Source organism: Schistocerca nitens, chromosome 5 (genome assembly GCF_023898315.1).
Source record: "Schistocerca nitens isolate TAMUIC-IGC-003100 chromosome 5, iqSchNite1.1, whole genome shotgun sequence".
NCBI lineage: Eukaryota > Metazoa > Arthropoda > Insecta > Orthoptera > Acrididae > Schistocerca > Schistocerca nitens.
The window spans coordinates 682,506,660-682,578,748 of NC_064618.1; the positions used below are offsets into that span (position 1 = coordinate 682,506,660).

General features: G+C 40.4%; 1 protein-coding gene and 1 non-coding gene across 2 annotated transcripts; both read left to right on the top strand.

Moving 5' to 3' along the window:
• The first annotated feature begins 25,511 nt into the window (after positions 1-25,511).
• LOC126259927 (uncharacterized) lies at positions 25,512-57,646 on the top strand. Its single transcript, XM_049957018.1, has 3 exons — positions 25,512-25,569; positions 46,872-47,016; positions 57,416-57,646. The coding sequence occupies exons 1-3, from the start codon at positions 25,559-25,561 to the stop codon at positions 57,524-57,526; spliced, it is 267 nt and encodes an 88-aa protein (XP_049812975.1). The 5' UTR covers positions 25,512-25,558; the 3' UTR covers positions 57,527-57,646.
• Positions 57,237-57,353, top strand: Trnal-caa (transfer RNA leucine (anticodon CAA)). Its single transcript has 2 exons — positions 57,237-57,274; positions 57,308-57,353. It is a non-coding gene; the product is annotated as a tRNA-Leu (tRNA).
• Positions 57,647-72,089: the final 14,443 nt, after the last annotated feature.

Below are 72,089 nucleotides of genomic sequence, written 5' to 3' on the forward strand. Positions count from 1 at the left end.
TTGTTATATTCTCATTTGTTGTTGATTAATACTGTTAATAATAGTAGTTACTTCCCTTGTAGAGTAAGTTTGTGATTATTGTAGTCAGGTTTTTAACATCTTCTTATTGTAGTAGCGGAACTTAGATAAAGTAGTTTTCTTGTTTCAATAACTGTAAAATTTTACCATGAGTGAGAAGTGTGGGCTTTGCCGTAGGTTCGTAAGTAGTGGATTGCGGTGTGAGACTTGTTCGAAGTATTTTCACTGGGGGGGGGGGGGGGGAGAGAATGCAGTGGGGAAGCCAGTGGACATTCTGGTGAGATCCTCTCCTGAAACTGCAGGTTATGTAGCAAGAGTACGTTGATAGAGGAGCAGAAGCGTAAGATATGTGCCCTTCAAGTGCAGTTGAAAAACGCACAGGAGGAGCTAGATAGGATGAGGAGGGAGAAGGAGGTTGGGGAATGGGAGCTGGCTGTTGGCAAGAGATCTGCTAGGAGAAGGATATTTTCAGATAGTTTTACTATTGGTGTTTGCGATAGATATGACCAACTGTCAGAGTCTAGTGGAGAGGAATCTCTAGTAGCTGCAGATGTAGGAAGTATGCAGCAGACCTCAGCAGTTATGGTGGGTAGGACAGTTGCAAAGTCGAAGAGAAAGAAGATGGTTCTGCTGTTAGGTAGTTCTCATGGCAGAGGTGTAGGCCAGCAGTTGCAGGAAGTGTTGGGGAGTGAGTACCAGGTCGCCAGCATTGTGAAGCCTAATGCAGGATTGGCTCAGGTGACTGTTAACATAGGGGAGTTATGTAGGGATTCTACTAAAGAGGATCAGGTAGTGATTGTGGGTGGGGCTGGTAATAGTATTGATAGGGATAGGGAGTATGATAGGGATAGGGAGAATGACATAGATGGTGACCTGGAAAAGATAGCCACTCAGACTGGCAACACGAATGTGCATTTCATGGAACTGTTTCAGCGTCACGATCGGCCTCATCTTAATACAGCCGTCAGGCATAATAAAATGAGACTTGGAGGGCGCGCTGATGACAGAAGGCATGGGTCACATTTCAGTGGTGTCGGTGGAGTCTATCAGCAGGACGGGTTTTACTAGACATGGCCTGCACCTCAACAGGTATGGGAAGGGGAGGTTGGCAAAGCTTATAGGTGACATCATAGGTGGGCGTGGTGGGATCACTCATGGGAAAATTCCTGCAGTAGTGGGTGTTAGAGCTGCACCTTTCTTAGATTGAAGTCAGCTGATAGGTATTCCTGCTTAAGGGAAGTCTCTATAACAAAGGAACCACTTAACACCGCCGCAAGCCGGTCCCAAGCCCGGGCCCATCTAAAAACAAGAGGATGTGGAAGTGTGGAGGGGGAGGAGTAACAACCTCGTAAAAAAACCAGGGTCCGTCCGGCTCCAGATGGTAGCACCCTGTCATAGGGCCCCTGCCTAGGGTTACTAGGTGAAACCCAGCCAACGGTCTCAATGGCGGAAGAGGAACAATTTCCCAATGGCAGAGAGAGCGGAAGAGCTAACTCCAGGGCTTACTACCTTGGTTTTAATGTCGGATTCGGGGCAACCCGATCCCCTAATTTATTATCCAACAATTACTGCAAAACATGATGGGAACGTCGTCAAAGATAGACACTACTCCAAGAGGTAGACCGAATGGCAAATCCTCCGTTGTTCGTAGAAACAATGCAAAGGGGTCAAAGGATTTTGGAGGACCCCAACCAACATGTATGCAGCCCTCAACACTGAAATTTAAGAAAGCAACTATGTTTGCAACCCTAAATGTAAACTCTCTAATTAAAGTAGGAAAATTGAAATTATTGATTGAAAAGCTGAACCAGAAAGAAATTTTAATATGTGCATTGCAAGAAACAAGGTTTTTAGATGAAACTGCTTTAGATTTTGAAAACTATCGTTTATTTAAAGGAAAACCAGGTAAAATCTTAATGAAACAAATGCCATACCTGGGAACAGCATTTCTGGTACATCACTCAATTTTAGATTCAGTTACTAACTTCTACTCGAGTTCTGAGAGACTATCCATTCTTGAGATTAAATGTAAAAACAAAGGATACTCTATAATCAACTGCCATGCACCCATAAACCAGGACAACAAAAATAACCCGGAGAAAGTTGAAGAATTTTGGGAGATACTTCAAATGGAACTGGATAGGTGCTCAAAGAAGAACATCAAAATGTTAGTAGGCGATTTTAGCGCACAAATAGGAAGGGAGAAAAAATACCATGGAACAGTAGGCCTCTTCCCAGGTCACAAAAGAACTTCAAAAAATGGAGAAAGGCTTATAGAGGTAAGTAGACATTTCAACTTGAAAATAATGACAACACATTTCAAAAAGCTGAGCCGAAAAACTAAAACATGGAGATCACCAAATCCACTTCTCGGAGAATTCCAAATTGACCATGTGGCTATCTCACTTCAGTGTCAAGAAGAAATTCAAAACACTAAAGTGCTGAAAAGCCTTGATGTTGATTCAGACCACTATTTGACTACGATTAAATTCAGACCACTCCCATTTCGAAAAGAGAAGAAAACCTTTTACAAAATTCCAAAATATAACACAGAAACTTTAAAAAATGAAGAAATTAAACAACGGTTTCAAAGAGCATTGCACAAAGATAGCGATGGCATATCCACAATAAATAAGGAAGCGGGATGGGAGGAGATCAAAAACGAAATAGTTGAAATAGCAAAAGAAAATTGTCTCGTGAAAAGAGTAAGAAGACATCCATGGTGGGACAATGAATGTGATGAGAACCTGGAGAAGAGACAGAAATTGTGGCAGAAATGGAACTCCACAAAAGATCCTCAAGATCTTGACAATTTTAAAATCCAGAGAAGAGAAACAGCTAAGCTTTTCCGTAATAAAAAAAGAAGACAATTTCAGGATAACCTAGAACAGATTGAGGAAGACTTTAAAAGAAATAATTCTAGAGATTTCTACAAAACTTTTAGAAAACAGCTAACCAAATACCAATCCCCAAATTTATGTTTTAAAGATGAAGAGAACAAGCTAGGTTTGACAAACAAGACTAATTGTGAAATATTAGCAAAATATTTCGAGAATCTACTAAATTGTGAACCCCCCAAAGATAAAATGAGTTTTGAAAACCACCGAAATACTAATACCGAGTCAAAACCTCCAGACGCTGAAGAAATAAAACACATAATACACAGTATAAAAAACAATAAAGCCCCAGGTGAAGACTCCATAGTACCAGAAATCCTAAAAATAATGGATACCAACCTCCCACAAGTTTTGGAACATATGTTTAAGAAGATCTGGGACGAAGAAAGAATTCCTGAAGACTGGCAGTGTGCCCTGATACACCCACTACACAAAAAGGGGGATAAGATGAATGTTAATAATTATAGAGGGATCTCGCTACTACCAGTAGGATACAAAATTTTGTCAAGGAAATTACTTCAAATCGTGGAGCCAGTTCTGGATAAAAAAATAGGTGAATATCAAGCAGGTTTTAGACAAGGTAGATCCTGTGTTGAACAAATATTTAACCTGAAAACACTAATTCGTTACAGAATCTCAAGAGGCCAGAGATTTGCAATAGTATTTGTAGATTTCAAAAAAGCATACGACTCGGTAGATAGAGAAACATTACTGAAAGTATTGGAAGAATTTGGGGTCGATAAGAAAACAATTCAAATTATCAAACAGACGCTAACAAACAGTAAGGCCAAAGTTAAATTTATGGGTGAAATTTCAAGGAAGTTCGAAATTAAAACAGGTGTTAGACAAGGTGATGGTTTATCCCCAATCCTCTTCAACTGCGTACTGGAAAAGATATTGAGAATATGGAAAGAAGAACTCAAAGGCACCAAGAATGACATCAGAATTGGAACAAAAAAAGAAAAAATAGAAGTGGACTGTTTAGCTTTTGCAGACGATCTGGCAATAATTACAGAAAACGAAGAAATAGCTCAGAATTACTTGGAGAAACTACAAGAAGTTTCGGCCAGAGCTGGACTGCAGATTTCATTTGAAAAAACCGTGTATATGTCTAATCATAGAAATAACAAGAAAAATCTTATTACTAAATACGGCAATATTAAGAGAGTAGAAAAATTTAAGTATTTAGGTGAAATAATTCAAGTGAATGGCTTAGACAAGAGTGCAAACCAGGCGAGAGCAAGGAAAATGGAATTTGCTTTTCAAAAAACCAAAGACATATATAACAAAAAAAACATTTCGATTCAAGCTAAATTAAGACATTATAAAACTGTCATTAGACCAGAATGCCTGTATGCATTGGAGTGCCTAACTCTTAACAAAAAGGGGGAAATAGAAAACATGGAAAGGAAAGAAAGGAAAATTTTGAGAAAAATATTAGGACCGAGAAAGATTGGAGAAGAGTACAAGCTAAAGAGTAATAAGGAAATATACAAAACTATTGAGAAAGTGAGTGATGCAATGCGTAAACGCAGACTAACGTTTTATGGTCACCTGTCGAGGATGGATGGAAACAGACTAACAAGAAAAGTGTTTGAACATAGTAACAGGAACGAAAAAACCAACAATAAATGGATACAGATGGTGAAAAAGGATTTGGCCTATTTTAATGTCACCCGTGAGTCAATCAGGGACAGGAAAAAGTTTAGACAAATAGTGAACGAAATTAAGTGTTTTCCAGAAGAAACGAAACTAAAGAATAATAACAGGAAATGGTCGGAAGAGCGGAGGAGGAACCATTCGAAAATGATGAGGAAATATTGGGAAGAGAGAAAAAAGATCAAAAAGCCGGGCAAGTGAATTGTTGAACGTGGTCCAAAGATGGCCGAAATCGAAAGAAGAAGAAAGGAACCACTTTCGACAAAGTTTAGGTATCCGATTAATGAGGGAATTAGTATATTTCATCAAAATACACAAGGTATTAGAGATAAAGTTAGTGAACTGCTTATAGATGTTGACTCTGAAATTATTGGTATATCTGAACACTTCTTAAATAAGGAGCCAATTCAGAGGCTTCCTTTACCAGGATACAGGTTGGCTGGCAGCTTTTCTAGGAGCTCTTTACGGAGTGGGGGAGTAGCCATGTATTTGAAAAACGGCATCCCATTTGAGTCAATTGATGTTTCAAAGTACTGCACTGAAAAGGTGTTTGAATGTTGTGCAGGTGTGGTTAAATTTAGTAGAGCTAATCTTCTAACTGTTGTTATTTATAGATCCCCAGACTCCGATTTCACAACATTTTTGCTAAAGCTAGATGAGCTTCTTGGTTCACTTTATAGGAGATACAAAAAGTTAGTTCTATGTGGTGACTTCGATATTAATTGTATAAGTGATTGTGCAAGGAAAATGATGCTGGTAGACCTTGTAACGTCCCCACAGAAAATACCCTCTACCACGCACCAATTAATCATTGTCAATCAAACCATCCACATTCATTCACTTTGGAAAAGTATCTGATCTGATTTTCTCGTAACATATGCGGCGACAGCTAGACGACGCCAAAGTACAGGGTCCGGCATAAAAAACTCCCCGATTACAAAGTAACGTGCAGCGGACAGTAGAAGGAGCAGAGTGGTGGGGGGCGCGTCGTTAAGTAGCTGCCTACGTGCCGTTTTCAGTGTACGCCATGGCGTGGTCTGGTGAACATCGTGCCTTCGTAGTGGAAGATTTTATTCAAAATGGCGAATCGCTTATTAATACTCAACGTGCTTTTCGCGTTCGCTTTGCGCTCGGACGACGGGACCCTGTTCCCGATAAGAAAACAATTTATTCTTGGGTTGCTAACTTTCGTGAGACAGGTTCCGCATTAAAAAGGAAACCACCTGGACGACCACGGACTGCAACAGGCCCCGGAAATGTTGATGCAGTTAGAGCTTCAGTTCAACAATCTCCTCGACGATCCGCTAAAAAGCATGCGGCAGCATTACGGATATCTGATCGAAGTGTGAGAAGAATCTTGCATCGAGATCTTAAAATGCATCCTTACAAAATTGTAACTACGCAGGAACTGAGTGAACGAGACTGTGGTGTCCGTGTAAGTTTGTGCCAAGACCTTCTTCGGAACATTCGTCCCAACGATATTGTGATTTTTTCTGATGAAGCACATTTTCACCTTGCCGGAACAGTGAACAGCCAAAATTGCAGGTACTGGTGTGAACACAATCCCCAAGAACTTCATCAACGACCACTTCATAGCCCTAAAGTAACAGTATGGTGTGCTGTTTACAATTCCGGAGTGATCGGTCCTTACTTTTTCGAAGAAAATGACAGGAATTTAACCGTCAACAGTGAACGCTATTGTGCCATGCTCCGCGACTTTCTCCAACCGCAACTAAGGGAGCTTTTTGGTGAAATAGAGAACGTGTGGTTCCAGCAAGATGGTGCTACAGCCCACACAGCGCGGCAGTCACTGGCATTGGTGAAGGAAATGTTTCCTGGACATGTGATCTCGTTGCGTGGAGACATTGGCTGGCCCCCACGATCGCCGGACTTAACGCCCTGTGATTTCTTTCTTTGGGGCTATTTAAAAGCAAAAGTTTATGAACAACGTCCACAATCTTTACGAGCCCTGAAAGAAGCAATTACACAAGAGGTTGAAGCTATTCCACCTGAAATGACTCAAAGAGTAATGAATAACGTCAGGGAAAGACTCAATCAGTGTGTCGACAGTGCAGGAAGCCATTTAAGGGATGTTTTATTTAAAAAGTAAGACCATAAGAGTATTTTCTAAAATGGCATAATATGTACTTTTATTTAGTATAAATAAAATTGTTCTACCTTATTTGGTTTTGTTTTTATTAGCTTTCCTTAAAGGGGAGGTTTTTCTGCCGGACCTTGTATTTTCTAGCGCGTTTATTCTTTGAAATAACAGAGATGCATATATGCATTCTCCATGGTTGTTAGAGGGGTAACTATGACAGCTTCTGGAGTAGGGATTGAGGGATTGACGTGTTTCTGAGAGATACATATTCTGATTTTCTTCTCGCTAAATCGAGAGAATTAACTTTTGTGCCACTAGCGGTTTGTTTGAATAGAAAGAGAGTGTAAACGGAAAATAATTAAGACGTGTAATCACCGGAGATCTGGACATGTAATGGAGATGGATTTAATACACAATTTCCTTCATAAATAAGGTTTGTGACTTTTTGTTCCGGAGTGAATGAACGAATGAGATTTTTTCTGAACCATTTGATGATCACGTTGGCCCTGTAATTAGTGGGGAAGTGTCAGCTGTGTAGAAGAGAGCCTGCAATCACTGAGTCTGTGTTAAATCGTCCAAAAAGGCTTCGTACACATCTGGAATTCGCAATCTTTCGTAAAAGGAACAAAGTGTCCACAAGATTGATTCTCCCGACTGAATACAGTGTTTAACAGTGTTAAAATGGCGACCGTGACAGGACACGTTTTTGGACGTTGCTAAAATAATATTGTTCTCTGTTTCATGTCAACTACGACGAGCTAACCTAACTGACGCTTGGAAAAGAGAGGAAAGACTCGCAGGTGATATAATTGGATCTACAAATAAAGCCGAAAGACAGCACGCTGGGTGCAGAGAAAAGGCTAGATCTATATTTTTATTATTATAGCTTGCAGTTGAAGTATACGCTTTTCTGTTTAGTGTTATTTGATATTGGAACATCGATTAACTGTGTTCATGTTAGATGTATTTTCATTGACCTGTCCCAGTTGCATTTATCTGTATATGTACATTAAGAAGGTAGACACAGAAGTACTCTTGTGTGAACGGAGTTACATATAGTGACAGTAGAAGGGAGTTATATATAGTGACAGTACAACATTTATATGGTTTTAACTAGGGCAATGTTTAGGATGAGTCAAGCAGAGCAAAGCAGCACGCAACAGCCTTCAGCTGTTAGCACTGATAATAATGACGTAGTAAGAAGTGTTGTAGGACCGATGGCTACAGATAGCGCAATAGAACGCCCTGTAGATACGGCTGGTGTAACAGCAAGTACACAGCAGGGATTAGATCCATTGGTAATTATCATGAGACAGATGCAGATGATAACCGAGAGCATGAATACTTTGAAAACCGACATTAACGCGAAATTAGTCTCAGTTACTGAAGGGCAAAATGATTTGAATACGAAATTAGCCTCAGTTACTGAAGGGCAGGAAAATCCGAAAACCGATATTAAAGCACAATTAGTGACAGTCACTCAAACTCAAGAAGAAATGAAATTAGTCCAGACTGAGATTAAGCAGCAGTTACAAGACAGTTTTTCCGAATTAGAGCAGTTGATAGAGGCGAAGACCAAGGAACTCAAAGATCAGGCCGAAGAGACGGAACGAAAATTAACTGCACAAATAGAATTGGTGAAAGCACAATGTGAGGAATCTACTCACCGCGTACGTGTCTAAATGAAGGAGTATGTGGCTATTAAGATAGATACTGTACGGGAACAAGTGGAAATGGTTCCGCAATTAATACAAAAGCAAGACGCCATGTCATGTGCAATTGCGCAACTTCCTGAACTGGCACGTACACAGGCTAACCTAAAGGAAAGCGTTGAACATCTGACAGGGCGTCAAGACGTTATAGACCACCAAATTAACGTATTAACGGGTAAATTATCCGAAAACACATTAGAAAACAAAAGGCTAATGTGTGAAAACGATGAGCAAAATGTTAAGGCAGCATTCCAGAGTTTATCTGGCAAACAGGAAGAGAATTTGTTTGCGAAAGGACTTGAGGAGGTGCGACACCAGTTAGGTGCTGATTTGGAGCATTGGAAACAAACGATAGAAGAGTCAATGCGCGCTTCACAACAAAGCTCAGAACAAATGAATACAGGGCAGCAGCAGAAGTTGGCAGCGACTATAGAGCCAGTTACTGCCCATTCGCACACAATACCGACTTGTGTAAGTAATTCAAACATTAAATTGCCACAAGCGGGCTGTTCGCGTGAATTCTTATCTAACGGAGATTACGAAAGCCTTTGCCATGCCGAGGAAAAAATGATAAAGCATAGGCAATTCCAGATTTTTAACCCTGACAAAAGGGGGGTCCATCCAATTGTTTTTATTCGAACTTTCAGAGGAGTGCTACCCAGAAATTGGCCGGAGTGGCAGAAGATCAGTTTTGTTACAGGATATATACAAGTTTCGGGGGCGATCTGGGCCTCGGACATGACTTCTGTTTGCTCGACATATGACGATTTTGAGAAGGCGTTTTTAGCAAAGTTCAGGTCAGAAGGGGTACAGGAACGCCTAAGGCAGGAGGTGCTCTACCCAGAGCCTTTCTCCTTTTCGAAAGGAAGCCTTAGAAAGTATTTCGAAAAATATATAAATAAAACGAGATACTGGGACAGACCTATGCCTTTGCCAGACATAATAAACATACTTAAGGCAAGGCTACCAACTAGCATCCGGAATCAATTGATTTACGGCAACGACAAAGACTTGGAGTCGTTCCTCACGACGTTAGACCATATAGATATTATCGAAGAGAACAACCAGAAAGCCCGTAATAACAGATTCCAATATAGGGAGATAGAACCTCCGCCAAACGGTAGGCAAGGTGGAAGTATGTGTTATGCCAATGGCGATCAATCGACACTTAGAAGGAATGAACAGAGATCGTTAAGTAATGGAGAGACCCCTCAAAATCTCAATAGTAATCCCGGCAATGGTTTTGCGAGGGGCTATTCAAGGAACAACAGGAACGGGAAAAGATACAATCCCGTGTGGGGGAACGAAAGAAATTTCAGACCCCAATCCTGGAATAATAACGATAATAGGAAGTGGAATCAACCAGGAGGAATGAATTCAAATAGCCAACATCAGTGGGGACGGACATCTACGAATCAACCGGTAATTACCGAAGTGACGGATGATGTCAACCAGCAGACAAATCAAAATCCAACAAACTTGTAAGGACCCACTCGTGCCCTGGAGGAGCGGTCAACAATTGGTTGAGGGGCAACAGGATATGTGTACCCATGTTAACGTATAATGATGGACGATTACTGGCAGATGAACTGACCGAAGACTTAGAACCACAAGATGAGGATAAGGAACAGGTGGCAGTAGCCGAAGTGCAAGTCATTATGGAGACCGTACCTATAGTGGCGGTTTTAGACACAGCTGCAACCACAAATGTTATTTCGGAGGCACTATTCAACAGGATCAGAAATATAAGACGTGTACCAATTTTTCCAGTTCAAGATTGCAGAATAATAGGCGCCGTAGGGGCTCGATCAGCTAATGTAAAGGTGCAGTCACTACTTGGTGTGGAATTCGGAAATGTAGCAATATTAAGCACATTCCTGGTTGTGAAAAATTTGGTGGTAGATTGCATTATCTGAGTCGACAGCCTACGTCAATACGGATGCAGAATAGATTTTAAAACAGTAAAAATTTGGTTGAATGTTAATAAACAAGAAATTGAGTTGGAGATGTTAAAAAAAAGGCCTTACGAGACAATATAATTGTGGGATCAGTGTGCAAGTAATCAGGACGGCCCAAAATTCGAAAGAGCACGTAATTAATGAGTTCCAAGTCAAAGAAGATTTCGGTCAATTAGTGTTTGAAAAGTTAAATGAATCCGACTGCATTATTGAAGATCAGAAGAAGCAGCTCAATGAATTATTATTCACGTATGAAAACGTTTTTGATGAAAGGCCAGGAGTTATTAAGGGATACATATGCCATCTCTACGCTAAGCCGCACGAAACGTATTGTAGAACTTTCTATCCTGTTCCCTGGAGGTTAAAGGCTCAAGTTCAAAAGGAAATAGATCGCATGTTGAAATGGGGTTTGATCGAACCCTCTGCAAGCCCATACTGCTCCCCATTGCAAGTGACAGAGATGAACGCTCGTAAAAACATAAAAATAAACTGTGTGTGTTTAGTGTTAGAAAACTTTAAACTGAAATAATTAATCAGTGACACAGATTGTAGAAATAGTGACTAACTATTACTATCGAGTGCTGCAAAGAAGACAGTGGAGATAGGCTTCACCTGTGTTTGGGTAAACATGGAACTTTAGCATTGCTAATGTCATCAAGATTTATAAAGGATCTGAATGACCTTCAAGAAGAAAGAAATGTTTCCCGAAAATGACGCTGCATAATCAAAAGAGGTTCCCAGAGAATGTTCATATATAATTTCAAGTGCACGCTTAGAGGTGTAAACGTGTAAAGTGATGCGTTTAGGCAGTGAATCATGAGTGATGGTTAACGCCACAAAGATAATTTCCCGCGCAAAACAATTGACGTCGGCGCGAGAGTTAGAATCGATATAGATGACACAGATATGCTTTGTAAGAGACTCGCATCAAACGCGAGGGGAAACTGATTGATGTTGAACTTAAAAAAAAAAAGTGTCATAATTAGACGTTAAGAGTTCTTGATTTATTGTTGAATGTCAAAAGAAAGTAATATTCATAGAATTAGTAGTTATTTAATGTGTCTTGTTCACTTTGGAATTTTGTTTGAAAATCCATTTCCATATATGTGCATGTATGAATGCCGGATGAATCAGAGAATAAATGAAAGAAGTGAATCCACATTCCTCACTATTAATAACTTTTACATTACACCAATCAAGCGGAGAAATATATGTATTTAGTATAAAATTTTTATGAGTATAGATATATGACTTTTCAAGGAAATGATGGATTATGTCTTTGTATAAAAGGAACCACACTTTCCATTATTCGATGATTTGAATCCAAAATCTACTGCAAGTTGCATGAATCCTTTAAATTACGAAGAACAAATCATTGACAGAAAATGTGTCAGAATTTTTGGACTTACAAGCACAAATGGTGCTGCGAAGTCCAAAAGAAAATTCAAACTAGAGTAAATATTATGATGTTTTCGGCAACACCATTAGTCAATGGATAAATGGAAACTTTAAGTCAATGGCTAAATTCCTTGCAGTACATCGTAAGAAAAAGGATGCTTGAAGCCATAGGGATTTTGTTTTCAAAAAGGAGAATCTTGGACGGTGAAACCTAACCAGTTCTTTTACAGGAAGAGTTTCCCTTTCGGTCATTGCTAATTCTTTTGGAATGAATGTTGCATGTGTAATCTGGTATCCCTGTCCCATCTACTCTTCCCATTGTGGGCCGCGTAGAAGACCGACTACAAATGTGGACGTCGGGGACATGCAAGATCCGGGGGAGTTTCAGCATCGCAAGATATTGTCCTGGGAACAAGATTGTAAAAAAAGAAGCTCGAGTTATTTATTGTAAAAATTTTTTTTTAGCTAGAGGCACAAATCAATCTTCTCCAAATCGCTATATAAATCGATCCCTATCTTTCCTTTAGAGATCAATTTCAAAATTATTTTTTCTCTTCTGCAGGCTTTCCTATCTTCTATGAACCGTAGGCTGGGGGTCTAGGCTTAAGAGGTTTTCCAAGGTTTCCCTGCTTAAGAAAGTTCCCGAATGGGTAGACCCTGACAACAGTCTCATGAAAGATCATCTTCCTTGGTTGTGCACAGCAAACATAACACCTTGATGCACGTAAAAGCAATACAGCCGCGGTACCTGTCTCTTCATTTCTTCTGTTTCCAATGTTTATTTTCTTCGTCTGTCTTAAACATAATTAATCTTTTTCAGTCGGAGGACTGACACTCATCACTTCCGGGTTACCCACACTAATAGATAGCTCGCGAAGTGTGTTCGGTAAATCAAAATTAGGCTCACAAACTTCGCTCGCTGCGAGGGGCATTGTAACGTCCCCACAGAAAATACCCTCTACCACGCACCAATTAATCATTGTCAATCAAACCATCCACATTCATTCACTTTGGAAAAGTATCTGATCTGATTTTCTCGTAACATATGCGGCGACAGCTAGACGATGCCAAAGTATTTTCTAGCGCGTTTATTCTTTGAAATAACAGAGATGCATATATGCATTCTCCATGGTTGTTAGAGGGGTAACTATGACAGCTTCTGGAGTAGGGATTGAGGGATTGACGTGTTTCTGAGAGATACATATTCTGATTTTCTTCTCGCTAAATCGAGAGAATTAACTTTTGTGCCACTAGCGGTTTGTTTGAATAGAAAGAGAGTGTAAACGGAAAATAATTAAGACGTGTAATCACCGGAGATCTGGACATGTAATGGAGATGGATTTAATACACAATTTCCTTCATAAATAAGGTTTGTGACTTTTTGTTCCGGAGTGAATGAACGAATGAGTTTTTTTCTGAACCATTTGATGATCACGTTGGCCCTGTAATTAGTGGGGAAGTTTCAGCTGTGTAGAAGAGAGCCTGCAATCATTGAGTCTGTGTTAAATCGTCCAAAAAGGCTTCGTACACATCTGGAATTCGCAATCTTTCGTAAAAGGAACAAAGTGTCCACACGATTGATTCTCCTGACTGAATACAGTGTTTAACAGTGTTAAAACCTCCTTAATTCATATAATCTTATGCAAATCGTATTCTTTCCAGCGAGAGTGCAAGGGAACAGTAGAACAACCATAGACAACATTTTTGTTCATTCCTCATTTCTAGAAGGGCATTCTGTTAGCATAAAGGTGAATGGCCTTTCAGACCATGATGCACAAATTTAAACTCTAAAAGATTTTTGTGCTGCAACACATGTTAAATATAGTTATCACTGCTTAGGAAAGCTGATCCAGTTGTTGTAGAGACCTTTGTAAACATTATCAAGGAACAAGAGTGGCAAAATGTTTATAGTGCTGATGCAGTAGACGATAAATATAATGCTTTCCTCAAGACTTTTCTATATCTACCTCTACATACAAACTCCGCAATCCACCATTCGGTGCGTGGCGGAGGGTATCTCGTACCACAGCTAGCATCTTCTCTCCCTGTTCCACTCCCAAACAGAACGAGGGAAAAATGACTGCCTATATGCCTCTGTACGAGCCCTAATCTCTCTTATCTTATCTTTGTGGTCTCTCTGCGAAATATAAGTTGGCGGCAGTAAAATTGTACTGCAGTCAGCCTCAAATGCTGGTTCTCTAAATTTCCTCAGTAGCGATTCACAAAAAGAACGCTTCCTTTCCTCTAGAGGCTCCCACCCGAGTTCCTGAAGCATTTCCGTAACACTCACGTGATGATCAAACCTACCAGTAACAAATCTAGCAGCCCACCTCTGAATTGCTTCTATGTCCTCCCTCAATCCGACCTGATAGGGATCCCAAACGCTCGAGCAGTACTCAAGAATAGGTCGTATTAGTGTTTTATAAGCGGTCTCCTTTACAGATGAACCACATCTTCCCAAAATTCTACCAATGAACCGAAGACGACTATCCACCTTCCCCACAAGTTGTGGAACATGTTTTATGCTCACATATTATGACATTTCTGTAGGATGAAAATATCATCTCCAGAAACCAAATGGATTCCGAAAAGAACGCTCTCGTGAAACCCAGCTAGTCTACTCGTCCACGAGACCCAGAAAGCAGTAGACATCGGCGCCTAGCTAGATGCTGTGTTTCTCTGCTTTCAGAAGGCATTCGATACAGTTCTGCACCGCCACGTAATGAACGAAATACGAGCGTACTGAACAGAAGACCAAGTGTGTGTTTGTACTGAATACTTTCTAGCAAACAGAACACAGCCTGCCATTCTAAACGGAGAGGAGTCTTCAGACACAAAAGGAACTTCATGGGTGCCACAGGGGAGTGTTGTAGGACCATTTCACAATATTTACACTATGTGATCAAAAGTATCCTGACACCCCGAAAACAAAGGTTTTTCATTTTAGGTGCATTGTGCTGCCACCTACTGCCAGTTACACCATATCAGTGACCTCAGTAGTCATTAGACATCGTGAGACAGCAGAATGGGGCGCTCCGCGGAACTCACGGAATTCGAACATGGTCAGGTGTTTGGGTGTTACTTGAGTCATAAGTCCGTACGCGACATTTCCACACTCCTAAGCATCCCTAGGTCCACTGTTTCCGATGTGATTGTGAAGTGTAAACGTGAAGGGACACGTACAGCGCTAAAGCCTACACGCCAACCCATCTGTTGACTGACAGAGACCGCTGACAGTTGAAGAGGGTCGTAGTGTGTAATAGGCAGACATCTATCCAGACCATCACACTGTAATTCCAAACTGCATCAGGATCCACTGCAAGTTTTATGACAGTTAGGCGGGAGGTGAGAAAACTTGAATTTCATGGTCGAACCGCTGCTCATAAGCTACATATCACGCCGGTAAATGCCAAACGACGCCTACATTGGTGTAAGGAAGATAAACATTGGACGATTGAACAGTGGGAAAACGTTGTGTGGTGTGACGAATCACGGTACACAATGTGGCGATCCGATGGTAGGGTGTGGGTATGGCTAATGCCCGGTGAACGTCATCTGCCAGCGTGTGTGGTGCCAACAGTAAAACTCGGAAGCGGTGGTGTTATGGTGTGGTCGTGTTTTTCATAAAGGGGGCTTGCATCCCTTGTTGTTTTACGTGGCAAAAAATGGTTCAAATGGCTCTGAACACTATGGGACTTAACATCTGTGGTCATCAGTCCCCTAGAACTTAGAACTACTTAAACCTAACTAACCTAAGGACATCACACACATCCATGCCCGAGGCGGGATTCGAACCTGCGACCGTAGCAGTCGCACGGTTCCGGACTGCGCGCCTAGAACCGCGAGACCACCGCGGCCGGCTTTACATGGCACTATCACAGCACAGGCCTACATTGATGTTTTAAGCACCTTCTTGCTTCCCACTGTTGAAGAGCAATTCGGGGATGGCGATTGCATCTTTCAACACGATCGAGCTTCTGTTCATAATGCACGGCCTGTGGAGGAGTGGTTACACGACAGTACGATCCGTGTAATCGATTGGCTTGCACGGAGTCCTGACATGAATCTATAGAACACCTTTGGGATGTTTTGGAACGCCGACGTCGTGCCAGGCCCCACCGACCGACATCGACACCTCTCCTCACTGCATCATTCCGTGAGGAATGGGCTGACATTGCCCAAGTAACCTTCCAGCACCTGATTGAACGTATGCCTGCGAGAGTGGAAGCTGTCATCAAGGCTAAGGGTAGGCCAACACCATACTGAATTCCAGCATTACCAATAGAGGGCGCCACGAACTTGTAACTCATTTTCAGACAGGAATCAGGATACTTTTGAACACATAGTGTATAAATGACCTTGTAGATAACGTCGGAAGTTGCATGAGACTTTCGTGGATGATGATGTTGTTTATGTTACCGGCATTGTGTGAAATCCGGCTTTCTATAGAATCGTTAGGTAATGTGTAGAATGCCTAAAATCGAACTTCAAATTATGAAAAGATTGATATTTTATATATTGCGTAGGCGTTGTATACTTTGCCGCATTGTGTGGTGGCAAAGTATAGTGCGCCTGATCACACAATTTCATCCCGCCGCCTCTGTTTCGGTGGCGTTCGGGTCTTCGTTCAATGGTTGCGAAGACAGCGTATTGTTGTACGTCGTTCAACTATCACGCCACGGATATCACCATAATAGTTCTTCAGTGTGCAGCATCCGGCTGAATCTCCACAGACGCTCTCCCATCATCCTTTCCTGTTGTTCTTGTATCACCATGTCGGAAGGGAGCGTAGTGCCAATCAAGGAATCACGCAATGCCGACATGCATCGACGGTTTTGCGATGAATTAGCTCAAGTAAGAGCCAATGTTGCTAAAAACTGCGTTTTCCTAACGAAACAAATTATCAAATGTTAGTCAACGATGTAAAAAAGGCTAAGACGACCATGATGAAGCAACCACGAGACTACTATCTGCTAAAATACAACGACGTAAAGATGGTGGAGAATAAGACTAAGTTGTCCTATCCTGTTAAAGAAGGTACGATTTTTATTCAATTTCACGTTGCGGACGCCGAGTTATACTAAGCTGTACATCCACCTTTGTGAGCCTTGCCAGAAGAAGCAAAAAGGTGTTACAAAAAGGTATTGTGGTCAAGCCAATGATTTTTTCGGAATTCAGTTCCCGTTGTTAGGTCGATGTCAACGATTTTCAGTCCAATCCTGATAGACGGCACAAGTTTATTATGGTCTACCAAGCTCATGTCACTAAGTTTGTAGTTCTCAGGGCTCTGCAATCAAAGAGAGCAGAAGAAATAACCCACAGCCTCATCCACATATTTAGGGTGCTTGGTACTCCAACGATTCTACAACCCGATAACGGCTCGGAATTTGCAAACATTGTGGTTAGCAGTCTATAGGAGTATTGATTGGCCTACCTTGAAGATCGTCCATGCCAAGCCGCGCCACTCACTTCAGGGGAGCGTCGAAAGACCAAATCAGGACATTGAAAATATGCAGTGTGCTTGGGTGCAAGATGAAAAAAACTTGCTGCTGGAATGACGACTGCGGTTCGTCCAACTTAAGGAAACCAGAGCTTTTTATTCTGGGATTAAAAGGTCGCCATACGAAGCTCTGTTCTGCTGTAAAGCTAGAATAGGTCTCTGAATGCCGTCCCTGCCTACGACGTTTTGTACGACGTAGAGACAGAGGAAGAATTGGAAAAAAATATAGAAAGGGTACAAACAACACAACAGCAGGAAGAAAGACGAGATGAATGAATGCAAGAGGCACAGGTCCTTGCAGAAGACGTAGATGAAAATGCAATCCATGATGGAGGAAACTAAAACAGTGGAGAAGCCATGGTTATCGAAGAGTCTTCCGTTTCTCTGCTTATCCAAAATCCTTCTTTTGCGTCTGCTTAAAAGAAACCAGCTTTGCCCATACATGTAAAAAGTGTGGCCGAAACGTTCATGCTATCTGACGGCATTCTCCTATAAACCATGACGGCAACTAAGAAGAAGCTTATGAGGTTAGAATTTTATGCGGTTTTTGTTTCAATATTGAGAAAGCTGTCGAAAGTAAAACGAAATCGAAATTGCACCTTGGGTTTTAGGCCAGAAGAATGAAAAGGGATTCTGACAAAAAAAATTCATCCTGTGTCTCTGGGCGCGACAGTGCGAGTTCCAATTCTCGAAATCGACAAAGTGCGTGGTGACTCACGCAATCTGTTGTTATGAACGTGACGAAAGATGGCTTTTACCGATTTGGAACTGCAGAAGGAATCTTGAAGTAGCTTTACGCAAGATCAGAATTCACCGTATGTCCAAAGAACTTAATGAGAATCGAAGACGTTCCTGACCAAGAAACACCTCTCCGATCTGCAGCTACTTCTCTGTCCACAGGAAGGAGACAACGATTCGCCAGGTGCATGTGCAACGCGAAATGCCAAAATATGTGGTGGTTTGTGTGAAAAAGGAAACTGAGTGTCAAAATGCCACTCTAGCCTTCCCTGCTACAACAAGTAGGTCATGGCAGTTCTGCTTCAGTTCAGAGACTGGTTTGATCCTGTGCAAGCTTCTTCATCTCCCAGTACCTACTGCAACCTACATCCTTCTGAATCTGTTTAGTGTATTCATCTCTTGGTCCCCCTCTACGATTTTTAGCCTCCACGCTGCCATCCAATACTAAATTGGTGATCCCTTGATGCCTCAGAATATGTCCTACCAACCGATCCCTTCTTCTAGTCAAGTTGTGCCACAAATTTCTCTTCTCTCCAATTCTATTCAATACCTCCTCATTAGTTATGTGATGTATCCATCTAATCTTCAGCATTCTTCTGTAGCACCACATTTCGAAAGCTTCTATTCTCTTCTTGTCTAAACTATTTATCGTTCACGTTTCACTTCCATACGTGGCTACACTCCATACAAATACTTTCAGAAACGACTTCCTGACACTTAAATCTATACTCGATGTTAACAAATTTCTCTCTTTTTTAGAAACGCTTTGCTTGCCATTGCCAGTCTACATTTTATATACTCTCTACTTCGACCATCATGAGTTATTTTGGTCCCCAAATAGCAAAACTCAGCGTCTCATTTCCTAATCTAATTCCCTCAGCATCACCCGACTCAATTCGACTACAGTCCATTATCCTCGTTTTGCTTTTGTTGATGTTCATCTTATATCCTCCTTTCAAGACACTGTCCATTCAGTTCAACTGCTCTTCCAAGTCCTTTGCTGTCTCTGACAGAATTACAATGTCATCGGTGAACCTCAAAGTTTTTGTTTCTTCTCCATGGATTTTAATTCCTACTCCGAATTTTTCTTTTGTTTCCTTTACTTCTTGCTCTATATACAAATTCAATAACATCGGGGATAGGCTACAACCTTGTCTCAACCCCCCCAAACCACTGCTTCCCTTTCATGCCCCTCGACTCTTATAACTGCCATCTGGTTTCTGTACAAATTGTAAATAGCCTTTCGCTCCCTGTATTTTACCCCTGCCACCTTCACAATATTCTATTCGCATTCTTCTTTAAGTCCTGAAATGTATCTACAAGATCAAATTGCCAAAACGAAAAGTGTTTTCTTTTGTGAAGAAGAAAAATGAGCACTTACTGTAACAAGTACTTCAGCTTCAGTTCTGCTTTCATTGTTTCCCGGTAAGAATATCCTGTGCGTTATTTCGTAGTCCTGTTCATTCAGTTTCAAATACGTATTAATTAATAAAGGCTACTCATCTTGTGGGCTTTTAACACGTTGCCTAAATGGTCTTGGTCATTCTGTGTAATACCTAGGAATCGTATAGAATGCCTAGGAAAAGTGTGTAACATTTTCATAAGAGACTTACGTAGCTTGCCTAAAACCACCAGGCATTCTATACATTACCCAGGGATTCTATAGAAGACCGGGATTTCACACAATGCCTGTAACATATACAGAGGAGTCGTGACGCTGGAGAATTGTAGCGAAATGTAGGAAGACCTGCACAAGATCGACACTGCGTGCAGAGAGTGGCAATTAACCCCCAACATAAGGAAATGTAACATACTGTGAATACATAGACAGAAAGACCCTTTACTGTATGATTACTCAATTGCAGAACTACCACTGGAGGCCGTTTCTTCCATAAAATATCTAGGAGTATGTGTACGGAGGGGTTTTGAAATGGAACGACCACATAAGGTTAATCTCGACAAAGGCAGATGCCAGACTGGGATGTGTTGGAAGAACCCTCAGGAAACGTAATTCATTAGCAAAGAAAATAGCTTACAAAAATCTCATTCGACCAGTACTTGAATATTGCTCGATTATCCGATCCACACCAGAAGGGACTGACAAAGAAAATAGAGAAGATAAAAAAATCAGCGGGTTTCGTTACAGATTCATTTAATATGCACGAAGACATCACAGAGATGAACGACCAACTCGAGTCGCAAACACTGCATTAGAAGCATTCTACATCACAGTGTAGTTTATTGTTAAAGTTCCGAGAGCGTACTTTCCTAGGAGAGTCAACGAATATATTAACTTCCTCCTACGCATATATCTAAATTAGACAGATTCGAGCTCATACGGAGGCGTTCCCACAATAGTTCTTTTCGCGAACTGTTAGCAAATGCAACAGGAAAGGTGGAAAGTGACAGTGCCTCACAAAATACTCTCCGCCACACACCACAAGGTGGCTTGCGGAGTATAGATGTAGATGTAGAACGAAGTGTTTTGAAACATTTGCGCCTGCATCAACATTGTAGTCTGTCGTCAGAAGTGCCACAGATCACGAGCAATTCTAGTTTATAGACCTGCCAAGCCACTGCCCTCTACGTCCCTGAGGATGAGTGGACGTCCAACTCCATGCCACCTACTCGTGTTTTCACTGTACTTCAGTGTCATTCCACAGAAGCTCACAACAGTAGCACGCTAGCAGCCGACCAACTTCGCCATTCATGAGATGCTCGTTCGCAAGAACCGGTCCGTAGCAATATGCCCTTTGTCAAAGTTGCTTTTGTCAGTGGATTCCCCTATTTGCGGATAGTATCGTCGCTAGAATAATTTTCCGTTCTTTTCTTTACTGTTATTTCAATTCCACACGAAGGGGAGGGGCTGGCAGTGGACAAAAAGCGCTCTTCAGCCAAAGATTACATAAACTGTATTTAAAAGAGTTTAAAATATGTTGAAAGATGACAGTAACAGATGATTTTGGAAGAAACACATTGGTGAGCGATATTTACGATTTTTACATAAAAACAAGTGACAAGAAACGAGGTTTTTTGTAAAATAGACATATATGGAGAATCCTGAGGATTTTTAAAACTAGATTCACTATTTTATATCACAGTTAAAATATAGTCACTGATGATGTGACTGATGCCATAGCGTACTGGTGATACTAGGTGGTACATGAAAAAATAGTCATAATGAAGGTGTGATGATGAGTATGACTATGGGGCTCTGTAGAACGGCAGGTAGCGACTAGAAGTTAGCAAGCTGGAAAAGGGGGAAGCATTAAATATAAGGATGGTGTGACAAGGAGAGTTGTGATTAGGGTTGGAAAGAGGAGTACATCTTGGGACGGATTTCACTGTTAGTGAGTGGGAGTTGGTTAAAATTCCGGCGGGAAAGGATGGATAAGGCATGGAGGTGCGTGGAATATCGAATATGGATGCAGTGGTGCAGCGGAGTACCTGGACTGGTAATTAGTGGGTGGGAAATAGGGTCTGGGGCTGGTATTAGGTCCGAAGGTATTCTAAGAAGAGAAGAAGGTGTGGGCAGTGGATGAGTTCGTACAAGATGCGATTTGGGGGAGGTGGGCGGATGCGCAAGGTGAGACCCAGTGCACGTCTTTCCAGGATTTCACGGGACTTACAGAATTCAGGCGAGGCAGAGATCCAGGCAACGGTGGCTAAGATTAGGATGGAGCGAACGGGGGATTCATGGATGACGATAATTGTAGAAGAATGTAGACCACAGGTGCGGCCTGCTGTACTGTTAGTAGTTTTAGTCGGTTTCAGGCTTTGTGTTGGATGGTAAGACGATGTGCGTTCCATGTTTGTTTTCTGTCGACAGTTGCTGCTAAACAATTTACTGTGTTAGGGGGTGGGTCGGTTGTATATGGACAGATGGAAATCTGGACGACGGTAACGCTGAGTCTTGTGGCCAAAGCTGGTGGCTAGGCTTTCCTGTGAATTTACTTGAAGTTTCCACTATTACACCACTCATCTAGGAGATTCAGATGGCGTGGGAAGGAGGCATGGGAGACCTGAAGGGTGTGATGAATGGTTGGGTAGGCGGTGTCGTCCGCGTACTGCAGGAGATACGTTGAGGGCTGCGGTTTGGGAATTTACAGCATGTAAAGGAGGTGTGAGAGGACAGAGCCTTGAGGCACACCTGCAACAGGGTGAAAGATGCAATAGCAAGTATGGTTGATTGTGACATATGTAGGAAAGTGTTGAAGGAAGGATGCTGTAAGAAGGACGTAGTTAACTGAGAGTGCATAGATTTGGATCTTCAAGAACAGTCCAGAATGCCATACCCAGTCGAAGGCTTTTTGGATATCAAGGGAGACAAGTAGGGTGGACTTTCGTTTATTCAGTTGATGGCAGATTAGGTGGGAAAGGTAAAGTAGTTAGTTGTCGTTGGAATAGTTGCGACGAAAGCTGCGTTGATATTTGGGAAAGGGTAGGTGGGCTGCCAGATGCTGACGGATTCGTTAGACAGTACCGGTTTCAATGGTAATTCCGAAAAAATTATCCCTATTCGTCTCTGCTCCACTTGTGTACCACACCACGTACAGCAACGCCGTGTACAGCGGTGGTGACAATATTTTGGTTCATCTGTGTGTATCATTTTATACCGATTTTTTTATTAAATCTACAAATATTACCATCATTCTTTAGAGTAAGCAATGTTTTTCTGCAGTAAATCTGTCGACTTTTTCCTGTCTCATCTTATTTCTGTGTTTCCCTCCCAGTTACTATACCATGCTTCTAATTGCACTCACCCCTCACCAGCTTATAAATAGTAATAAAAAGTTATAAAAATGGGCCAGGTGAGAGTATGACCCTCGAACTGAAGCTTTCATTTAGACTTAATTATGTGTACTGGTTGAACCACCTGAAGCCTGCACAGCAAATATTGCAGAAACGGGAAGTGCTGTTGATGTGCGGTTTTCACAGAATGGATTTGGCTCAACAGGCATCATGTTGGTACCACTGGTTCCTCATAGTGTGCAGAGGAACCTCTGCTAGCATCTGTGGAACATGGTCTGTTATGAGGCTGCGATACGTGTTCGTTTTCAGTGTTCCGTCTATGGAAAACGGGCCTAGGAGCTGATGGTTCACTATCCCACATCACACGTTTACACCCACTGTACGCTGATGTTCCACCTGATGAAGCTAACGTGTATTGTCAACAGGCCAATAGTACATGTTCTGGTGGTTTACTTGGCCATGAATGGTAAATGTAGCTTCATTATCACTAAACAAGACACATCTGGATTATCCTGTCTTAATGTCCTTAAGACGGTTCTCGTAAACTTTACACTTGACGTAGGGAAATGTGATAGGGGTGGAACCTATGCCAATGGAGAATGCGTAGAACACTTGCCTGACTCATGCTACTTCCTCGTGTGATTGCGAGGGAGCTAACGTGCGGATCAACTGCAGCAGCAGCAAGAACATCCATTTCCCCCTCATCTGTCGTCATTTGTTTCCTTCCGTTACGTTGTCTAGATGTTACACTACGACTTTCACGTAACTGGCTGCAGAGGCTGATAGATAACTGCCGAGATGGTTGACGTCTATTGGGATATCTCGCCACACCGTACAAGAACGAAGTGCATTCTTCCTACACTCACCATACACCATGAACAAGTCGGCTTTTTCTGTGTTGGTAAATCCCGTCAGCCGGCCGGTGTGGGCGTGCGGTTCTAGGCGCTTCAGTCTGGAACCGCGTGACCGCTACGGTCGCAGGTTCGAATCCTGCCTCGGGCATGGATGTGTGTGATGTCCTTAGGTTAGTTAGGTTTAAGTAGTTCTAAGTTCTAGGGGACTGATGACCTCAGATGTTAAGTCCCATGGTGCTCAGAGCCATTTGAACCATTTGAACAAATGACAATTTTTTCATGTGATTTAATTAATAATTACCAATTTCCAAATTTTTGCTGTACTGTTACTGCGAAACCGTACTTGTTGCCAAATTTCGTGATTCTAGGCCAACGGGAAGTATCCTATAGGTTTTGATGAATGAGTTTGCTAGTATCATCTTTTCATTACATTAACTAAGAAGCTTCATATTTTGCATCGCCAATGGACCGTGGACCTTAGTATGGGGCATAAATTTGAACCTGAAACGTCTAACCGTTCCTAAGAAAAAGGGTTCATAATAGTCGAACAGACGGACGGATGGCGATCCTGTAAGGGTTCCGTTGTTACTGACTGAGGTACGGAGTTCTTAAAAAGTGAAAAAGATATCTCCCGTCTTCCTTTTGACACAGCTTCAGTCAACGCTTTAAGTGAAAATAAAAAAAATCAATGTTATAAAAATAATAAATTCTAAATTCAAAATCAGTGTCAAACTGAAGACATAACAGAAACTAAGGAAGAATGTAAATGTACGGACAAAAATTACAGGAGACGATTTCGAAGGCAATCGATTAATACATACGAGGAAACACGTCAGATGGAAAATCTACATCAGTAAAGTTTTACTGAAGATAGAATAAGGGACGATTTTAAAGGTATCCTTGTTCAAATACTCACACTTTGGAGAGGTCATACTTTCCATCACGGTTGGACAGAGGTAACGTAAACATAAAAAAGAGTCGTTAAACTTCAAACGGCATGCGGAATCGCATGACATCAATACAAGAAAAAAAAAAATAAAATAAAAAAAAAATACGGCGCAATGCGAAGTTAATGTTGTTGGAGATCACTTCACAGTTTCAGGAATTGAAAAGCAAGAATGGAATATTCTTAAGAAAATATATGGGACCACACAAGAAAACCGTAAGTGGTTGAACAGAAAATCCGACCTCTACACTGTAACAGACAGGTTCAGTAACACCGTGCGTATGAAACGCTTTAAATTCCGTGGCGATATTTGTAGACTGGACAATAATAGACTCTCAACATTATTTATTCAAATAAGGTAAAAATGAATTAGTTAGAACAAATTAGGAAATATTTACGAGAAATGAACAACAAAGAAGGAATCACAAGAATTTGCCTAGCATTGAATGCTGGTAAGGAACCATAGAAACACAAAGAAGCCGAAGAAGAAAACTAGGGAGACACGATCAGAAGAGCGGAATAAAATATATCTTGAAGTCACGAAATGATTTTGGGAGAATAAGAAGGGAAGAACCATAACGCTCCCCCCATCAGTTTTAAAAGTGCTTTTTAACGGGGTGAAACAAAGAAAGAAGAAGGATAGAAGACAAAAATCATTTACGGTGACACCTCATATTTACAACACGCAGATGTTCAGTTTTTCTTCCACCGCTGATTCAAGTTTTTGCTGAGTGGCTGTGGGTACCTGACGGTTCGTTCGGAGAATTATTACCCCACAACTCTGTCCGCGACTACACCCACGTCGCTCGCGGCGTCCCGCGCGCCGCAGCGTGATTGGCCAATAATTCCCGCGGCGCCCTCCCCTCCCCCTTCCCACCACCGCCCCCGCCCCCAACCCTCCACGGCGACAGGCGCCGCGACGCCCAGCGTGCCCATATAAAAGCGCGCCGGCCGGCGTCCGACCGCAGACAGCGGCGAATCGGCATCTCGTCAACACTCCGCAGCCTCTCCAGCACAGCCCAAACATGGTCGCAAGGTACGTGTGCGTCCGCAAGCTGCTCACCGTGTTGCAACTCGCGCTCTGGGGATTAGGGACGTTTGAAAGATTTCCACTTTGACCGAACGAAATTATTGCATTTCCTCCAACTACGAAATGCTCCCCTCTGCTTAACTCATGACTTTGTCTGTGTTAACGACATCAAGTCCTTAATGTCTGGGGCTTCCAGTTAATACACACTTGAGCAAAAGTAATTATCACTAATCCTATATGATGTTCGCATGACTATGTAAAACTTCGGTCCCATACTGTCATTTCATGTAAATACAGTGGAAGCTTCCCATACGATACACGAGTACAGGAACTATTACAAAACTTTTAACAAATGCAGAGACGTGAACATTAGGACTTCGTTTTTCAATTATTATCCGTTAACAATCGTCTCACGTTTTTCTTCCTGTCCTTATTCAACTGTACAGGACGTTCCGAACCCATGTCCAGAAACGTTGTCCATCGATGCTGTAGGGCGTCAAAGCTACATGCGCCGACGCCTGTAAATGTATGTAAATACAGGGCGATTCCGTGATAATGTTAAAAACTTTCTAGTATGTTTCAATTTGATGCGAGGGTCCCTGTACTGGAAACTAACGAGTCGAAAATTATTAGTGAAAACCGTTCTGATACCTCGGACAGTGAAGAACATGTACTGGTAATGTTGCTGCTAAGATTGTAGGACAGACAATTTTCAGAGGTGATATTATCGACCAAGAGAAGAAAAAATGTCTAGTAAATATGGGCACTATAATGCGCACCTTAAGAGCATGAGCATTTGTACAGTAGCGGGGATGTTTTTCGCACTAGCGAAGATAAACAATTGCTCATAGCTCCTCAGGTAAGCATTTTATAGTCCATGTTTACTGAACATTTTTTCTTTGCTTTGGTCCAACTACGAATGTTGTCTGCCCTACCGTCTTAGCAACGACAGTACCGGTACGTGTATTCCACAGCCAGAGGCATGAGAACGGTGTCCTTTTATGAGTTTCGATTCGTTCTTTTCCGGTACAGGGAACCTTACCTCAAACTGATACATTTAACTTTCACCATAATCAAAAATGGTTCATATGGCTCTGAGCACTATGGGACTTAACTGCTAAGGTCATCAGTCCCCTAGAACTTAGAACTACTTAAACCTAACTAACCTAAGGACATAACACACATCCGTGTCCGAGGCAGGATTCGAACCTGCGACCGTAGCGGTCGCGCGGCTCCAGACTGTAGCCCCTAGAATCGCTCGGCCACTCTGGCCGGCCCACCATCATCCTAAAAAGTCTGTGACACCATTACGGAATCACCCTGTGTATACATACGTTTACAGGCGCCGAAGCCTATAACTTTGACGATCTGTAGCGTCGTTGGATGACGTTTCCAGAGATGGGTTCCTATGTAAAGCTTGAGCTAGTAAGTTCCCTCTACAGCCTCTAGAAAAATGTAACATGAATTGTGAAACGTCCTGTACAACACTTAGAAATTCTGTTGTGAAACGATGTTATCACTAATCATAACAATTTTTTGTTAGATATGGTGTGAGATCGATTTGTACCTACAGTAAGGGCGTAGTACCCTGACAAAGTACGTATTTACACCACCCATCGAAGAGTTACCGCAGAAACACCTGCAATGCGAAAACTAAATGCTTAAAATCTGAATTTTTTTTCTGTAGTTTTACCAGTTTGTTTTGTAATTTTGTTCTCGCAGTAAACTTTGATGTCTAGCAGCACGAGTTGCGAAAAATATAAATTATTACAAGCAGTTTTCAGTTTAAAAAACTGCTACATGCTTCTTTCCTAAACGATTGTTGATGGGAGGCATTTATCCTCCGGCTGTGTTACGTCCTTCAAGCTTATTGATAACACAGAAGAGAATCTTTTTAAAAATCTTCATTTCTCTACGGGAAGTTTATCAGTTTGCCTATATGTTACCTCCTTTTCAATCACTTTCCTCATAAAAATTTATTTTGTATGCTTTGTACAGGCGACAGTACCATATATGTAGATTTATAATGCTCCACACTCGTAGTCTGACAAAAAATGAGTACAATAGAAGCTCCAGTTACCCATTGCAGGTAAAAAAAGACTCGTGGATACAGCCAAAGTCCATTTCTTATTTCGTTACGTATGTAACGGAGGCTATGTCAGTCTGAACTTCTACTTCAAAAATAAAAATATCTTTAGATTTTACATCACATTTTCACATGACTTCTGTTTTGAAATATTGTTCAAAATGGCTGCAACCTTGCAGGCACGTACACACCTAGCGATAAAATCGAACGACATTGTATACGCACAGTCGCAATACATTGTATAGCGACAGCAGCTATACGAAGTTCCGTGTCCACACCCTCTGCATCAGTTGCATTATAAAAATCAGAAAGCGATATTCCAAGAAATTGGTGTCTGACCTTTTAATGTAATGTATTATTATTTAAAAATAAACGTAAGTGTTACTGGAGGAAACTCAATTTTCAGGAGGCGTTACTGTTGCTATGAATCTTCTCAAAAAGTTAGAACTGAAAGATGCTATGCTTTTCAGAATTTTTTTTAAAGAATGTTCCTTGCCGATTTCGAAACGCTTCTTCAGGTGGTTGGAGAAAAGAATTCTAAAGATTCCACTTTGTTTAGGGAAACCCTTCCAGCCTCCGTCGTAGTTGTCATACTTCGGTTCCTTGCTAGTGGAGAATATTTCATGAGCTTCACGTACACATTTAGAATTTCATTACAAAAGATCTCACGTATCGTCCCAGAAATGCTTGAAGCCATAAATACTTCGTTGAAAGGCTTTGTGAAGATAGGAAATTATACTATTTTTATTGACAGTATAATCTACTTTGAGAATGATTTTTTAAAAATATAACTTTAGCAACTACATTTATTTTATTGCTTAAATTTGTCTAACAATACTTGTACAGTTTGGTTATAGGTGGTCTCTGTATTTTGGATGGGAATTTCACAATAGCAATGTATAAAGAAAGGAAGAGTCTGAAACGAATGAGTAATTGCTACTTGCACTGTGGGATGTTGATGGCGGGGAATGGATTGGAGGTATTGTTTTCTCAAATGATGTGGTACTCTGCCTTTGGAATTCGCCATCCTTACAGTATACCCCAGTTCTCATTTTAGAAAAAACATCATCAGTTCCTCGATGCGACTTGTTCTGCTGTTTCTTAATTTAAATTCAGCGTGTTCTCAGTAAACTGCAAACTCATCGCTACTGCGAACTGCCTCTGTTAACGCCTTCATGCAGTGTACGGTTTACCACTCGATAGAATCTTTATCTCTGCTTTCCCTCCTTAAAAATGATACATATCTATGCACATATAATTAATATTTCTCACTGCAGTACACGCAAAAACATGTGTACCGTACTGTATAAACTGTGAAATAAAATAAAATGTGCCTACTAGAGTTTCCTTCGTAGCAGTCTGTATGCTGGCATCCCCTGGATTACATGCATTGCGGTGAAACAGTAATGGGTGGTAGCCAAGCTTGTAGATCAAGACATAAATCTTCTTAAACTCAAATAATACTTATAATCTATTAATTATACAGTCTGCATAATCTTGACACATCCATGTTTATGACGATATCATGGGACATGTAAAATTTAAATCCATTTAAATTGTACTTTTATCATTTGGAACGTTGTTTCTCTACAGCGTAATGTAAGTTTTATACTTACCTGTACTTACGTTGTACATACGTAAGCCTTATTTTCTCACTTCTGTTTTGCACAACGTCTATATATCTATCGCATTTACGGCAGAACCATTTGAAATAGCCTATACAAAGGCCAAACCGTTAGTGACCTTAGTAAAGTTCTCATTTTTTCATTAATTAAACAAACCTCTTTGACTTTTTTGGGGAAGAACCACTTTTTTTGACTCGTGTAACTTCTTGTGTTCCCTCCCAAAATGTGATTTAGTTGTGTATTTGTGCCATATCGTGTTGTGACATTTCCTGTTTTTTGGCCTAATACTCCGTAGCACTCTCCTTTTGCTTCCGTTTTTGCAGTCTTGGGATGTCACATTCCAAAGACATGGCAGAACTAGAAAACTTTCTGTTACTTTCAATGTTGTCTTTGTAGGAACAGGTAGAAACTGACTCAGAAAACGTACTTGCTACAAGTAATCGAACAACATTGTCGCATTTTTCCCGTTTAGATGGGGGAACTCGACAGACACGGAACACGAGAACAATGTTGCGGAGCAGCCCTAAAACTTGTACCACGACTTCGTCGCTAGGTGTGCACGCTGTTTTAGGATGTCTGCATCTTCTTGGCCCTACCATCATCCGATCACCGTAAGTTCTCTGCTCCAACTTTCCCACTCCAAAGGCCACCTTCACCGTATTTGAACCCAAGTTCATATGAGAGTACGGATGAACAACAAAGTCAGTGTTACCAGGCTCACGAAAGCATAAGCTACAGATTTTATTTTTGGATTTTAAACAGCAATGCGCCCGGACCTAAAATGACTAAGAGCTAAAGCAACAAGTTGTTCAAATTGTCGTTTTCGGAACTGTCAGTAAGCATCTTAATGAAAAAAAACTTTATAATCTAATTTTCAGACAAGACACAAGCTGTCCATAGACACGCCCCGCCGAATAACATTTACTAAACACGGTTCGACATACAACTGACATAATCACGCACATGAAAACATTCTTAAAATTTATTTATCTGCACGGTTAATTTTATGGTCGTTTGTACGATGATAACAAATTATTCTGATGATTGCGTAATTCTCTTTGCAGTGCCTGGGTTCAGGCTTACAACAGTTGTCTGTGGTAATTTACGTTAGTACAGGGATTTGAATTGCACGTTGACTGTCGTGCGTCAGGTGCATACTGGACCTGATTACAATCGTTCTCTGTACGATGACAGTGATCGTTTCTGTTAATTTAGCGGCCGGCCGTGGTGGTCTAGCGGTTCTAGGCGCGCAGTCCGGAACCGCGCGACTGCTACGGTCGCAGGTTCGAATCCTGCCTCGGGCATGGATGTGTGTGCTGTCCTTAGGTTAGTTAGGTTTAAGTAGTTCTAAGTTCTAGGGGACTGATGACCACAGTAGTTAAGTCCCATAGTTCTCAGAGCCATTTGAACCATTTTTTTTGTTAATTTAGCAACTATTGTTACATTAAAAACCGGTCTACGAAATTACGGCCGGCCGAGGTGGCCGAGCGGTTCTAGGTGCTACAGTCTGGAACCGCGCGACCGCTACAGTCGCAGGTTCGAATCGTGCCTTGGGCATGGATGTGTGCGATGTCCTTAGGTTAGTTAGGTTTAAGTAGTTCTAAGTTCTAGGGGACTGATGACCTCAGAAGCTAAGTCCCATAGTGCTCAGAGCCATTTGAACCATTTGAACGAAATTACTTCGCGTTTCGAAGAACGGAGGCTCTTTGATAATTGGTTCACTGAAGACGGAGTAACAGGTCGAAATTGGCAAGGGTCGGGAAGGATTTCGGTGATGTTCTTTCCGAAGGAATTAATCGATGCAGGAAAACCTAAATATGGAAGCTGAAAAGCTTCTGAACCCCGACGCCAATTTTTTACCCACTACTTTTACATCTACAGCTGCTGCTGTGCTTGACAAACCTCTGAACAGTCCACTGTAGAGGGTACTCTGTGTCATTATAAGCGATTTCCTGTCCTGTTCCATAAGCGTATGAAGTGAAAGCAGAATATCAGTAGTCCTCTGTACGTCCCCTAATTCTCCTATCTCTTTGCCATGATCTCTACGCGAAATATATGATGGAGAAATGTTGTCCTATATTCGTCGAATATAATTTCTCCAAATTTACCCAACATTTTTCCGACAATAGAGTCGGCTTTCTTCCAGAGATTTCTCCTTAAATTCTCCGAGTACATACTACGCACTCGTATTTGGCTAAATCGGCCTGTTACCATCATAACAACGCGTGTCTAAAACCGTTCGATATCTGCTATCTGCTGTTATGTCTACTTGATAAGGTCACCAAACGCTCGAGCAGCACTCCAGAATTGGAACTGAGGTTCCACCTTAAAATAGTAGCACGAACATCAAAATGGCACATATCGTATAAATATTTGCAGGATAGAAAACATATATATTATTTCTCAAGTCAATATCCTTTTTTTTCTCAACGCGTACTAATCATACTTCGACGAATGAGCTATCGTTAGAAAGGTTCTCTAAACCATCTTCTAACACCGCATACCAATTTTGCGCTAAAACTTCCTATTTTTGGAAAATTTTAATATAAAAGAGTCTTTTAACTATCACAAGCGAAAGGGCACCATGTATCCCCAGCTTCGTACCTATATTTTACGAAACTAACTTATTAATCTCGAATAAGAGGTTTTCTTTTCAAATTATCTTATTAAAAATATCATTATATTTGTTTTAAAGCACTTATTAAGTGGATAATTTGTATACAGCACTGTTAGAGATAATAATCGTGACCCTGTGGTAGTCCATTTTCTCTGCCCGTTGTACAAGTTGACTTTTCTAAACTAATATACTTTCCGAATTGTCAAACATATTTGTTATTGTCGACTTGAACTTTGGTTTACCTATTGTTACTACCGCCTAACGTACTTACATGCAGTACGAAGTGCAATTAAAATCTCAGTATAGTTAGAGATTATCGTGTTATACCACGCAAGAAGCGAACACTACGTTCTAACCTATATATTTCACACTTATTTAATTCTTTGTATTTTATATACGCTTTTCCGCGCGACTGCTACGGTCGCAGGTTCGAATCCTGCCTCGGGCATGGATGTGTGTGATGTCCTTAGGTTGGTTAGGTTTAACTAGTTCTAAGTTCTAGGGGACTGATGACCTAAGATGTTAAGTCCCATAGTGCTCAGAACCATTTGAACCATTTTTATATACACTTTTCTCATTACACTTCTCTACAACAACACGTACTTGTAAACATTATGGTCGAAAGTCAGAGTTACAAGCAACTGATGACGATCAAGTATTGTCATGAACAGTAAATTACACTTATTTACGTCTTTCATTGTATGTTTGTATTTGCTCATTAATTATTAACTTTTTTCAATAATACTAGTCGTAAACAGTAAATAACAAGTTTACGATGCCAAGGGAAACAACATTAGGAACTGTTGGTGAGAAGCGTCGCTCCAAAAGGTGGCTGGAGCTCAAACGCCTGCTGAGAGAGAAGGGCACCTCGCTACCCTACGGAAATTACACTCCTGGAAATTGAAATAAGAACACCGTGAATTCATTGTCCCAGGAAGGGGAAATTTTATTGACACATTCCTGGGATCAGATACATCACATGATCACACTGACAGAACCACAGGCACATAGACACAGGCAACAGAGCATGTACAATGTCGGCACTAGTACAGTGTATATCCACCTTTCGCAGCAATGCAGGCTGCTATTCTCCCATGGAGACGATCGTAGAGATGCTGGATGTAGTCCTGTGGAACGGCTTGCCATGCCATTTCCACCTGGCGCCTCAGTTGGACCAGCGTTCGTGCTGGACGTGCAGACCGCGTGAGACGACGCTTCATCCAGTCCCAAACATGCTCAATGGGGGACAGATCCGGAGATCTTGCTGGCCAGGGTAGTTGACTTACACCTTCTAGAGCACGTTGGGTGGCACGGGATACATGCGGACGTGCATTGTCCTGTTGGAACAGCAAGTTCCCTTGCCGGTCTAGGAATGGTAGAACGATGGGTTCGATGACGGTTTGGATGTACCGTGCACTATTCAGTGTCCCCTCGACGATCACCAGTGGTATACGGCCAGTGTAGGAGATCGCTCCCCACACCATGATGCCGGGTGTTGGCCCTGTGTGCCTCGGTCGTATGCAGTCCTGATTGTGGCGCTCACCTGCACGGCGCCAAACACGCATACGACCATCATTGGCACCAAGGCAGAAGCGACTTTCATCGCTGAAGACGACACGTCTCCATTCGTCCCTCCATTCACGCCTGTCGCGACACCACTGGAGGCGGGCTGCACGATGTTGGGGCGTGAGCGGAAGACGGCCTAACGGTGTGCGGGACCGTAGCCCAGCTTCATGGAGACGGTTGCGAATGGTCCTCGCCGATACCCCAGGAGCAACAGTGTCCCTAATTTGCTGGGAAGTGGCGGTGCGGTCCCCTACGGCACTGCGTAGGATCCTACGGTCTTGGCGTGCATCCGTGCGTCGCTGCGGTCCGGTCCCAGGTCGACGGGCACGTGCACCTTCCGCCGACCACTGGCGACAACATCGATGTACTGTGGAGACCTCACGCCCCACGTGTTGAGCAATTCGGCGGTACGTCCACCCGGCCTCCCGCATGCCCACTATACGCCCTCGCTCAAAGTCCGTCAACTGCACATACGGTTCACGTCCACGCTGTCGCGGCATGCTACCAGTGTTAAAGACTGCGATGGAGCTCCGTATGCCACGGCAAACTGGCTGACACTGACGGCGGCGGTGCACAAATGCTGCGCAGCTAGCGCCATTCGACGGCCAACACCGCGGTTCCTGGTGTGTCCGCTGTGCCGTGCGTGTGATCATTGCTTGTACAGCCCTCTCGCAGTGTCCGGAGCAAGTATGGTGGGTCCGACACACCGGTGTCAATGTGTTCTTTTTTCCATTTCCAGGAGTGTATGTTGACGGCGATGTGTATACAAGGATGTATCATAAATTCATCATCATTATTTCATGTCGTTCGGTTCATTTCTAACGATGTTTTCTCTTCATTCCCGCAACTACCCTTGTCCCAACGACTTTACTTATTCCAAACACCCTCATTATTTACAACTATAAAAATACGAGTTTCGCACGGATCTCCTGGTAAACTGAAAACGCTCAACAGAGGAAAGGCATGGACCTGGTGGGAAACCCCTACGTACAGTATGCAAAATTATTCGTTCTTGTTCTAACGGCATTCTGTAGTAGGTCGCTGGATGAACGAAACCTTCCGCGTAATTGGAAAAATAGGCAGGTCATTCCCGTTGCCGAGAAGAGCCATCGAACACATGCATGCAGTTATAGCATCACATTGCTGACGTCAATTTTTTCTAGAATTCCGATACACATATTCTACTTACCCATCATGGATACTGAAAATACGAGTATCTTGTGTAAGAATCAACATGGATTCCTCACGCCCACGAGACCCATAAGGCAGCAGATACCGGCGAACAGCCTGACTTCCGGAATACAGTTCTGCATTGTCATCCAATGAACAGAATACTGGCGTACTGAATATCAGGCCAGCTTCGTCATTGCATTAAAGAGTTTTTAGCAAACAGAACACAGCATGTTGTTCTTTGACGGAGGGCGTACTGTTCAAAGCGTACATAAAGTACGAGTGGATAACTTTAGAAACTCCGTGAAGCTGTTCGCAGATGCCGCTTTTGTGTATAGAAAAGTTGTAAGGATACAAAAGTGTACAGAAACGCAGGAAGATCTCCAGAAAATGGACTTGGGGTGTCGAGAATGACACTTTACCGTGGATATAAACAAATATAACATACAATGTTTCAGTGTCTGCGTTGTTCAGAAGTACGATGCAATATTCCTTAGGACATGGATGTATGTTCGAAGGAAAATTCTCAACAACACAGCCATTACCATATCGTATTTATCCGCCGACACCTGTACGGTTGTACATAAAATGAATGTACGAATGCAGGCTGCGGACACACGGTTGATGACGTATGGAAGTTTGGCAGTGAGTCGTGCTCAGATAGCCTAATGCTAAGGCGACCGATCGCGATTAGCGGGAAATGCGGATTCGAGTCCCGGTCCGGCACAAATTTTCATTGACAGTCATTCCACTATACAGCTGATGGTTGCCCATTTCCGCACTTGTGAATACATTTCATGTAAATATAATATAACTCCTATAAACATGCGGAAAGACACATCAGCCAATGAATCCCTGGAAACAGTCACAACTGTTACTATCTAAGAATATGCGTACGGATCGATTTAAAGCGGGACAAATACATGAAATTAATCATACAAAAGACAGATACCAGATCGAGATTCACCGGTAGTATCCTCAGAACGTGTAGTCTATCAACTATGGAGATAGCTCTAAACTCTTGCATCGATCAATGCTTTGGTATTGCTCCTCAGTTTGGAATCCTTAACAGATAGGACTGATAATCGAAATACACATGATACAAAGGACAACAGTGGGTCCATCAAGGGTTTGTTTAGTGAGAGTAAAAGCGTCGCAGTGATGCTTATTCACCTTCAGTGGCAGACGTCACAAGAGAGCAATTCACTGTTAAGATCCTGAAAGCGTACATTCGTAGAAGAATCAATCAACATTTAGCTTTGCTCTGAATATATCTCAAGAAAATACAGTGAAAGTAAAATAAAGATAATACGTAGGATTACCAACAGTCGTTCTCTCAAAGACTACAAGGAAAGGGGGACGAGATAGTGTATACGCAAAATACCCTCCGCCGTATACCGTAAGGTAACTTTCATACAGTTTGTTATTAATAAAAAAAATAAAGCAGCAGTTTACTAGACATGGTGCTATTGCATGTGGTACTTGCCTTCACCCAACTTCTGAAATGATTTACCCAGCCAGTCGTAGAGGAACCTACAGTTCAGTATGGACTCTGAATCACGATGCAATTCGTCATTTGTCACATTAACAGATGGTTATCATAGGTGAACAAAGCGATAAATGAAAGGAAATGATATTGTTCTCCTTTCTCTTGTACCTGTGTCCCGAATAGGTTCAGGGTCGGCAAGGTTCGGGAACGGATTTGGCGTGGTTAATGTAAGGGATGGCCGGATCGCCTTTATGTCGTCACCCCGTTACCCCGCAGGACGTACTAGGCGTACTCCACCTTTCCGCTTGTAGTGTTATTCATGTGGAAGCGAGCGAAAGTTTTCTAAATGTTGCGAATCGTGTAACTGAGGCGGAAATTGGGTACTAGCCCTCTATTCACAAAGTGCGATGCGGGAAACCATCCAGGAAGCGGCGCCTTAACATAAGCGGATATCCGGGCGGGTGTATATAAGGAAATAACCGTAGGACTGATTTTACAACTTCTCCTTGGCAAATATGAAAAGTGGTCATTTGAAACAGCACTTTGTTGACGACTCAGGACGTCCATCCAAAGCCGCCACATCTTTTCCACTAATGCAGGGTAATGCATTTACTGGACATTCTGAATGTTGGAAAATTACTGAGTAGCTCGGTTTCAAAACTGACTCCTATGGCACTACCAAAGTATAAATGTCATATCGTGTAACATTTATTTGGTTGATAGCAGAGCCCTTATCTGACTATATAAACTAAGGAGGAATGAATACTATTAAAAGGTTTAGCTCATCGACATCGTATACAAGGCACCATGTCATTTGGAAAAAATAAAAATGGGGGAAGGACGCAGACGTGACCTATTTAAGGAAACACTGTCATTCACCTGAAGTGAGATAGGGAGAGAGGGAGGGAGGGATGGGGACTAGGAAAAACACGAATAGAAATAGCTGGATGGCCATCTGAAATCTGCTCGTTCCAAATATGGATAGGTTAATAGAAATAGTTGGAAATAGTTGATATGTGATGTGTAACAGCACCAAATGGTCTTGCATTAGACAAGGGATGGCTCTAATTCCCGGGCTGTGGCCTTTTTCTGTTTTCATGGTCTAACAAGATTTCTTTGAGAGAATGTCCTTATAGTTCCTTCGACTAAGGCACAGCCAATTTCTTCCTACATTCGTGCCAGACTGTCTCTGAGGCTCTTGACGTCGAATGACTGCTACTTCCACACACTTGCTTTTCAATCTCATCCCCCTTCTCTTCAAGACAATCTCATCTAGCAAAGAACACAGATTTTTATTGAAAATTAATCTACATCACTAAGCTTTCTGGGAGTCTTTAATCTATCGTGACTCCCTTGATCTACAGTACTGTTTATGTAGGATGGTAGAAGCTAGAGTGAAACAGGCGTCGCTTGTCGACGAGGTAGAAAAGGATCAAACCACCTTTGGGGCTTTTCGTGTACGAGGTACTAGGTGTGGGAGGAAAGTAATGACACTGGTAACGCTACGATCGATCTAGTAACGCTGTTTGGTCTACTTGAGTAGATCTGTGTGTTCATCTCTTCAGGATGCTCAGTCCGACTTTCAGCTCCGTACAGCCATTACAGCACGTGATTTTTGAGAGCGCCGTCAGTAAAACTGTGTTTTTATTATTTTACGAAAATGGGACAGCAGAATTTAGAGCATCGTGGTATCATCAAGTTTTGTGTTACACTTGAGGAAGCCGCGAGGGTGACTTTCGATTTTTGGAAGATTGTAAAAGGCCTAAGAGGAACATGTATTATCAAGAGCACAAGTTTTTCACTGCCACAAATCATTTTTGGAAGGCCGAAAACGCGTTTAAGATGAACCTCGCCCAGGGAGCACAAAAACCGACGTAAACGTCGAGCGTGTACGCGAGTTGTCCTTGGAAGAATCGGGAGACCGAACATGGCAGAGAAGTGGATGCTGCCTTATGACAACGCCTCATATCATATGGTCATTTCCATCATGAAATTTTTGACCTCCTGTTGTTCCGTTCACTAGATCTCAGTCCTTGTGACTTTTTTCTTTCCCCGGAATTGAAAAATGCCTGAAGAGGACGTCACTTTGGGACTGTGGAGATCATGCAGGAAATGTGACCGATATGTTAAAGGCCTTTCAGCGCTGCTACCAAGATGAGGAACAACGGCTCCGCCAATGTACAGCTCCCGAAGGGAACTGCTTTGAAGGGGAAAATATTGTTGTTGGAAAAAGATAAAAACTTTGGGAGATAAAAAGTCAGTCTCATATTACTTTTCTCACACACCTCGTATAGAATTACTTTCTTTATTAGTTGCACACAGGAAGAGATACGGAACATAGAACAACACGACAATAATATGACTACGCGTAGCGAAAGCCAAAAGTTTGAAACGAAATCTGATAGATGATTCACAGTTGTTCGATTAAACGATTGGCTGTCACTCATCACCACTGTCAAGAAGTGCATGTCTGGAGTGCTTTAAAATGGAAAGACAATATACAACTAGTAACCCAAAAGACAGATGCCAGATGAAATTCATTGAAAGGATTTTCAGGACGTAGAGGGTGTTAAGAGAAAGTCTTTCCTCATTTTGAGAGGATACGGCATGGACCAAAGCAAGAAAAAATGTCCAGTAAACATGGATTCTAATGCATAGGGGAGAACGCTCTTCCTCTGAACATTTTTGAGGCTTTGAAACCTGGCCAGTCCTGTAATAGAAGTTTAATATATTTTCTTATTCCATTTTATTTATTCACTTTGTGCGTGCAACAGTCTTTTTGTACAATTATGAAAGTTGCTGTGGAAAAGTAACGTTCTTCCGAACGTGAAAATCTGCTCCAAGGTCCAACATGATCGTGTACCTAGGAACGAATATTCATTCAAATATAAAAGTGTTAAGATCTAGAAAATATTGTCAGTAACGCATTTAATAGTCTGTGTGTTACATTGTTACTCTACTACTTACCAATAATCAGTGAATGAAATAAATTATACTATCAAATACCAGTTACAAGTTAAAAACGTTTCCAAATAGAAGCTATTCGCAACTAATACACTTTTCCATTATCATGACAGAAAAAATTGTTAAGACACTAAAGAAACTCAGTTCATTTCCAGATATCACGTATTCAGCGGTAGAACGCCTCGTTTTGAAGGTTACGATGATACACAACCTACGAAGTATGGCTTAACGAGCCATATGTTGTATAATAAGTTTTAAAAATACATAGCATTTTACTCACCATAAAATTTTGTAACTGAAGAATTAATGATATTCTCCAAATAGCTGAAACATATCATACAGCGCTTGTTTGTGTGGGACTCTTAATGTTTACAAACGCCACACAAAAAACAACCTCGTATCTCACTACAATAAACACAATGGAAAATATCGGAAACTGCTAATGACGCTTTTTAGCACTGATTCGTTCATGTGATTCTAATATCAGTCACTAAATGTAAACACCAACCAGGGAAAATCATGTGCTCCTAGGTACAATATCATCTACACCTTAAGAGCTATGAACATTTACTCATTTCGCTACTGTGAAACACATCTCGTCTACTGCAAGCTCTTTGCTGTTAAGAACGACCTACAGACTGCAGTAAAAAAAATGGAGACACATTCCTCTGTTATTGTCCATGGATACAGCGTGTAGCAAACATCTGTCAGTGTTGTTACTGTAAACCACATTTATAGTTCTGGCTAAGTGCATCGACTACAACAAGACTAGGTTGTGTACAATGGAAATGGGTCGTGCTGGGATAAGTTTGTGAAATGCTTTTACACTGTCGTTTTATCTTTGCACTTACCAGCATTATGGAAGCCTATTATTCCACACAGGAAATGACAGTTCTTCTGTTGTGGCCTCGCAAATGAAAGCAATCGCCGACTCAGTGTCTTGTACGTTGAAAGATATCCAGAGTGCTGGATGCCATCTGCACAATTATTCAGCCGTCTTTTCAAACAACTGGTTGTCTTTAGCTTCGTAAATCCAACGGCGAATCTTGGCAGACTCGCACCTCGCACCATACACACACCAGCAGTGGTGGAGAAGAGCATGGAACAGGTGTGCGCAGCATCTATCAGGGTCGGTCATCGTCTTTTCTTGGCTGTCCCGTGTGAACAGTTGCTGCACTGATGTGCAGCATGTCCGTCTCTTCGGCCAAGAGACCAACCTGGTAGAAACCTGTTCCGCCAATGGCAAAGTTGTGGCGAAGGTACACTTTTCACAACGAAGATACTGTTCACAGGCCACGCTAGCTTCACGCGATATGGGATTGTCGATTTTCGTAACGCAAATTCACACGCAGCTGAAGAAGCAAGGCACCAGCGCCGATTTTCAGTTAATGTATGGGCAGGAATTCTTGGCAATAGACTAATAGGTTTACTGGTGTAAGGTGTCGTCAGTTCCTATCAAATGACTTGCCTGCCCTGCTACAGTAGGTATCAATCCAACAACAGTTAGAGAAATGGAGCGCAAACCAGTTTTTTCCGAAATGTCCGAAGACTCCGCCCACAGACATTTAATGGGCAATGGATTCGTCGTGGCCGTCTAGTACGTTGACCAGTTCGATCCCCCGATCTTAATGCACTGGATTTTTTATTGTGGGGACATGTGGTATTTTTCGTGTATGCAAGTCCTATTACTGATGCACAAACACAATGGGAGCACGTTATCTATGCCTGCCAGGGCACCCGTAACCAAGCTGATAGAAACATGCCTTACTATGAATGGGCCCCACATTGAGTATCGTCTCTTAGCGATGGTTCGCAAGTGCAGGTCGTTTGGAATAGCAAACAGATTACATTACAAGCTCTGCTGTTTCAAAGTCATATAATCATGTCTTCTCGTTAGTTTACTGCGTTCTATAGGTCGTTCATAATAGCAAAGAGCTTGCAGTCAATGAGATCTGTTTTACAGAAACGAATATGAATAACCGGCTACAGCTCTTAAGGTATGTTTATTGGAATTTTATTCTAGTCTTGGTGCTAATACTGCCTCCATAATATGGAATAACTTCTTTTTAACACCCTAAAGGGGAAGGTTTTCAAAAAAAATTGACCGATTCTTATTTCCTTTTCGTCAGTCTGAAACCCTCACCAGTTGGGATTAAGAGTGCAGATAGTGAAGATGCGAAGAAGAGCAGCACGTTTTGCCTCTGGTTCATTCAGCAAGCGCGAGAAAATTGTGCAGATTCTCATCCAGCCCCTGTGTCAGACACTTAAACAGGAGTGTTATGTAATATGCAGATGCTTACTGTTAGAATTCTGAGATCGGTTACTGTCCCACATGTACTCCAAAGGGACCATGACTGTAATAGCAGAAAAGATTCTAGTTCTCAGGGGTGCAATGATAGTGATATGCAAAATGCGCCCTCCTCCTCATACCATATAACCGTCTCTCTTAAAAATATTAATAATGGAGAAAATCACTGAGTAAAGTTGTCAGGCATCTACCAAGATAGTGAATTGTGCTGGAACAAATACACACAAAATCTCTGCAGTACATTGGCAATGTTTCATGTCCTTAACGAAACTGAAGGATTTCGTGAGTAAAGAGCTCATACCTATGGCATAATATGCCTTTTCCATACACACTTTATGGGATACTATTAAGCTATACTTCTTTGGAGAAACTCTGCTGTGGCCATCATATGCATATTCAGCTTAAGTGAATTAACTTCTTGAAAACAATACTTTGTTGAACATAAGATACTCACAGTCCCCAGGGTACTTATGCATCGCAAACAGAATGTTCATGAGTATGAAAGTAGGTCAGATGTGCGTTTATATGGTACCAGAAACAGGAACTTACTAGACATTTCTTGGACTCGATTGAGTAAGGTAAAAAATAATTTTCAACTGAATACCTTGTAACACAAGGGAATTACATTGAAAATAAATTTAAAATGGTGGAAGAGACATGGCTGTAAGAAAAAGCGTTTTATAACACAAACGAATTTATACATACTGAAAAAAATAATGTACTTTTATTAATTTGACTGTAAATACAACCTTATATATGGCCTGCATAAGCTATGTAACAAAACATGTGATAATCTAAATTATTACGCAAGTCTGTCAAAAAATAACTGTAGAGAACTACATTAAAAAATTCCTATTCTTGTGTTTTTTTAAATACCATTTGAATGTTTCTGCTACTCTCAAAGGAACTTTTTTTCGACTTGTTTCATTCTCTTCCACTAAGAGGAAAGTGAGCTATTCAAGATTTAATCCAGTGTAGATGGAACTATCCATTGCCAAAATAAGAAATTGTTTGAAACTTCCTGGCAGATTAAAACTGTGTGCCCGACCGAGACTCGAACTCGGGACCTTTGCCTTTCGCGGGCAAGTGCTCTACCAACTGAGCTACCGAAGCACGACTCACGCCCGGCCCTCACAGCTTTACTTCTGCCAGTATCTCGTCTCCTACCTTCCAAACTTTACAGAAGCTCTCCTGCGAACCTTGCAGGACTAGCACTCCTGAAAGAAAGGATATTGCGGAGACATGGCTTAGCCACAGCCTGGGGGATGTTTCCAGAATGAGATTTTCACTCTGCAGCGGAGTGTGCGCTGATATGAAACTTCCTGGCAGATTAAAACTGTGTGCCCGACCGAGACTCGAACTCGGGACCTTTGCCTTTCGCGGGCAAGTGCTCTACCAACTGAGCTACCGAAGCACGACTCACGCCCGGCCCTCACAGCTTTACTTCTGCCAGTATCTCGTCTCCTACCTTCCAAACTTTACAGAAGCTCTCCTGCGAACCTTGCAGGACTAGCACTCCTGAAAGAAAGGATATTGCGGAGACATGGCTTAGCCACAGCCTGGGGGATGTTTCCAGAATGAGATTTTCACTCTGCAGCGGAGTGTGCGCTGATATGAAACTTCCTGGCAGATTAAAACTGTGTGCCCGACCGAGACTCGAACTCGGGACCTTTGCCTTTCGCGGGCAAGTGCTCTACCAACTGAGCTACCGAAGCACGACTCACGCCCGGCCCTCACAGCTTTACTTCTGCCAGTATCTCGTCTCCTACCTTCCAAACTTTACAGAAGCTCTCCTGCGAACCTTGCAGGACTAGCACTCCTGAAAGAAAGGATATTGCGGAGACATGGCTTAGCCACAGCCTGGGGGATGTTTCCAGAATGAGATTTTCACTCTGCAGCGGAGTGTGCGCTGATATGAAACTTCCTGGCAGATTAAAACTGTGTGCCCGACCGAGACTCGAACTCGGGACCTTTGCCTTTCGCGGGCAAGTGCTCTACCAACTGAGCTACCGAAGCACGACTCACGCCCGGCCCTCACAGCTTTACTTCTGCCAGTATCTCGTCTCCTACCTTCCAAACTTTACAGAAGCTCTCCTGCGAACCTTGCAGGACTAGCACTCCTGAAAGAAAGGATATTGCGGAGACATGGCTTAGCCACAGCCTGGGGGATGTTTCCAGAATGAGATTTTCACTCTGCAGCGGAGTGTGCGCTGATATGAAACTTCCTGGCAGATTAAAACTGTGTGCCCGACCGAGACTCGAACTCGGGACCTTTGCCTTTCGCGGGCAAGTGCTCTACCAACTGAGCTACCGAAGCACGACTCACGCCCGGCCCTCACAGCTTTACTTCTGCCAGTATCTCGTCTCCTACCTTCCAAACTTTACAGAAGCTCTCCTGCGAACCTTGCAGGACTAGCACTCCTGAAAGAAAGGATATTGCGGAGACATGGCTTAGCCACAGCCTGGGGGATGTTTCCAGAATGAGATTTTCACTCTGCAGCGGAGTGTGCGCTGATATGAAACTTCCTGGCAGATTAAAACTGTGTGCCCGACCGAGACTCGAACTCGGGACCTTTGCCTTTCGCGGGCAAGTGCTCTACCAACTGAGCTACCGAAGCACGACTCACGCCCGGCCCTCACAGCTTTACTTCTGCCAGTATCTCGTCTCCTACCTTCCAAACTTTACAGAAGCTCTCCTGCGAACCTTGCAGGACTAGCACTCCTGAAAGAAAGGATATTGCGGAGACATGGCTTAGCCACAGCCTGGGGGATGTTTCCAGAATGAGATTTTCACTCTGCTTCGGTAGCTCAGTTGGTAGAGCACTTGCCCGCGAAAGGCAAAGGTCCCGAGTTCGAGTCTCGGTCGGGCACACAGTTTTAATCTGCCAGGAAGTTTCATATCAGCGCACACTCCGCTGCAGAGTGAAAATCTCATTCTGGAAACATCCCCCAGGCTGTGGCTAAGCCATGTCTCCGCAATATCCTTTCTTTCAGGAGTGCTAGTCCTGCAAGGTTCGCAGGAGAGCTTCTGTAAAGTTTGGAAGGTAGGAGACGAGATACTGGCAGAAGTAAAGCTGTGAGGGCCGGGCGTGAGTCGTGCTTCGGAAGCTCAGTTGGTAGAGCACTTGCCCGCGAAAGGCAAAGGTCCCGAGTTCGAGTCTCGGTCGGGCACACAGTTTTAATCTGCCAGGAAGTTTCATATCAGCGCACACTCCGCTGCAGAGTGAAAATCTCATTCTGGAAACATCCCCCAGGCTGTGGCTAAGCCATGTCTCCGCAATATCCTTTCTTTCAGGAGTGCTAGTCCTGCAAGGTTCGCAGGAGAGCTTCTGTAAAGTTTGGAAGGTAGGAGACGAGATACTGGCAGAAGTAAAGCTGTGAGGGCCGGGCGTGAGTCGTGCTTCGGTAGCTCAGTTGGTAGAGCACTTGCCCGCGAAAGGCAAAGGTCCCGAGTTCGAGTCTCGGTCGGGCACACAGTTTTAATCTGCCAGGAAGTTTCATATCAGCGCACACTCCGCTGCAGAGTGAAAATCTCATTCTGGAAACATCCCCCAGGCTGTGGCTAAGCCATGTCTCCGCAATATCCTTTCTTTCAGGAGTGCTAGTCCTGCAAGGTTCGCAGGAGAGCTTCTGTAAAGTTTGGAAGGTAGGAGACGAGATACTGGCAGAAGTAAAGCTGTGAGGGCCGGGCGTGAGTCGTGCTTCGGTAGCTCAGTTGGTAGAGCACTTGCCCGCGAAAGGCAAAGGTCCCGAGTTCGAGTCTCGGTCGGGCACACAGTTTTAATCTGCCAGGAAGTTTCATATCAGCGCACACTCCGCTGCAAAGTGAAAATCTCATTCTGGAAACATCCCCCAGGCTGTGGCTAAGCCATGTCTCCGCAATATCCTTTCTTTCAGGAGTGCTAGTCCTGCAAGGTTCGCAGGAGAGCTTCTGTAAAGTTTGGAAGGTAGGAGACGAGATACTGGCAGAAGTAAAGCTGTGAGGGCCGGGCGTGAGTCGTGCTTCGGTAGCTCAGTTGGTAGAGCACTTGCCCGCGAAAGGCAAAGGTCCCGAGTTCGAGTCTCGGTCGGGCACACAGTTTTAATCTGCCAGGAAGTTTCATATCAGCGCACACTCCGCTGCAGAGTGAAAATCTCATTCTGGAAACATCCCCCAGGCTGTGGCTAAGCCATGTCTCCGCAATATCCTTTCTTTCAGGAGTGCTAGTCCTGCAAGGTTCGCAGGAGAGCTTCTGTAAAGTTTGGAAGGTAGGAGACGAGATACTGGCAGAAGTAAAGCTGTGAGGGCCGGGCGTGAGTCGTGCTTCGGTAGCTCAGTTGGTAGAGCACTTGCCCGCGAAAGGCAAAGGTCCCGAGTTCGAGTCTCGGTCGGGCACACAGTTTTAATCTGCCAGGAAGTTTCATATCAGCGCACACTCCGCTGCAGAGTGAAAATCTCATTCTGGAAACATCCCCCAGGCTGTGGCTAAGCCATGTCTCCGCAATATCCTTTCTTTCAGGAGTGCTAGTCCTGCAAGGTTCGCAGGAGAGCTTCTGTAAAGTTTGGAAGGTAGGAGACGAGATACTGGCAGAAGTAAAGCTGTGAGGGCCGGGCGTGAGTCGTGCTTCGGTAGCTCAGTTGGTAGAGCACTTGCCCGCGAAAGGCAAAGGTCCCGAGTTCGAGTCTCGGTCGGGCACACAGTTTTAATCTGCCAGGAAGTTTCATATCAGCGCACACTCCGCTGCAGAGTGAAAATCTCATTCTGGAAACATCCCCCAGGCTGTGGCTAAGCCATGTCTCCGCAATATCCTTTCTTTCAGGAGTGCTAGTCCTGCAAGGTTCGCAGGAGAGCTTCTGTAAAGTTTGGAAGGTAGGAGACGAGATACTGGCAGAAGTAAAGCTGTGAGGGCCGGGCGTGAGTCGTGCTTCGGTAGCTCAGTTGGTAGAGCACTTGCCCGCGAAAGGCAAAGGTCCCGAGTTCGAGTCTCGGTCGGGCACACAGTTTTAATCTGCCAGGAAGTTTCATATCAGCGCACACTCCGCTGCAGAGTGAAAATCTCATTCTGGAAACATCCCCCAGGCTGTGGCTAAGCCATGTCTCCGCAATATCCTTTCTTTCAGGAGTGCTAGTCCTGCAAGGTTCGCAGGAGAGCTTCTGTAAAGTTTGGAAGGTAGGAGACGAGATACTGGCAGAAGTAAAGCTGTGAGGGCCGGGCGTGAGTCGTGCTTCGGTAGCTCAGTTGGTAGAGCACTTGCCCGCGAAAGGCAAAGGTCCCGAGTTCGAGTCTCGGTCGGGCACACAGTTTTAATCTGCCAGGAAGTTTCATATCAGCGCACACTCCGCTGCAGAGTGAAAATCTCATTCTGAAGAAATTGTTTGTTGGTTGTGCACTTTGGTAGCTGTAACTGGAGTGCACTGGTGCTACTGTCTAGCAGATCAAGCTCTTGTGACTATTGAATTTACATTGCCCAAATCTTTTTATAGTGGCATCTTTTGTCACAGACTGTTTCTCACACTGACGGTGACGGCATGGTGCTGCTACCTGGTGGCATCCCAGGTGACCTTCTCCAGGGACTGGAGCCCTGGCAAACGCAATCCTGAGCCCACTTGTGCCAAACATGCTGCCTCCATCTGCCAGATCCTCGTGGTGAGTTCTCCATAATCTTTTTTTCTTTTTTCAATATGGTAAAATTTCAGTATGCCAGTTTGTTAGCATAGTCTTCCTTATTTATCATCACATCAACCATCCATTGTCTCCACAAGGAGGAGGAAGAAGAATAAGAAGGAAAATATCAGTATCATCAACTCTATGATATCCACTGCTGGATGAAGACTTCCTCTAGACATTTCCATGGGTCACATTCAGTAGCTACAGGCTCTTATGTTACTTCTGCATCTTCTCTAGTGTCATCTACTTGCTTTCCATGAGGTCACCATTTTGGTCTTCTCCTAACTGTAATCCAGCAACAGACTTTCTTGGTTCATCTACCACCCATTAGTTTGACCACAAGTCCTGCACACATCCATGTAATATTCATTGAAGTCACAATCACGTATTTCATACCAGTGTGTTTCCTGACCCATTTGTTTGTTTTTTTCTGTCTCTTCTAGCGATTTACAACACACATCTCACCAACACACAATGAGCAAATGCCATTTTTTAAATTTTTTTCTCAATAAAAATCCATCCTCACTACCATAAGTCAAAACTGGCAAAACATTCTGAATATGAACTTTCCACACATTGGATACTTAGTTAAGAAAACCCTATTAATTTGCCAAAGGTACTACAGGTCCATTTTGCTCCTGAATTTGTTTCATTGGCTGTCAATACAGTTCCTCTCTTCAAGAACAAAACTTTTCGATATGATATTAAAACAATATTGTAGTCTTAATTCGACTGTTTTAAGACCTATTTTCACAGTTACTTTATTATTTTTTCCATTCATTACTGACATTTATCTGTAGCAGAGGCAAAGAGTATCTGGTCTTTAGTAATTTGGAAATGGTGATAAATGTTCATTAACTTGTATTCCTTCTTCATGTACATTGTGTGAGAAATGAACACTTTCCACAGGATTTCTGAGAATGCTTTTGATGAGATTGAATCTCCTTGCCTGTCTCCTCTTCTAATTCTGAATTTATCTCTATCCTGGTGAAATATATTGTATGCTGTAGCATTTATGTATACATTCTTCAGTATACTAACATAAGTTGAATATGTGTTTGTTTCTCAGTGCTGCTGATACTTATTTTGTTGAAGCTGAGACAAAATGTTTTATTAATCTCCATGAATCCTACACAAATGCCACTGAAATACTGGAATTCATCTACAATATACACGACTGTTAACTTGCTGAAACTTAGAAGCAGATTAGTTTTGTGTCTCACAGCAGATCTTCAGTCTGAAAGTTTGCTCTTGCAGTGAATTGCACACAGCTCCAATCTGTCAGGTTCCCTGTTTACAGTAAACTCTCGGTGTGGAAGTTCACTTTTAATAAATTAGTAATGTACTTTTATTGTTGTAGGGACTTCAGCAATCATCTGAGGCTGTAAAAATATTCAATACAGTGTGCTACAGATATAAGCATCTATTCAACAAATCTACAGTCTCTAAAATATTGAATATGTTATGCTGCTGATCACTAATTACAATACTCTACAACAATGCATAAACTTTTATTGCAACATTTTTTATACAAAATCAGAAATTCATCAACTCCATAATCAATATGTTTTAACAGGAATTGTTTATTCTTCTGATTGAATTACTAGGCTTCTGGTATGCTGAAGTACGACATAAAGTGTTCTGTAATGTAGCCTTCTTGTGAAAACCAATTTATTTGTAAAGATCGCAATGTTAACACAATTACTGGATCACTAGTTTCTGCAATATGTATTGCCATCTTCAGATCCACAAAACTGGGCGGTGATAGTTAGATCATACAATACTTATATCAATCTGTCAAATTAGGATTAATCGGTATGCATAATTAAGTTGAGGCATTGCAATGACATTCCATGTGTGCTATCAAAAGGTACATAAAAATTGGAAAATGAATGACAATGTGTACATACATTATAGTAACACACCTGGCATATCATTGTAATGGCTAAGTTTTCGTTTGCATATGTATAGTCCTAATGTGACAAAGTGGTTTAAGCATTGTGTGATGTATCTATCACTGCCTCACATTATGAATCTGAATATGGCAAAATATGTTACTGAAACTAGTACATAAGCCAGTAATTGTCTTAAAATAGCGATCTTGGCAAATAAATTGGTTTTCACAAGAAGACTACAGTACAAATTCGAAGATCACCTCCTACACTGATTGACTATGTCAGGTAACCACAATAAAGGGTTTTATTGATTTGTGCATAAAACACTTCTGCATTTTTGTATAAATATAATTTCATTGTTTTAGGTCATATTAGTTCCTGGTATTGTGCTTGTAGGACATATCATTCTGTTGGTGGCTGTCATAATTCTTGTTGATGGGAAATACACAGTGGAAAATAAAATTCATTAGGTGAAGTCATAATTTTAACTATTTTGTAGCTAAGTATACAATGACCTCTGTGTGCCATCTGTATGTTTTCCTTATTGTCTTCTTCTGTAATTTGAAAATATTGGTTGCACTCCTTTAGTGACTCTACAAGATTATATATGTTATACAACAGTATGTCAGGGCATAATAAGCCACTCTGAGAACAGGAATATTAACACAGAAGTATAGAAGATAAACCATTACTAATGTTCCATACTTCACATGACTATCTCAGGATAGTATGGATCAGTTGTTTTCCCAAGGAAATTAACAGCATTTAAATCCCATTCCATTACTGTTACAATTCCATACAATCTGAAGGTCCTGTATATTGTCTTGATTGAAACAGAGAGAGTTAGCATTATACCAATCACCAACTAAAACGCCACATGGAGTGGTCTCACGGTTTGAGGTGCCGTGTCACAGGTGGCACAGCCCCTCCTGCCGGAGGTTCAAGTCTTCCCTTGTGTGTGTGTGTGTGTGTGTGTGTGTGTTCATGTGTGTTGTTCTTAGGATAAGTTAGGTTAAGTTAGTTTAAGTGGTGTGTAAGTCTAGGAACCGATGACCTCAGCAGTTTGATCCCTTAGAAATTCACACACATATGAACATTTGACCCAACTTAAACACTGGTTTTTATCTACTTGTATCTCAGCATATCTCCTGTTGCTGATCTCACACCAACTAGAATACTACATATAATCAAAAAGCTCCACACAGCTGACCACATTATTAAACACAGCAAGTCATTAATGTAGTTAATGAAAAAGATTGAACAAATTACAGAACCCTGAGTGACACCTACTTGCTCTGGTAGCTACTTGTGACTTATGCCATTAACTTCCACCGTCTGTGTTGACTTACTGAAATAATATTTCACAAATTCAATGACATTTTCTTTAAATCTAAATAAATGTAGCTTGTTCAATAGCATTTCAGACTTAAAAGTCAACATGTTTACTATAAAGCATTGGTTTTCAGGTTGCTTGATCCGCTCTGTTGGAAGTGAGCAAGTACCTTGAACTGTGCCCAAATCTGTCTGAAATCCAATCGAGTATTGTTGAAAATATTGTTTTCATCAAATTATTTTTAAAATTTTGCTTTCCATAACAATAACTACACTTTTCAACACTGTTTGATAACTATCACATGGTAATAATCGTCATAATTGGAGAGGGTACATTTATTATGGGCTAGAGAAATTTTTACATAGTTCAATCCCTTTTGGAATTGGAATGGGCTTCTAGTAAACAACTCTCATTCTTGATCAATTTTAGAGTAGTCAAGTAAGTAACTTACAAGCTTTAATAAACACACAACAGTTATTCGATGTAACCGAAGAAGAAGCAGTTTGTATTTCTAAAAATAGCCATTTACTGTTAATTTTACACTGCTAAATTTAGTCAGTAAATGTAAATAATAGATACAAGCTCAACATTATATAATGATTAATGCAATTTCTCACAGCTGATTGTCTTTCTTAATGTGTACCACTAATTGTTACTTATCCATGAAGGCTATGGCTGGTTAGTACATATATCTGGAGCATAAGACTTCAAAAAGTACTGCTAAAAACTGAAATAATCCACAGTATTGGCGAAAATAAGAATAAGCTGCCATCTTAAGAACATGAGAGTGGTAGGGATGTGGTGAAAATAGAAGGAAAATGCTGAGAAAAATTATGAAATGGAAGGGATAGAACACTGTGTAAACAAGAAGTGAAACAAGAAGTGGACTCTCTTATTACTAGTAATGATCAGAAAGTTTTCTGCTATTACGAAAAACCTAATAATTTAGGAGAACTTACTCCAAATTATGCTGAAACCAACACTCTTGGTACTGGTAGTCCTAGAAAAGGCACTAAGACAGAAATAAATAATGCAGATAATAAGATTAAAACTATATGCAATGTTGTCAACTGGAGGACAGCACAGCCAGTTAGTGCACTAGATACCGTGACAATTAAACTAAATGACAAAGTTGTGAATGATAATTCATAATTTTTGAGTACTTTTAACAATCAGTTGCTAAATGCGGCAGCAAAATAGTATTATATGGTTCAGTTGAAGAAGCAAGAGAATATATTAAGAATTTCCATTCCACAAAACATTAAGCAGCTAGAAGTAGCACCAAAAACTTTCACTGACATTAGTAGAATTATAAAAACTCTAAAAAACAAAAGCTCTTGTTGTGTTGATGGAATCTGAAACAAAATTCTGAAAATTTGTTCCAACTTAATAAGTAAGGTCCTTAGTGACATATGTGATGCATCAATAGCACAGGGAATTTTTCCTGACTGGTTAAAACATGCAACTGTTAAATCTCTTCAAGCGACAAGACAGACTAAAATAATTATCAGCCAGTTCTCTCACTGACATCGTTTATTCCAAAATATTCGAGAAAGGTATGTACTCAAGAGGGTGATACACAGAAACAATATACTTCACATATAACAGTTTGGATTCCAGGAGTGCTCAGCTGAGGATGCTAGTTATACATTCACAATAAGAATACAATCATTTTTTGTGATCTTTCAGGTGATTGAATATGTAGGTCATGTTACTCTCTTAGAAAAACTCAAGTTTTGTGGGATTGATGGTTTTACATACAGCTCATCTGAATAATATTCAACACACAGAATGCAGAAAGTTGTGCTGAATAATTCAAACAATGTTAAAAGTGTAGAAATGTTTGGTGAAGGCGGAAAAATCACAAAGGGAGTTCAAAGAAATTCAATTTTGGTCCACTCCTATTTCTTATGTCTGCAAATAACCTTCCACTTTACATTCAACAATCATAATTGGTACTTTTTGCAGACAATAGTGTTGGTATAATCACAAAGGGAGTCCAAAGGAATTCAATTTCGGTCCCCTCCTATTCCTTATGTCTGTGAATTACCTTCCACTTAACATGCAACAATCATAATTGGTACTTTTGGCAGACAATAGTGTTGGTATAATAAATCCCCTCAGAGAGACAGCAACAGAAGAAATTGTAAATGGAGTTTCCCAAAGAATTAAGAAGTGTTCTCAGATAATTGACTCTTTCTAAATTATGGAAAAACAATCAGTTCTGTATAAAAAGTAGTTACACCAACAATTCACATAGAACACAATCAGGAGTAAGTAAACAGGTAGAATAGTATAAATTTTTGGATGTATCTATTGATGAACACTTTCACTGGCTGAAGGATATTGTTGAGTTTCTCAAACAATTAAGTTCAGCTACTTTTCCTCTTTGTATAACTGCTAATCATGGAAATGAATGAGTTAACCTCCCAACATATTCTGCTTATTTTCACTCAATAATGTCTTGTAGAATAATTTTCTGGGGTAGCGCATCACTTAGACACAAAGTACTGTTTGTACAAAAGTGAGCAGTAAGAATAATATATAGTATTCCTCCAAGGACTTCATGTAGGTACCTCTTCAAGGACCTGTGCATTTCAGCTGCACTGTCACAGTACATATACACTAAACTCTTGCTAATTCAGTCCTCATTAATCTAGCCTGTAAGTAATTAAGTAATCCAGCCCACGTCCAACCTCTAGCCACTCAAGCAAAAATGATACATACAGTAATGAATTCTCAAGTGCAACAATATTGTTAGTTAATTACAATGCTAAACAATGTCATAAGGGTGGATCAACATTCCCTACTGATGGATTTTAAGCAAACCACAATATATTCAAATACCACATATGAGATATTCATATTCTCTTGGTGCTGTGTGCAAAACATTAGTCCTATAGAAAATACAAACAGGACCTTTTTGTAGAAAATTTAATGTAGTTAAATTTTGTACTGAAATACGTTTTTGCTAGGGGCCATAGCTTTTGAGCTACTAGAGAAAAACATACAAAAGTGACCTTCAAACACACCACCACTCCAACATTCAGCCCCCACCAGTCAGGACTGCAGTATGTTGTTTATAGCACTCACTCCTACCACTGTACAAAAACTTGAAACTGCACGAATTATTTCTCACATTCGCTGTTTTTTGCTCTTCACTTACTGGCTTTGTTACCCACCAGCTTAGTTGAGCACTTAGAAAACTTAAAACTGACATTTGTGCAAATTTTACCTAATAATTTTGTGAATTTTTCAGTACAAAACAAACAATTACTTAGTTGTGCTCGTCAGTCCTTCTGACTACGAAATTACTATGCTTGATGGGGTTGAGTTTGTACTGAATTGTCAATCTAATTAGTTTTCTTTCATTATCTCCACAGGCAAATTTAAATTAGTAATGTTAACGAAATAGCCAACTATACTGGTACATAATAATACAATCAATAGCAACCAAAAAAGGTAATCAGAAATTTTTGTACCATGGTAAGAAGGAGTGCCATTAACAACATACTAGAAATCTTGACTGATGAGGGATGAGTATGGGGGTGAAGATGCAGCTGAAGGGTTCTTTTAAATGTTTGTCTTGAATAACTCGAAACCTGTGACCTCTGGCAACTATGTATCCCAGTACAAAACTTAAAAATATTAAATCTCCTCCAGAAAGGTCCTGTAAATTTTTTTCTGTAGAGCTAATGCGCATAACGAGTGAGAGAATATGATAATCTCACATATGGTTTTTGCAGAGGAGTTGCAGGTTGCATAAAACCCATAGGTAAGGGCAACTGAATAATGCAGTATATATGTTTGAAATTGTGGCTTTCTTGATGGTTCAATGTCATGACTTAGAAACGAAAATACGCTATACTAAACCTTAATCAGATACTCGAATTTAAGATGAGTTGGACTTCGGTACTTCACAGAAAGCTTTTAGCTGCTGAGTACAATGCTGGATGAGCAACTATTTATGACCAAACTTTAACACACGAAGAGATAATCAAAAGCATCCAGGAAAGTTACAATGAGAGTGATAAAGATCCTTGTGTGACAAAGGAGACTGTCATCATATATCGCCATTGCGACAGCTAAAAATTTAGGACATATTTCATAGTGAGTGATACTACTGCACATGTACACACTCAAGGACGAATGTCTTTGAATTTAGTAAGGCATAATACCTCTATTTTTACACTTAATTTAAGACACTCAATAATCTGGCGTTTCCACTAATATGTGCAAGGAATAGCTGGATTAACAAGACCTAGTGTATTTAGTAATAAAATTCGCCATAAACAATCCATCAAGATTTGAGAAGAATAACCATGTCTATACCTACAATGCAAGAGGGAAAATGAGCTTTGTTACTGGTATCCATTATTGAAGGCTCACAAACGATTTCAATATGCAGCAACAAAAATCTTTGATCATTTGCCCAATTCCATAAAATATCTGACAGGCAGCAAAGCAAATTTATTATCTAATTTAAAATCATATTTCTGGCCTTGTTTTCAAGTGTAGTTGCATGAGTAGGACTAAAAAAATAATGTGTTCATTAATGTTAACATTAATCATGCAATATACATGTCCTGTAAACTAATCTGTTCCACATCATTTCTATAAAAGAATAGTTCAAACGCTCTACAGAACAACATGAAACTCATTAAATAACTGAAATTTTCGTAGATGAAAACTGTTCATGCATTTTTGACGTTTCTGTGTAAACTTCAAGGGCACAGCCAGCTAGAGGCAGGAGAAAGCAGCTGTTGTCCCTGTCCCCTTCTCACATACAGTAAAAAATAGTAACCGAACTCGCTTTCTGCCCCACAACAAGGGCATGGGTACCTTCTCCAAAATTCCAAATTATTTTGTCTCTAGACACTACATGGACTAAAGGTAGAGGTAATTTGTTCTCGTGAGCTGACGAAGATTAGTGCAAAGTGATGTCAATAATATGTACCATATTCCTAATTTAAAACTGTAAGTTTCGCTTTTCACAATATATTCTACCCAAACATACGATATTGCTTTAATCTGTGCAGGCCTGGGTGTAGGGGGTGGCAAACTGGGGCATATGCCCCGGGTGTCAATTTCAGGGCGCGCCAGATTCATATCCTTGAAGAAAAAAAACTATCTTTCACAAAGCGCGTAGCATCCAGAGCATGTTGGTCTACTGATAATTCATATGATTTTGAAACGTATCCCTGTTGGTTTTTTAACATTTTTAACACATTCTAAGTTGATTTCTGAACGAATCATAAGTAGATTTTTGAATGCGTGCATGGTGTACGTGATGTGTCTACCAGAGGAATCCCCGTTGTACCAAGAAATAAGAAGAAACTTCCCTGCAGACAAAAGTGAACGGGGCATTTTATTCGAGCTGAGGCGAATAAACCCGAACAGGGGAATAGCAAAGACATATGTGGCTGACTGGGTGTGTGCATGATACGTGTTATAATTGTTAGTGAAATCCATGAATTCGGACCACCAGAGTGGAAATAAACGACTAACAGGAATAATAGGTAAGAAAGATTACAAATTATCTTCTCGGTGTATCCAAGAAAATAAAATTTTGACAAAATTTTTGCCAGATCGCTACACTACTAATTGTAAGAGGCAGGTATACCATTCTCTGTTAGCAGCTGCTGTAAGTTCTACTCTCGCAATAGCGCGGAAAGCACGTTGTACGGAGAGTAAACTTGGGATAACTAAACCGGTGTTTCTGGCAGTGTTACTGAAGGTAACCTTAGGAGAAAGTTTCGACGGTGGCAGGAAAACTTTCAGAATTAGTGAAGACAAAATTGTGAGTACGAGATAAGAAAAGAAACGGGGATACCACGCAAGTTTATGGAAGAATATGACGATTACAAATTTATATAAAAATTCCTACTACTACTGCTTTTCGATTTCATGCTTGAGAAACTGGAGCATAGGAATGAAATGTGAAACTGTTTCGTAACGTATAACTATATACTTGTAGTAGGGCTAATAGGCACTTTATATTGGTACCGGTACTTCGTTACTTATATTCTACCATGTTATTTATGCAAATGAAGTAGATAGAAATGGTCTTTGTGCCAAAACAGTGTCACTTATTTGTTGCATATTACTATTGCTGCAATATTAGAAATGCTTATTTCGTTTAATCTAGTAGACAGTGACAAAATGACGCAATTACTGCCAGGTACCCCACCAGTCTTGGGTACTATTCGTACTTAACAGCTGTTTTATCATTATTAGACAACTACAATTCGATTTTTTATGTATCAAAACGTTTGATGAACTTCGACGTGGTTCCTTCGCAGAAAGGAAAGCACGCCATGTAAAGCTGTAGCAAGATTAGAGAAAGAAACAAACTATTTTGAGTAATATTACTACCATTGTGGCACATCTGTGTATTTTTATGATTTTTTGACCCGGGTGGACGTACAAATTATTATGTGGTGCACGAAATTCATCATTTTGAGCGTCTAACTACAAACAACACTGTGACGTAATGCTTATCTCCGAAAATTCAATGTATTTACGAGTGCCCGTCTATGTTGATACTTTCGAGAACGGAGTCAACAGATCCTTAAACAGCCTTGGAGAATTTTAATTAGAAATAATTAATTATAGTGATCGAAAACAGTTTTATTAATTAATGTGTTTGTTACATCGCTTCTAATTTTTCCTCCAGCTCAACGCGTCAGGAAATTTCTGTACTCTTAGTTGCTAGTTGGATCTTAAATGCTTAGTATATTAAGTTGTAAGTTCCACCTTAATGGCTTTACAGGAAGTTGTAAACTTTATAGAAAGAAATCAGATGACTTCGCTAATATAGTTATTGAACCCTCAGAAAACATTCGCAATTGATGTTTTTTTCAGTGTTTTACTTCACACAGCCATTGTTCGTTTTCGTGCGACAAGAAAAATCTATGTGAATGAACACTAGCATTAATGTCATTTGTTATACAAGACTTCATCGGGCAGTTGTCAGGATGGCCGAGCGGTCTAAGGCGCCAGACTCAAGGTTAACCCTTGCCTACGCAAGTAGGTTCGAGCATTCTGGTCCTCATTTGAGGGCGTGGGTTCGAATCCCACTTCTGACAAAATTTTTATTTCTTTGTTTCGTTATAAACGTACTAATACCAATCAAATTTGCGTGTTTCAGAACGAACTTCGTCAACTGGCAGCGTGTGAAGTGAAGTCACTGCTGCGATACCACGCCGAAGAAGTGAATGTTCCCCAAGAAATTTACATTGACGGAAATGGTGGAAGATAAGCTGTTCTCATTTTAAAACGAAAATAAAGTAAATTGAATTGTTTAAAAGATGTGTAAATAACTGACTGAATTTTAATTATACTGTTTTTTCCTCAATAATAATTTACAGGCAGAAATAAAACTGAGTTATTGTTTCTTTGTCAAAAATATTAATTTTATCATTGTTGTACCTATATAGTAAAAGGGTGAATGGCTCATGTGTACAATTGTAGGCTACAACGCATTATTCCAGCTTCTTTTTGCAGTTCAGTTGTTATATGAGACACTTTTATTATGTTTTTCTTGATGGATCAGCAAAGACTTTGATTATGTGTTCATCATACCAGATCACATAAAATTATTTCTAATTTCAGAGGCTTCAACATAAAAGTCCTAACTGATTTCTATTATTTACAAGATTCCTCTTTAGCTTATGAATTGTGTAGACTGTATTCGTCTTCTATTTGTGTATGTATCTATGTGTGGTGAAAGAGCCATGAGTGATGCACAAATTTCTCTAACAAAAAAGATGTGATAGCCTGGACTTTATTTCTAGCACTACATTGTGTTTCAGTATATATTCAGAAAAATCATTTACAGCATCAAGAAATCTTTCTTGGTTCAGCCAGTACAGTGTAGCTACAAAGCTTGTGGGGTGTTGATGTCGGTATATATATGCGTACTCTAGCTCGTTAAATGATTTGTCCAAAAGCAAGCAACATATTCATTCTTATTGTGTGCTTTTCAATGACACAATGCTTCTGCTATTCAGTGAGTGGTCTCCTTTCCTCTTAAATTATTTACATATTATTTGGCAACAGATATACTACTGTATCCCTAAATTACAGTTGTAAGTGAGGTAAAAGAGCAAAGCACAGTGTTATGTAGGAAATAGATGGAAGAGAGTTTAGCTCAATGGAAAAGACAAAGAAGATTAATATTTAATGTCCCATCAGTGGATACATAAAGTTGTGTGACCATGTTGGACTGTGACCTCCACTCCTCCCAAATGACAGTCCATTGTCTAAACCACAGCATAACATTGTTTGGATCGAACAAGAGAGTAAGTTCAGCCCTGCAGTGCCCTATAGTATACGTACAAATATTTATTACGTAAATAATCACTCTTTTGTTTTGTTTTGCTTTAGGGTGCAAATACCTACTGTATATGCCCTTTCCAATGTAGAAGCAATCATATGGCAGCTAACGAAATAATTAACATATCATATTTTCACATGAACAGACAATGCATAACCAGATGTGTAAGAAGTTCAACTTAATATGAAACACTTTACCCACACATTCAGTAAGTTTCTCTAATGGAAAACTGTACTGTCCATGGTAGAATCTAAATATTCATGAATGAAAAAATAAACAACTCTACATCCAGCAAATATTAATTGCAGAACAGTCACACCAAGCCAAAGTATGTGCCTGTGACAGCAATATACTGTGTTTTGATCTGGAGTCAATGAAAAGGAAAACATTAAGTAGAAATGTTAGTCTGTATTTTTAGGTGGAGTACAAGATAATTCCCACCAATCTATGGATCATTCCAACAACTGGCAGAGAAGATAGAGAACCACTTTTGCACACAAAATTTCAATGAAGCTTACAGGTTGCACAATTGATCCTAGAACTGATTATGGCTCCTGGTTAGAAGTAAGTGGAATGATGCAACTACAGATTTTGAAGGTTCTCAGACAAGCTAGACTGTGACTTCTTGTACTTGCGCTATAGGTTGAAGGTAACTGATGGAATGTGCAGTGAACACAAGAGTTCTTTTTATATTAGGTTACCCTCCATCTAGTCCAAGAAACAATAGCTCTAGGAGTCCTGGAAAGGTGAGAATAAGATCCACTGAAATACTCCTCACAGATGAGAATAGTAAAATCCTAGTGGTTAACAGCCAAAGCATTCACAACAAAGTGCCAGAGTTTGAACTGCTTCTAGAAAGCTGTGGAGCTCACATTATATCTGGTATAGAAAGCTGGTTAAAACTAGAAATTAATAGTCATGAGTTATTTGGAGAAAATTGGAGCATATATAGAAGCATAGGCTAATGGTAAGTGGAGGTGGTATATCTATCACAGTACCTAGAAACTCAAATCCACCTATAGAGAAATTGAAATTCAATGTGAGATTGTTTCACCAAGACTAGTTTCATGGGTGGCCATAAACCTGTAATCAGTTCCTTCTATCCACCATCAGACTCACCTTCAGATGTAACTGAGAACTTCAAACAAAACAGAAGTTCACTTGAATGCAATTTGTAAGTAGTGGGCATTACTGAATGTGTCCTTTGACACCTGCCTCTTACGGGTTGTTCAGAGACCCAGTTATGATGGAAATGTATTGGATCCAAAAGCAAACAAATAAATGTGACCTCTTTGAGGATGTTCATAAGTAAAATGGTATCAGTGACCATGAGGCAGTTGTAGTAACAATGATTACCAAGGTACAAACAGTAACTAAAACAAATAAAAGGATTTGTATTTTCAGTAAACTAGATGAAGAGGCATCAGTGTTGTATTTCAGTGAATAACACAGCTCATTTAACTCTGGAGAGGAGTGTGTAGAAGTACAGTGCATCAGGTTTAGAAGACTAGTGGACTGTGCACTTGATAGATGTGTACCTAGTAGAAGAAACTACTGCGAAATGGGTGTGAAATAAAGTAGAGGGCTGTAAATTGGGAGATGCCGAATGAAATGTGTTAGAATGTCAAGAGGACAATGCATGAACCCTTGAACGACTACTGAAGAAGAACAGTGTTCAGTGGTCACTCACAAAACCTGAAGAAATTCTGGTCATATGTGAAGGCTTTAGTGGCACCAATGACAGAGTCCAGACACTTATGGATGAGACAAGATCTGAAATTGAGAGCAGCAAAGCAAAAGCAGAAGTACTGAACTTTATTTTCTAACATTGTTTTGCACTCAAAAATCCAGGAGTATTGCCCTAATTTAATTCTCAGCCCAGTGTAAAGATGAGACATATTTGTCAGTAGCACTGAGAAACAGCTGAAGCCACTACAAATGAACAAATTTCCAGGGCCTGATGCAACTCGTATGAGATTTTACACTGAATTTGCAGCCAAGTTAGCCCTTCTTTTAAGTGCAATCTATCATAGAGCCTCCAGTGGATGGCAGTTATTGCTGAAACAACTAGTTTTTGGTCACATCTGTTAAAACCATGCAAAATAACTGGTTTCTATAACAACCAGTTTCTTATTGCTATTGTTTCTGGTAATAAATGTAGTCATCAAACGAAGATTGCATAACTGTAAGACTCCTTCAGACTTTTTCATTATATGTTTCAAGACTCAAAAGTAACAAATACAATAGATAAATAAAAAAACGTAGTTCCTCCAGTGTTTGCTGCTTTCCTCGAAAAGTATTGAGGGGTTGAATACTGCAAAAAATCACCATTATCGTCCTATTTATTCTAACTTATAGAAACTGCTTAAAAATCATGTTGTAAGCAAGGATCATATCACTATTTGGTTATCATTATTTGGGCATTATGAATAGTCATTGCTAAAGGTTGAAAACTGATGTTTGACAACTCTGTTTTACGTATTAAGAGAGCTGCAAGCAGATAAAGGCATATGCAGACACAGGCAGCAGATCAGCAACTTTCTATTTTTATGTTAAACTATGCATGAATTGTTACAACCTGAACTGGGATCTTGTTGCTTTCACGAGGTTGAGCAAAGAGCGGGGCTGAATGATCTTTTGGTGTACCAGGGCAATAATGAAATGCCATTGAGTTAACAATCGTTTTATAGTCACTTTGTCTTCTTCCTTGTGCTGCCTAGTAGTGACCAAGCTCACTCAGTCCACACTACTTGAAAGTGTGAGGTGGCACATCAGTGCCCAGCAATAGAACTATTAAGATGGCAATTTATTGCTGTTGCCATAATTTCCTTTCTCTTCTATTATTTCATAAAATTGGCAAACAAATAACTAGCTTCCAAATAAAGTTTGTAGTGTTTTCTTTCTTTAATTATTTCAAATGAAAATCCCATTTTGCAATCCAATATATTTATTTACTTTTTAACAGGATTTTGAGTACAATCTGACAAAACTACAAATGCTTTTCCAAAAATTTGAAATGAATGATTGAGATAGAACGTGAACAAAATATAAGATAAACTACACCAGGAATAATTGCATGACAGTAGTTTAAAACTTCAGTAATATGTTAATCCAGTGGCCACTATTCATTGTCCTTCATAAATACTTGTTCTATAATTTGTGGATCTGTAAGTCAACTCCTTTCGTCAGAAACAGTCTCATTCAAAGATGATACATATGTCATGGAACCTTCTGTCAAAGATAAATAATAATAATAGTAGTAAACAATCTTGGCTACTTCCTGAACATGTGATAACTGAAGAGGGTTTGCATATATTCTGACTTCCTCCCTGTGAAGTAATGGTAAGGATTTGCTGGTTTCATCGGACGTAGTTATTTACCTTTTGGGTCAAATTTGTGATACTGGTGATGAGGGTTCATGCAAATTTTTTTTTAACTGTGGGTCTGATAATGCAGAATTGGACAGCACAGAGCTTTGTAAAACTTTTGCACTTCTGTATTTAAGTTTTCTCAGAAGCTTTTGAGATAGAACTTTATCTGCTCTTTGTTTATGATTGAGACCTCTTAGTGCATTTGTGGTAATGGTCACTAGGATAATAACACTACTTCCTGTAATGTACTCGGTTCTAAAAATTTCTTTTCTGCCCATGCTGAAAGGCATTATGATGCTCAGTACCCAATATTCCTGACAGCTGTTAAGTGTCTGCACCAGGAAGCATCGTTGGTGATTTTTTAAATGAAGGGATAGGCTTGAGCAATTAATGATGACAATTTACAAATCTCTTCAGTAGGTGGTATTACACCTTGTTTGGACTGACTGAACCAAAAATGTTATGTATCCCTTTGCTGTGCTCTCCCAGTCTTGCTCCACCTTCAGGTTCTACATGAATACTCTGCTTTGCAAATGTGATGATTGATTTTATTTCACTTATCAGGCTTTTTAAAATTTCATTATTAACATCCTCTAGGCCCTCTATTACTGTGAAGTGTAAAATATGGGCAGAACGATAAAGCAATGCTGTACCAATTCTTATGTCGTGTTTGTTGCTCATTAAAAAAAAAAAGTATTATACAAATACAAAAAATTTGCACCGCTGCTGTGGCGAATTGGTGTGTCAGAGTTTTTACCCAGTTATTATAAAAAAAATAAAAATATCTGTTGTAACAGAGACCAAACAGATACCAAAAAATACTGGTTTTTCAGAACTAAAATACTGTTGCCAGTTTTTCCCATCCCTAAATCCTTTGAACAAAAACAGTGTCAATTAGTTGGAAGAAAGCATGGATCCAACACCTACCTACAAGAATGATGGCAGAAGTGATCCACAACACTATCATCCAATATCCTTAAATCCATTTGTTAAAGTATCTTACAACACATTCCAAGCTCAAACAAACATGATATCTGGACAGAATGGCCTCCTCCATCCCAAAAAACATGGATTTTGAAAACATCACACATACTTTTCTCACATGAGATCCTGAAACCCATGGATCACCTCATTCAAGAAGATGCAGCATTTTTTGATTTCGAGAAAGCATGTGACCCGGTACCACCTGTACTCTTATTATCAAAAGTGTGATTGTATGGGGTATCAAGCAAAATTTGTGATTGGATTGAGGTATTTTAGTAGGGAAAGTCATTGACAGAAATAGAAATAGCTTCAGGTACATCCTTGCTGTTCATGTTATATACTAATGACCTTGCAGACAATATTAGTTGTAACCTTGGACTTTTCACAGATGACACAGTTACCTGTAATGAAGTATTGTCTGAAAAATGTCAGATCTTGTTAAGATTTCAAGGTGATGCTAAGATTGGCAACTAGCTTTTTAATGTTCAGAAATGTCAAACTGTACCTTTCACAAAATGAAAAAGTACTACAGTATGAATGAGTCACTGCTGGAATTGATCAACTTGTACATATACATGGGTGTAACACTTCATAGAGATATGAAATGGACTGATCATGTAGGCTCAGTCATAGGTAAAGCAGACTTTGGGTTATTGGTAGAATACTAGGTCAATGTAGTCAGTCTACAAGGAAATTGTTTACAAATCACTCATTCACACATCCTAAGATATTGTTCAAGTGTGTGGAACCTTTACCAAATAGGACTCACAGGGGATACAAAACATATACAGAGAAGAGCTGCACAAATGGTCACAGATTTGCTTAACCTGTGGCAGAGTGTCACAGAGATGCTGAAGAAACTGAACTGGCAGACACTTGAAGATAAATGCAAAGTATCCTTGAAAGTATCTGTACAAAGTTTCATGCATCTGCTTTAAATGAAGACCCGAAGAGTACACAGCAACTCCCTACATATTACTCCTATATGGATCCTAAAGACAAGATTAGATTGCTTACAGCTTGTACAGAAGCATTGAAACAGTCATTCTTCTTGTGCTCCACATGTGAATGGAATGGGAAGAAGTCCTAATGACTGGTACAATGGCAAGTGCCCTATGCCATGCATTTCACAATGTTCTGCAGAGTATGGATGTGGATGTGGATAATGAGGAGCAAAGACATACAGGGAACATGAAAATTTAAGTAATTGCAAAATACATTACTGTCTTACCAGGAACACACTCCACTTGGTCATGTCCTCCGTTCATACTTGAATATAATAATAGATAAATATTCTGTTTATTCATTCACTTGTAGGCATCCCGTGCAAATAATAGCATCACTTTGTATTTCCTGAGCGTATATACTGGGTAAAATTGAAAAAGGAAGAAAAAGGCTTGAATCAGCCACAGCCTTTTGAAGGAGCCATCCCAGAATTTGCCTAATGCAGAAACCTAATTCAAAATCCTTCTTAACAGGAATGCAGTGCGTTAATCATAGAGTCAACTCATTTGTGTGTCCAAAAGTAGTGGGATAATGGAGAAAGATATAATAATAATATTTGAATGTATCACCAGGATCACAAGAGGGTTTTACCTGAAATGAAAGGCCATGGCAGCCAGCGACTGTGGTCATGTGTGTGTAAACTGCATTTGTGTGTGTTTATTCTACGTACGGCCTCTTTGGCTGAAAGCTTTGACCATATTTTGTTGTGCTTATCTGTGATTCAGCATCTCCTCTGTATCGTGAGTAGCACCTAGATGTTTCGTAATACTGTTATTATTCCATCCTGGATTTTCCATTATTTCGTTTCACATAAAATCTATGTATTTAGTGTATTCTGATGAAGGCCTGTTTAACTGAAAGCTTTGCTTGAGTGTCTTGTGTTATGCCAGTCTTTGACTCAGCATCTCCATTATATGGTGAGCAGCAGCTATCCTTTTCATAATACTATTTTTACCGGAATGAATAATACAATTGAGACATTTCTGTTACTTTTTATTTTGCAATGAAAAAATGTCAAAACACAGATTTTTCACCAAGAGAAAGCTATTCATTTGAGTTAGTAGCTTGTACAGTAGTTTAATGAAGTTCTAAATGAAGCTGCAATTACAAAAGTTTAGCATGATGTTCACTATCTAGAATGTATCTATTTAGCCTGTTTCCATATGTACAGTTATGTGGGTTAACACTGTGCACTTGTCACTGCAAACAACCCCATAGTTAAAAATCACAATGTGGGAGGTTTAGAGGTTGTTCATATGGGTGACTGATACGAATTGTCAGCAAATGTTGATTACAGCAACTGCAGGGCATAACTTGTGATTTGTGGATATTTTCCAACCTGGATGGACATCTCACTACTGAAGAACCAAGCAAAACTGTGTAGCATTTATGTCACTGGACATGTGAATAAAAAAAACTAAACTCCACCTGAAAAGGCCACGAAGGCCTAACAGTACCACCCCAGCTGCTGTGTCATCCTCAGCCCACAGGCATCACTGGATGCAGATATGGATGGGCATGTGGTCAGCACACCACTCTCCCGGCCGTATGTCAGTTTACAAGATCAGAGCCATTACTTCTCAGTCAAGTAGCTCCTCAGTTTACCTCACAAGGGCTGAGTGCATCCTGTTTGTCAACAGTGCTTGGCAGACTGGATGGTCACCCATCCAAATGCTAGCTCAGCCCAACAGCACTTAACTTAAGTAATCTGACAGGAACCAGTGTTACCATTGTGGCAAGGCTGTTGGCACATACGAATAAAGGAAACAGAAACGAGGCATTCAAATCTCCATTCAGATATCTTGATTTATGTTTCTGTAAAATTTTCTATGTGAGTACCTGGACAGCTTTCTAATGTAAATCATGGCCAATTCTTATTCTATTCCTGTTGTAACTCAGCCAGTGTTAATGACCTTGCAGTCAATGTCAACCTTCCTTCCTCCCTGCTCATGTTATTGAACCATTGTCTCTCATGAGAAGTGGGAATAACCTGTCACCTCAGAATGCTGCATAATATTAACTTTCATCAGAAACAGTTTGAATGTACTGCTGTGGATTTCTTTCTTTCTTCCTTCTTCTTCTTTTCTTTCTTTCTTTCTTTCTTCTTTTTAATATATAAAAAGGGAAAATAAATGATACATAGAACATACATTACATTGTCACCACTGACTGATGAAAAGGGATTGTCATAATTCTTTATGCATTTTCTGCCACTTAGCAGAGGCAGCTCAATGAATTATTACATCAATTAAAGGACAAAAGCACTTTGTCTGTTTCCATTATTTTTATTAGTACAAAATTCCTCTTTGGAATGTACAGATATCTTTTGGAACCGGTTAATGAAGCTCCTGCATCTGCTGAATTTTGTAAGAACACTTATTGAGATTGATTCTATGTGATCACCATACTGTTTACACACTACATTCCCAATCTGTAGAAGTCATCACTTGTATATCAGCCTTATGCACAAATTCAACAGATATTTAGGGTCTTCTGCTACAGGGGAGTGCTTCCACATAGCTTGTCAGTTCAAATTTTCTCAGCAGAGTTCTAAGAAGAAAAAGAGATTGATCCATTTACAATTCTGGTATCATGCACTGAATGATAAGAGCACAAGTAGCATCTGTACATCTGGCAGTATGATAATGCATTTGTGTTAATGAACTGTTATCTTAAAAGAAAACATCCTTCTTAATAGGTTCATTCTCAGTAGTTACAATATTCTACTTCAGTATTTACCATGAGAGGAATTTAAATTTAGATTGATTAGTGTTGAAATATTCACAGTCAACAGAGAATGAAGAATGACAGCATGCAGATCTGTTTAAATAGTGGCTGGCAGAATCTCTGGGACTGCTACAGCTCCACCTATCAATGGATAATGTGACTATTGTAGCAATGTGTTGTTCATTTGTTTAAAAAAGAACTGTCCCTTTATGAACATCGTACTACTGGCAATAATATTCAAATCACAAATTTTTCTTTTTCTGTTAGTTGTGAACTGCCTAATGTAATAATGTATAGCAACTTTTCTTTTTCTTCAATCAAATTAAAAAACCAAATTCATGTGCAGAAGTGAGTGTAAAGGTAGCAACATAATCAGAAAGGATAATTTCACGTATAGAGTTCCACAGTTTTCAGTGACTGTATCTTTCTTTTTGTGTATATGTTTTAACTTTTTTTGTAGTTGCTGATAAAGAAAATTTTATACAGATGTGATGGGAGCATCCTCCTTAAACGACTATGTTTTCAATAATCAAAACGAAGTTGAAGTAATACATAAAAATGCATACGCAGTTCATGACATAGTTTACATTTTACAAAATTAATTCCACATGACTCTATACTGGTAACAACACTCTAAAGGTTCCTGTAACTGAGGTATAAAACTAAAAACATCACACATACAAAAAGGTGTTTGTGAACACTCACCTGCATGTATGTAATGGGATAATTACAGTTTTATGAGTGAAGTGTGACAGGACATCCTACGAAACAGTACTAAACGCCTTCCTTGAAAAGTACATAGAACATAAATATGGAAGAAATAAAGATAACGGTTCACTGTATAACTGAGGCACTGAATCATCAATAGGCAGATAAGCAAGTCCGAAAACGCTGCTAGCTTTCAGAGAATCCTTCTTCCACACCTCCACAGCTACATTATCCTGGATGACTGCATTGCATGGTACTGCAACTCAACTGAATTAAGAAGTTGTGGTCAGTGTACAGCGAAAAGGGCATAAAGGAAATGGGTAGTGGGTGGGTGGGCTAGGGAGGAGTGGCTGATGACTGGATGGAGAGGCATCAGGAATGTTGTAGCATCAGTGAGCTTATTCTGGACACAGGTACAGTGACATCGAGGAGTTGGTTTCATTAATTTTATTTTTTGTTTTTTATTTTATTTTATTTTATTTTTTGGAGGGAGGAGGAGAGAGGGAGAGGGAGGCTGAGGAAAGAAGGACATGAGTGCAGGCTGAGTGAGGTTAGGGGTATAGAGCAGGGATAGAGGTAAGTGTGAAGCCAGGGGCCAGCAGAGACTGAGGCCAGGATGATTATGGTGTCAAAGGATGCACTGCAATGAAAATACCCATCTACATATTTCAAAGAAGCTGTTGTTGATTGGAACGACACAGGTGCTATGGGCTGTGAAAGAATCATTGAAACTGAGCTGCTTCCACTCAGTAGCATGTTGTGTCACTGGCTAGCCAACTCTGCTCTTGTCCACAATTTGATGGAAGCCACTCATTTGAGTGGACAGCAGGTTGGTGGCCATCCATAGTTAAAATGCTGCACAGAAATTACAGCAGAATTACTTTACAGTATGACTGATTTCACAAATGGCCATGCCTCTTAAAGGATGGGATAATCTTGTGAGAGGAGTCGAATGGAATGTGCTGAATGGGTGTATCAGACATATTTTGCACCTGGGACTTCCAGAGGGACATGCCTTGTGGCAAGGGGTTTGGAGTAAGTGTTATGTAAGGGTGGACTAGGATATTACGTACTATAGATTGAGTGTAGAGAGAAATACCACTTTGTGAAAGGTGGATAAGATATTCCACATTTTCGGGATCATGATAGTAACTGAAGCCCTGGCAAAGTATATGGTTAAGTTATGCCAGTCAGTGATGATATAGCACGATGAGGAGAGTGCTTGTCTGCAGCAGTTTCCAGGCTTTAGTTGGAGAAGCCGGCCGGAGTGGTTCTAGGCGCTACAGTCTGGAGCCGAGCGACCGCTATGGTTGCAGGTTCGAATCCTGCCTTGGGCATGGATGTGTGTGATGTCCTTAGGTTTAATTACTTCTAAGTTCTAGGCGACTGATGACCTCAGAAGTTAAGTCGCATAGTGCTCAGAGCTATTTGAACCATTTTTTTAGTTGGAGAATTGAGGGCTTGTGTGGATATGACATGAAAAATCATTTCCAGACTAGATTTTTCTTAGGTTTGGTGAGTAATGCCTGTCTGTGAAATTGTCTGTGAGAATAGTGAATAGTTCTTTATTCGTCTCATAACATACAATTTCTAATCATATGATTAGTGTACAGGAGACACGTCAAAAAATGGATAACACAACTTAGGCCTAATTGGTACAAAGAATTTTAACATTAATATAAACTTTTATTTTTCTTTCCTCCCTTTTGTGAAGGACAGCTACATTTACACACAAGACTATATGTAAATTTATCCTGCTCAAATGTTCAGTTCATCCTTCATGAACTCCTCAACACTGTAGTAGCAGTGTTTGACAAGTATATCATATAGCTTTGTTTTCAGTGTCTCTAGGTTCATACTCAGAACATTCTTTCCTTTTAGCTTGTTACGAATTTTCATTGCCATATACTGAGGAGACTGTGCATGTATGTTTAAGCAATGAGTGGGAAGCATAAAATTGTCTATGTTTTTCGTGTTATAAGCATGATTGAAACAGTTTTTCTCGAATAACTCTAAATTGCTATGTAGAAATATGATAATATCATAGTTGTATAAGGAGGGAACTGTTAATAACTGTTGTTTTTCAAATAGGGGCAACATGATGTCCTTGGATGCGCAGTACACATGTTCCTTATTATTATTTTCTGTAACTTCAGAATGCGCAATATATTGCTTGAATTTCCCCAAAAAATAATACCATACCTTACAACTGATTGAAAGTAGCTGTGGTATGCAATTTTCCTTGTATTCATGCCTGTTGCACCAGCTAATATTTGCATAGCAAATGCAAAGCTACATAATTTGTTTAACAGGTAGTTAACATGTTTATTCCAATTTAAATTTTTATCTAGGTTTAACCCTAAAAACTTCACAGAATCCACTTCTTCTATATCCTGATTTTTATGAGTTATTTTAATTTCTTGGGGCTTTGACTGTTTTGTTCTGAGTTGGACCATGTGGGTTTTGGGGATGTTCAATCTTAATCCATTCTGTTGGAACCATGTTCCTAGTTTGTTAATTGTGTTTATTATGTAGAGAGGGATGTTTTCTGGCTCCTGGTTTTCAATTAATACAGATGTGTCATCTGCAAATAAAATCGATGGAGCATTTATATTGTTCGGTAAATCATTAACATAGAACAAAAACAAAATAGGTCCTAGTATCAAGCCTTGAGGGACACCTTGGGCTACGTTCAGTATATTGGTCAAGCAGTTGCTTGTTACTACGTGGACATGGATGGCCCCTGTGGCACATTCACCTCCAACACTGACACCTGACTTCACTCATCCCACACTCACCATTCACACTCTTCTCTCCGCAGTCTCCCTTTTTGTATTCTGCCCTTCCCGAACCACTCCTCCACATCATTCTGCACTGTACAGCATTGCTATCTGCTGCCTCATCCTTCCACCTTAAAGCCACCATTCCCAAATCCTCCCTCCCACTTCCTGACTTATTTCTACCCACACCCTCTCCAAGTGATGGAACTTCAAGCTGCAGCATTGGCACATTGTAGTCAACTGAGATTGGGTAGCCACACATGTTTATTGATTCTCTATAGTACTCAAGATGGATTCATATCAAAGCTAGCAACATTTTCAGTATTGTTTGCAAGCCAATTGATGGCACACCACCTCAACTACATGGTGAGCTTTACCTTTACTCTCTCCACATGTGTCATTCATCAAGGATTTCCCATTACCGTATTTACAACTATCTACAACAGATAGTTTTGAAGCTCAGCCATGATAGAAATAGATTATATCTAATGACAACAAATAGGCCTGACTTTTTTGAGGATGCCTCAGCGACAACAAGGCAATTGTAATTCTGCTAATGAAAATCTGTGACTTACAGGAAAGTAAATATGTAACCAGTGAAACCGGCAAAATAAAAAGTGTGTTAGAAAGAGTTGAATTAAGATCACCATTGAAGACAGGCTCTGTAATATGTACACAGTATGGACATCACTCATGAAATAGGCTATAGAACAAGTAGGTATACTAAAAGACAAAAAAATTGTTCTGGTGCCAGCTAGAACAAAGGCAATATACAAAAGTATAGCTGAAGGCATCGTTAATGTGCCAGCCACCAAAAATGAGATTGCAAAAGAAACTGTGCAATACTACCCTGTTTGAGAAAAGACCCCTGAACTTCATGACAAAATCAACTCAGAATTGACTGGATCAACAGACAATTGAAAACTGAGCAATTTTCATTAATCATGCCTGCAAATGCATGTTTTCCTATAAACAGGAAAGAAAATATCACTGCTGGGGTTTACTTACCTACAGGGTACACACTGTTCAACGAAAGTGTTACTAATCCAGAGACCAAGGCATCTGGCTCAGGAGCAGAGGACCTGTGTTCAATTCCCAAACGTAATCAATAATGAATAATAACAAGATAGGTAAATAAAGTTCTGGATTAGTAAAGAATTAAAATTTTAAGCCTTGTTGTATGAAAGCAATTCTGAGTACTACTGCTGTGCATTTGACACAAGGGATCACAGACAGCATTTGTACACAGAGCAACATTCAATTATAGCATTGGGAAAATCATTGCCTGAAGTTTTCCTGTGCTTACAATAAACTATCAATAAATGTGGTCCTTACATTACAGAAGAATCAATCATTTAACTGACTCATTAAAAATATTTACATCATTTGCTACAAATTTGGGAAATTGACAAGTTCAGTGTACAAAACATCTTGAGAACGTTTTAAAACTTTATATTGCTGATAAGTTTTGTCTGATAATACATTCATAGGGTGGACCAACTTATACCATCATCTGTGATACCAGTTTACAACCTGCATGGTAAAAGTAGTACTGCCAAACTGCAGACCTGTGTGCCAGTTGTGTGATGTTGATTTTATCACCGAGTTAAAATCTCTATTTCAAAGCTTCAAAATTGCAGTGTACTTGTGGAAACCCAGTAGTAACTGCACTACCCTGTAGATGCAATAACAATTCATAGCATAATTCATTATCTATTTTGAGAATCGATTTTTCAGGTGATATTATCATATACATTTTAATTCTTTATGAATCGAAGTTGTTTCAGAAACATGTTTTTCTGCCTTTTTATTATTCCTTATTACTTTACTTACCTTGATACCTACCAGTTCCTACCAATTTTGATACAGGAAAATGAACAAATGATAAAAAAAACTGAGGAATGTATTTTG

Excerpts from the sequence above, each read along its gene's own strand:
- LOC126259927 (XM_049957018.1), top strand. Across the intron at positions 47,017-57,415 it reads CCATCTGCCAGATCCTCGTG|AACGAACTTCGTCAACTGGC; the intron begins GTGAGTTCTCCA and ends TGCGTGTTTCAG.